The following is a 59,080-nucleotide window of genomic DNA, read 5'->3' on the forward strand; positions in this document are numbered from 1 at the left end:
GTGATTGTTATGACTCGCACCCAACCTGGCTCGCTATTAAAGAAAATTCATAACCCAACCCAACCCACCAACCACTAAAAACTAACACAACACGGCAGGTTAGGTTAGGTCGAGTTGATTTTAGTAAGTTGGCTGCATACCCCTACCTTGAACCCAAAATGTCACAAGGGACCCATTTTTTTACATCCAAAGTACCACAACAACCTCAGGCCTAATCCCCATTTCAAACAACATTTCAAACAAGAGAATACCTTCGACTCGGAGCTGGCAGAAAATGGCTTGTTTACGCCACCAATCAGGAGCTGCCATGTCAGATATTTAATGAGGAAGCAGTACACTCTATAACATAGGATTATAACCCAAACCCATCTAAAATTATCAAACACGTATTCAGACGCAAACCTGGACAATACCTTACCAACGCCTAACCAAGCCATCTTCTCCTCTCCTCTGACCGCCGGAGCTCTACCCCACTGCTGGAGCTGCCGCGGCGTCATTTTGAGCTAGCGCCGACGCACCCAACCTCAAGGTTTGAGCTGATTTCTGTTTATTGTTTGATTAGTTATTTCCCCAAAATTTATTAGGTTTTGAAATTTTGATGGGTTTGGGTTATTTTTTGGATATCAATCTGTTCATATTGGTGTGGGTTTTGTTGATTTATATGGATTTTGCTTTTTTCTTTTTGGTATTTTCAAGGGTTTTTTTCCCCCAAAGTTTTCTACAGAAATCTTGGATGTGTCCTTAGATTTGTTGTGTGAGTCTGGGTTTGGAGTTACTTTAACAAGAGAGACATTAGTAATGATGCTATCAATTAATTGAATAGTGGAAAGGTCCCTGGGCCCTGGCTAAGATGGTAAAGGTGAGTAGTGGGGTCAGGGAAGATCTAAAAAAGCCACATTGCAAGTGAAATTTGTACTGGTGTCATCTCTCTTCAATTCCAAACCTGTGTTTTACATGGTTTTGAGAAGAATGTTTTAGATGGGTTTAGGTTATAATTCTGGGCCAAAATTGAAAATTAACACCGTTTTTCAAACAATATAATTAGTAGGCACTGTTTTCAAACTATATTTTTTAAAACTATACTGTTTTTAAACTATATTTTTTACAAATAGCTTGGTTGGATTTTGGGCCTATAAATCGAGTTTTTGAAACTCGATTTCCATGGTCTGATCACGTTTTCATGTAGTTACCACCTGAAAATCGAGTCTCTAATACTCGATTTATAAGCCGCCCAATTTAATTCCCAATTTTGACCGAAAATGAAGATAAAAAAGACCCTGTGGACATGACCCCTCCATCCAAGCCAACTAGCCATAATAGACCGAGCCTAGAATTATTGAGTCCTAGTCCTACCTACTCCAATAAATATGCCTGACTAAATCAAACCTCAAACGCAGAAAAAGAGAGAAGTTTTGAGCATCTTAACCCCGTGACTCTGCAAATTCAGAAAAAATAAATGATGTACTTTGAAATTTTTTTCTTACCTACTCCTTTAAGAGCATACCTATCAACAATTCTAAAAAATTTAGCATTTGTCATTTCAAAACCTAATTTTATAATATATAACACACCATTTTACAATATAACCTATATCAAAACTTGTTTTTTTTTACTATTTTATTTAAATATTATTTATTTTTTATTCATTTTTCATTCGGTCTCTCTCACTCTCTGTCTCTCTCTCCCTCTGTAGAAGACGAGAACCTTCCCCCTCTCTCTGATCTGCTCTCAAACCCGTGCTCCATGGCTGACCACCAAACTCCGCCAGCCTAAAACACTTCTCACCCTCTCCATCGGTCTAAAACACTTCTCACCCCTTCTGGGTATTTTGGAAACTGATTTTCTGGTATTTTGGAAGCTGTTTTTCTGGGTATTTTGGAAACTGATTTTCTGGGTATTTTGGAAGCTGATTTTCTAGGTTTTGGAAGCTGGTTTCTGTGTTCGTTTTTTTTTTTTTTTTCCTCGGGTATTTTGGAAGCTAATTTTCTGGGTATTTTGGAAACTGATTTTCTGGGTTTTGGAAGCTATTTTTCTGTGTTTGTTTGTTTGTTTTTTTCTGGGTATTTGTTGTGAAGTTTTGGGTATTTTTTTGTGCCGATTTTCTGTTTTGAGGTTGAGTTTCTGTTCAGTGTTAGAGATTTTTTTCCCTGTGCACTCTTTCTTTCACTGCAATGTACAAAAGGAAGAGACACAAGTGTCAGAGGAGTTTACATCAAACTTGACCTCACCTCCCACTAACTCCGTGGCCCAAGAAAACTCCTTACACACGACAATCAGAAAGTACCAATAAAGTGTTTTGTTCTGTTTGCTAGCACATACAAATAGGGTCGGTTTATAAATCGAGGGTTAGAGACTCGATTTTTAGGCGAACGCCACGTAAAAAAAACAAATCAAACGTGATTTATTTGAGACCCGATTTATTGGCCTAAATAGTCTTTCAAACGTGAGATCCTAGTAATATATATAATTTGAAAACAGTGCTTAGCAAACAGTGTTAATTTTCAATTTCAGCCCATAATTATGTGTTATAGAGTCTACTGCTTCCTCATTAAATGTCTGACGTAACAGCTCCTGAACGGTGGCGTAAAAAAGCCATTTTCTGCCAGCTTCGGACAGAAGTATTCTCTTTCAGAAAACCCAAAAACCTCAGCGATCAGCCACTCTCACTCTCACACTGAAAAGTGAGAAATGTTGCGGTCAATTCTGAGAACCGCAACTGCTACAAGCTCAAAACCAAAACCCCATTCATGGACTCTCCAATCCTCACCAATCCCAACCCCACCTCCTCCTCAGTACTCCTTTTCCTCAGCTCGAAATTATTCGGTGAAGAATGCCAAGTCCACCACTGCTACCAAGGGCAAGAAGGGCAAGTTCAATAAATCCGAAGACACCGCACCGGCCGAGGTCGACGCGGCGGTGTCAGAAGCACAAGCTCGGGCGCGGCGCCTCGCCATGGACGAAAAAGACCCCACCCTCAATGTGGGTCCCAATGGCCTTCCTCTCTTCACTTCCACACCTTCCCTCTCCCTTCTCTCCCGCAAGGACACTTGCTCCTATTTCAAATTCAGGTACCCAAATCAAAATTTCAACAAAAACCCACTTGTATTTATAGCTTAATAATTGATAATTTGGTCATTTTTGTGTGGGTTTGGTTTTGTATGGAGTCTTCGAAATCGGTGTTGCCGGAGGGATTACCAACTAGGATGGTGAAGGAATTTGAGGACTCGCTTCGATCAGCTCTTCTTGTTCGCCAGAGCTTTTTGGATCTTCGTGATAATTTTCGCCGAATTGTTGATCCCCCATTGACACTCTCTCATAGTAAAGGTGAGCGTTTTGACAAAAATTTCAAACATTGGGTTCTAAATGATGTAGATTATTACAAATGATTTATTGTAAGATGACATGTTAGAATTTGAAAAGATATATGTAGCTTAAATTCTTTTTAGGTGTCACAGTTACAGACTCGGAAGACAGTGCTTATGGTGGTAATTAATGTTTGTTAGGTCCCAAACTTAGGAAGCAGGTAGTGTTGGATGGTCCTGTGAGCTGTGGGAAGAGTATTGCACTTGCGATGCTTGTTCATTGGGCTCGTGACGAAGGTTGGCTGGTTTTTTATGTTCCCAGGGGCCGAGATTGGACTCATGGAGGATTTTTCTATAAGAACCCAAATACAGGTCTTTGGGACACCTCTTCAGGCCGAAAATGTTCTCAAGGCAAGATCATTAACCCCTTTTTTTTTTTTTTTGGCTAGTTGTTCAGTCACACATTGGGAGCTGTCAATCTTTGAAACCTATTCTTTTTAAAGCAGAATTAAGATAAACAAAAAAGATTTCCATTTCGTCTTTTTAAATTCTCAATGTCAGGGATTGGTTCTAGATTTTGGTGGTAGAATTCATTGAAGATGCACAACGTGATGCAGCATGTGAAATTGGTCATTAGCTCATTGAATTTCATGCTCACTTATTGTAACTATTGTTAGCATGACATTGATTTTTGGATTAGACACTCTTTGATACGTATCATTTAGATTACATTTGAAAAAGAAAAAAAAAAGGTCCATGTTCTTGCTTCTTCTGCAATGTTTACTTGGGATGTATTAGCATTTATTATGACTTGTTTGGTAGTTTGTTTTCAACCGTATCATGCAGTGGGTCTATATGTTCCTTATGAGTTGTTTGTCTCCAGGATTTTCTGAAATGGAATGAATCCCACTTAAAACAACTACCATGCCAAATCAGTGATCCGATTCCATTGGGAGAGGGTGCTGGTGTTGGGCAGTTGAAAGATGTTGATAACATGGCAATGCCTGAAGGTTCAACACTTTATGACCTGGTTAACACAGGAATCAAGCACACACATGCGGCTGTTGGAGTGGTAGTTCGTTTGAGGAAAGAGTTATCACTTGTGAAAAATATCCCCGTGCTTATAGCAATTGATCAAGTGAGACCCAATTTCTTCCATCAACTTCACACATTCGCCTGTTCTTTGGGTTAATAATTTGTTCCGAGCGCTATGATATGATCTTTTATAACAGCTAGCCTATGTTTTAATTATTTTTGCTCATACTTCTCTCCAGTATAACAGCTGGTTTACATTCAGTGAGTACGAGGAAGCAGTAAAGGTTCATTCTCGACGACCAGTACATGCTAGAGAGCTCACAATGGTTAGCACCAACCATTCAGTTCAAATATATGTTGTCTTAACTGCAATTATTAATATGTATAAAACTTCAGCAATTCCCTCCCCCTCCCCCCCCCCTCCCCTCTCCCATTTTGGCTTTGTATGTAGGGTAAAACTTAGGTGTAGTACGTTGGGTTTCCCAACCATGTGTTGGAATTCAATTGGGGAACCAAATGTACCGTACCTAAGTTTTACCCTTATGGTTTTTCTAACAATTCTAGTGAACCCACTCTTTTACTCCTTACATTTTGGTCATAGCCCTTAATGCAAATGAAAGTTACGTAGACAAAGGTGTTAATCTTATTCTTGGAAATGAAAAAGTTGGTATTTGATCTTCAAAGAGTTAATCCCTCTAGCTTGACTGTGTGTCTATATATATATCACTATCAGAGATATGTGCATTATATGAAATTCTTTTGTGTGATTTGCAGGTGAATGCTTTTAGGTCTATGATGCATGATGGTGGGTGCTTTCTCTCATTCAACCACTGTAGGAAAGCTACGCAAAGACTTGCCAGATGTTCCTGAAGATGCTCGTGTTAATTGTCCTCGCTACACCTTAGATGAAGCAGCATCTGTTTGCCATTATTACCTTAGGTATGCTAATGAAATTTATGTGCTTGCTAGTATTTGTAATGTTGAACAATGTTGAGGTACCGATCTTCCAACATTAGAAAGTGGTGTCATCTGGGTGGACGATTTGTTACTATAATTCAACTTGTTTAGTATTATCTGCCAATATAAAGTTTAACTTGCCTATTTTCATAAAATTTGAATGATTTTCTGATTATAAAATATAATTAATGGATGAATGCATAACTCTTGGTTTGATCTTAATTGAAGTAGTAGAATAACAAGAACAAAACCTCAGTCCCAAAACTTGTATTACAATCTAATTCAGAATTTCATTCTGTCAGACGTTTTGTCCTTGACCTTCTATCGGTTGATAGCAGGTCAATGGCTGTGATAGGTGATTGTCTCTTGTATTCAAACAGGAACTTGATAGTAAGAGAGCACTTGGCACATCTCTATAAATATATTGCATTTTCTCTCGACATCCAGACATATCATTATCTTAAGACTATTTGGATTCATTATGTGAGAATATGATACTCTGTAAAAATTTTGAGAATGAATGTTTTTTTTCTGGCCTTGCTATACTCCCTCAATAGTAAAATGCTTCTAAAGCACTTTCCCCTGTAAATCATGTTTCAGATTCTAAGCTTTGTTTGTTGTTATCTCTGGCAGGCAAAGATTAGTACAACATGAAGTATTCTCGGAGGAAAACTGGAAGAAAGTATATTACTTGGCCAACGGAAATGGATCAGAGATGAGGGGGTTAGTTCCTTTCATGCGACAATCGGCATAATATACTCTCCTTTTGACCTTTGTTATAGTTGTGCATCCACAGAGGCGCATGTTTTGCTCTCATTGCCTCTGGTTTTGATCTCCTTAATGAAAATTAATGAAATTCTGCCCTCATTGGATTCTTACCCTAATGCTACCACTGAAGTAGCTAGTTCCATTGCACCAGTTACTTTTTGGCTTAGATCATCTTTCCTAATGGAATTAGCGTCCAAAGACAATGTACCCTATATAGATCATTTAGCATTTTGTAGTTTTGACCTTCGAAATTCCTTTATCTTTTTTTGTAAGAAATGTCTTTTTTGCTAAGCCAGGTTTCTGTGTTTGCCTATTTATTTATTTTTGGTAAGTTTTGGCCTAGGGTTTAGTTACTTGAGTGTTGCCTTCAGTTTTTTCGTTTAGCTTTTAACTTATAATCTTTATGTACAATTTCTTAAACATTTCTTTTTTAGAGTACAATTATACTTTAGCACACTTTTTGTCAAAAACAATCAGCAAAAAGCTACTTAAGTTTATGCAAAACACATTTGTAATTCAGTTGATTCATGTATATTTAACTTCATTGTATTAAGGAGTTACCTTTCTTTTCTTTTTCTTTCTTCTTTTTTTTTTTCTAAGATAACTTTTATCTTTTTGTCTAACATTTAACAAATATAGCTACCGAAAACTACAATTTGTCACCAATCACCGGTATCAAACATATGGTGTAAGTCTTGGTGGGACTGCGATTTGCCCTAACTATCTCTATCTTTTGACAATTTATATTTTAACACTTGTAGTTTAGGGGTGGTCAATTTTGGAATTTCAAATTTTAGGGTTCTCAACAAAAATTCAATTCTTTGCTCTCCGCGGCACCTAATTTTGTTTTAGGCTTTTAGCACATGTGAATGAAATGGTACCTTTTTTAAGTTTGGCAGAGCTCTTTTTTTTATTTTCAGCTTTTTAAAAATGGGATTACTTGAAAAAACTGTATCTAAAAATATTAAAATTTTTAAAAGTTGTATTTTGAAAATATATTACCAAAGGGACATTAGAGTAGATAAGCTAATTGTGAAGTTTTTTAAACCCTGTTTTGGTTTGATAGGCATCAGCATCATGTGTACCCTAAGAAAAAGGGGCGGAAAGGGGCTTATTTACTTTTTTTTTGTTTTTAGAGGTTGACAGAGTTTGGAGGTTTAGAATTACAATATTTAAAATTGGATAGTCCAATTTAAAAACACACCTAATCTATTAAGGTTTAGATGTAATTTTCCCCCGCCCCATCCTTTTTTGGTAGCTTTGCATCCGTGTTTATGTAGGAATTTGTTTAAGTAATCTTTTTAAAGAAGAGTTTTAAGTACTTTTTAATTGCTAATGTATTCAATTATTTTCCATTTAAGTAAATTATATAATATAATATCATATATTATATTATATAATAAAAATTAAGCTTAAAAGCTGTTCTTACATTAAGTGGCTTCACCAATTTGCAGTAAAAACTTAGAAGTTGTAGTTGCGCCAAGTATCTTCATCAAATTGCAGTAACTTTTTAGATAGAAATAATAATTTATTTATTCTTATTATCTTCTCCAAGTGTTTTAACAAAACATAGAACTTTTTTTTCATATCAAACTATTTTTTCTCAACTTTTTTATAATTTTTTTTTCAATTTATTAAAAAAAAAAAAAAAGCATTTATACTATGTGCATAAATCCCAATTACAATATTTAAAACTAATTAAGATTAAAGAAGAAAAAAAAATTTATTTTTTGCAACCATGCAAGCAGAAGAGTAAAAAAGAAAAAGGTTACTTTAAAGTGTTAGAATCTTAAAATAAAAGATGTGATGTAAGGTGTATTGTAAAATAATGTGTTAAAATAAATAAATTAGGTTTTGATGTGTTAAAATGATATTTGGCATAGTTCAGCTAATGCCAATGCTCTCACTACATGACATCTCAAGATTTTCCATATGTACTCATAATAGCAATACACGACTTATTTGCGACATACTACTTGTTTAAATCATTTAAAATAAGTGAATAGTCTTTTGAATCAGAACATAATAGATTAGTTCTAAATCAGCACATAATAGATTAGAGGAGGTTCCTCCATTTAGAGCCTTGATAACCGTGGATTATCAATCTGCAAAACATAATAGATAAGAACAGAACTAACCAAACATATGATGTATCAAATTAGTGGTGGCCATCCAGCAAACATACAAGAAGGGAAACCAGATGGTCTAACCAGATTTGCTTAAGCACACATGAAATTTTAGTCTGTTGGAAAAATTTCTACATTAACCTCCTCCCTCTTTTCCCCATTTTTAGAATCCGCTGTTTTCCCTTTTTCTCTATTGGAGAATGGGGAAGAAGGGCTTATCCAGACTAATCAGTATAATGATGTTTGGGCACATAAAGGGTATCAGCAAGCCAATGGTCAGTCCTGATTGCAAGCTATTCTGGAGGGTGTTATGAGAATTAGCAACGTCAATATTCAAATAAACTTTTAGCTGCAGAAAATAATTATAAAACAAACAAGATTGCATATCACTATGTTTCATCCCTTTCAACATTACTGAGATTCTAGAAGGGAAACAAAATTGGGACTTCATAAACTTGATCTATTTACATATATAATGTACCCAAAATTCTGGGTATATTTCTCTGCATATGTGCATGAGCTAAGAACCAACATTCAAAACCTAAATAGAAGTATGTAGTTACTTGGAGACAACATCCGACTTCATTAGAACTCATTGAGGGTTGAGAACATTTTCAAAAAGATTTTACAATTTTGATTTGGCCAGTGTAATGCATCTCATCTATGATCTCAAAGGAAGCTTTAGCTACCAGCACTGAACAAAACAAAAGGCATGATCATTATTCTTGGATCACAAGAAAATTGGACTTAGAGAGACAGAGAGAGAGAGAGAGAGAGAGGAGCTTACAATTTTTTCCTCTACACTATGCTGTCCCTTTCATCCACTAATCGAGTCTGGGGTTTGTAAAGAGCAAAGGACTAAAAAACACTGCCCCGGAATAGGAGTATTGGCTTATGCATTTGAGTTATTTTGCAGAAGAAATTAACAGCTATGTTCTCTGGATGTATGCTTCTACTCTTCAGTTATACCATCAACCACTTCTTTTGGCTAAATGATATAAGGTGCAATCAGACAAGCAAAATTCATGGAGACTCTGACTCCAGGTTGATCACTAGGTTAGAATGGAGACTGGCATAGGGGGCAAGATGATTTGTGAGAAGTTGAGAACCACTTATAGAGACAGGCTGAATGGAACTTGTGCTTGCAAGTCTTGCAAGCAAGGCGAGGAAGGCTGTGGTTGGCAGTGTGGATGACACTGTAACAGATAGGACACTCCTCGACACCTTCAAATTCTTTATCAAAGTTGTTCTTCCAAATTCTGATAGCTTCTGCTAAAGCTCCATTCTGCATCATAGAAACAAAGTACATTATCTTCATTGTCAATGTACTAATCCTAATCATAACACGATTAGCCTCACAGTCATCCAATTGAATGGAACTCTAGTTTATCTATCTGTGGGCTTCCCGCCCACCACCCAAACACACCCCCCCCCCCTCCCCGCAAACTCTCTTTTTTCCCCTCCATGGAAAACTGTTATATTGTACTTTATTGACAGGCAACACTGCTTGCATCTGATCAAGCTACTCAACTTCAAATTCTGCTGCTACGTCCAGGTGTAGTCCCATGAGCAAATCATGTTCACCAATAGCATAAAGAATGATTTCACATCTTGGACCATATCAGTTGAGGAAGAGAAAAGAAACAAGCAAAAATAATGAAAGGTGAACTAATATGCATAACAAATACCTGACTACGGACAAATGACATCATAGACATTAACCACTTTCTCTGCTTCACTTCACTAATTCCTAGGCTCCTAGTACAATCAACATCCACAGGGCGTAATGGGTAAGATGCAGGAAGACGAATGACTAGATCCATTCCTGTTTCATCCTTTGTATAGGTTGCAACAACCTCATTTGCTGATTTACTTACACTGACTGAAAAATTCTCATCAGCAAATTCGGCTTTCTTAATCTGCATTGGAAAAGCAACAATGTCAGTATTACAGTGGTTCTCAAATAATTAATGATCAATGGAAAGAATTATGTAGGGTCATGCTAACGAATGCCCCTAGGGCATTGGTTAACAATCTAATTTAGGAAAGTTTTGACATCATTTTTATGGAAAATGAAAAAAACTGTCAAAATATTAATTGTTTTATTTTCTTTTCCCATAAAAACTTTCTTTAAATGGTTTATTAACCAATGCTCTAAGGGCATTCATTAGCATTTTCCTTATTTTAATACCAGAGAGTATCTATTATAAATAACCAAATCAAGGTGGTGCCTAATCATAAAATAATAAACAGGGGACAAGTCTAAAAACAATGACAATCACATTTATTAAGAGACATCAAATGATCACTTGCCACCATGTCCAGGCATAAAAATCCAACCAAAGTGAAAAGATCTACTTAAAAATTAGTGCTTTGTCATTTCCAGAAAGAATTAATTTCCACACCAACTGATAATATAGATTCTAGAGAGCATTCAAGAGCTAATAAATTTATATCTTCAGGCATGGAAAAAAATTCAATTTCGGATTTTAAAGTGAGCTTATCACACACACATTTTATTTCCCTATAAACAATAAATGCACCTCAAACCATGCACACCTGGGATAATTCGTTTGCAATGAGAGCAGGACTGCACCATGCTCTTGTAAAAGATTCAATTACAGTTGATGTAGAACGGTCGCGTAAATCAGTAAACCACCCTCGAACAAAAGCAGGAAGAACACAAAGCATCAAACCAAATATTGCTCCAGCAAGCGAAGCTATTTTCACTTCTTCAAGAGGCCAAAGAGATTCCACTGAGAACAACAATGAACCAGTTTTAATGGCACGTGTGGCTGCACTCGCAACTTCTGCTATCTCAGGAGGAAGCTCTGTGTCTTTCTTCTTCAGACTATGTGCCATGAACAGTTCTACAGGGATATGCTGGAAAAGGCAAACTAGAATCACTGAATTTGCAGAATCTTGTATATACTGGACCAATCTCTCCCTTGCAGATGATGAAGATGGTAATGACCATAAATGTGATAGTAACAAGGACCAAGCAAGGAAGATATTTACCTGAAAAGTTGATTAACATATCAGGATATTACTGAAATCATCAAATTTTTACATCAATCATATGAATAATGAAATTGATACAAGTGCGAAAAAGAAGAAAAGAAAAGAGAGCAGAGCAGAGTGGATTAAATTTAATGTATAAAGCAAATTTACCCGTTGTGGTGCCACCAAATCCATTTCAAGAACCTCATAAGGTAACTTCACAATCATGCAAGATATTTCCTCCCTCAAATGGATTCTTTGTTCTGATGACAAATCCAAACGGCTTGGATCCTGGTCACTTGTAGTATCACCAACCAGGTAAGATGCAGTATCTTCTCCAATGATGGCTAAATGTGACACAGGTTCAGTTGAAAGCATAAAATAAGCGGCCAACTGCAACGAATGAACTTGTCTGGATGAAAAAAGGATGGCATACAAAGAGCTAAAGGGCCCTTTGCTTAGCCCCCAAAATTCAACTGACTTTACTGCTCTTTCTCTAACATGTGTCGAAGAATTAACAACACTCGAAGCTATTAACTCCCAGAAGTAGGGATGTTCAAGTCGAAAAGATGCTACAATAGATGCAGCCTCATGACAACAGGAACTTGCAATAGCCTCAGCAATTCCAGTGCAAAAAAATATGCGAAGAATACCTTCTAGAATCCGATCTTTGATGGGATCCCATCTTTCTGTTCTCAAGAGATTTACATTATTTGCATCTTCTGCTTGTTGGAGTATAAGAGGCCCAGAAAACAGCGAAAATGATAGGAGGGCATTTGTAGCAATATCTATAGGAAACGAATCTGAAACCATAACAATTTGCTTGAGGTTTTCAGAAATAATTTCCAAATTATCAGAAGTAGACATGCTAGTGATAGCATCATTCACACTTTCAGCTACTTCCTCCATCATTACAACTGCTGATTGAATCCAACGCCTCATATTTGACAACAAAAACTCCCAATCTTCTTCATTAAATTCCTTCCAGCAATAACCAAGTGAAATAACTAATAGCTTTGATAGCAACATCTGCACCACTGGCAGCTGATTAGCTGCAGCAGTTACACCAGCAACGTGTCTCTGCTTTCGAAATAATTCAAGCAAGAGTGTTCTCTCAATAGCGCTTATGTTTCTCTCTGGCTTCAATGCTTGTATACCTCCCATTGTACTTAAAGGGTAACAAGATATAACCAACCAAAACCATTCTTCCATATCTACAAGAGACATAACATGGTAGCATTAACAACAAAATACTATGCATCATTAAAATAAACTGTTTGTGAAACCACCAATGGGTCTTCATTGCATGCAGAACATGACTGAAGTGGGCCCTGTCACTTGATGGTCCCAAGTAGGATATTGACATAACTTGAAACATCAAACGGACTAGCCAATGAGCTCTAGCTCAAATGGCACATTCTCCATGTAAAAGCAAGTGGAAAGTGAGGTCATAGATTTAAGACCCATAGGGTGCATGTGTAATTACCAATAACAAGAAGCTAAATGGTCTAAATATTATATCTTCTACCAACTCTCTATATTATCGATCTTTACACCCCCCCCCCCCCCCACCCCCTTCTCCCTCTTCCAAAAAAAGAAAAAGAAAAAGAAAAATTAAAGAGAGAATCTGTGATGTTTGTATTGAGTAATGTTTAGGTTCTTGAGTGGGTCCTGTACTCCATGCATGTGATCAATAGTGTCAATAAATATTGTGAAACACATAATAATAGCTTATTGTTATTGCATTTACCTTCTCCTGTTTGCCATAAAATCAAAGGTGGGAACAATAGAAGTCTTTGGAGCCAGCCTTCAATAGCTTCCTGCATATGATTTTCCTCTAAAGAATCAAGATTAGCATCTCTACCAGTTTCACCAGATGCAATGCTTCTTCTACATAATGATTGTACAAGAATATTCACAAGAGGAGGAAGAATTCTCAAACAGTTTCTGTTTATTGCTTCACCAATAAAAAGCTTATTTACAAGCAATTCAAACACTATCATAGCTTTCTCTGTTTCCCATATATCATCTTTGACCAAAGTAAAAAGAAAAGATACAAGAGCTCTCAAGAAGGGTTCTTCAATAACCTTGACTTCATCATCTGAAGCAGGCCACACAACAGACAAACTATGTGCACTTCTTCCTCCATAAACAAGAGCACCATCAAGTAATAAATTGAAAATGGAATCCAAGAAGATTTCCTGGAAACAATAAGTTCTACTTTTGGCATATGAACTCAGCAAAGGCAAGAAACAAGCTACAGCACTGCCTCCTGGCCATTTCCATGTGCACAATATTTCAGCAGCAAGCCAGGCTCGAGCAGTATCCTCTTCATTGGCTGCTTCCTCAGGTGGAGAAGGATCATGTTTAACAAAACCAACAACCGTGTCTATACCAATTTTCAAGATTAGTTTGTTGATGAAAGAAACAAACTTGTCACTCCCAGAGGCCTGCATTTGGCATATATTTGCAATTTGTAAGTCATACAGTTCTTATATCTGATTGAAAAACTGCGCACACAATTTATACAAGTAAAAACATGAATTTTAATAAAATCAATTATACTCTTTTTTTCGTGGGTACAGTCTGGTATAAGGACTATTGTGTTAAGTATAACTTAAAATGATATCGGATTGACCATTACTTGGTCATGTGTCACAGCAGACAAAGGCCTGCAGGAAAGGCCTATTTTTTGACGAGATCATAGTTCACAAGATTTGAATATGTACTAGATGGGATGGTGCTAAGTTCTTGCTTTTAGCAATAGCAGATGCAGCATCAGTGCAAGTGGTCATAACTAATAACTCAAGGAATAACAACGGTCATAAAATTATATCCATGCTAGAGGCATCAATGGAAGTTCCAATGCCTGTCTATCCTGAGATGGAATTTACATAGGCCATAGAGTTCATACATTGGGATTCACTTAAAACTTCTATAGAACTAGGATCTACACTTTTTAGTTTAGAATAAAAATAGAGAGAATATCAAAGAAACAGCAGATGCAGTAACCAGTAGCAGACACAACAAATAAGTATCATGCTAACAATGCGAACTGCACACCTTAGTTGGGGGTGGGGGGGAGAGATTAATGCAATAGTACTAAGCATGCTACCATGCTCCAAATCGACAAGACAAAGAATCAAAGAAAAAGATTATTATAGAGGAATTCTCAAGAATAAATTGGCAATGCCAAAAAAATATATATAAAAAAAATAATATGAAGCAATCAACAACAAATATCAAGAGAGCAGAAAAAGTAATCCAAAAGGCCCACTCACATGAATATCAATGGTTGCATTCTCGACATCCAACACAGCTATTCCCTTTGAGGTGTTAAAACCTGGACTAGTCCACAATGGCCAAGTATCATTCTTGCTCAGAAGCTGATCCATGAGATTTTGTTCCTCATCTCGATATTGACAAAGACGTTGAAGAACTTCAATCATCCACAGGCAGCACAAAGATGTGATTTTATCGGCATTTAGTCTATCTTCATTGAAAACAGCGGAACGAATAGACTGAGTCAAGATAATTCCTATTCTCATCCTATGGTTTATGCTGAGGCTTTTCCAGAAGTGATTACTTATCTTACAATGAAACGCATGCACTGATTCACAAAAATCCAACCTAGCCTTAATTCTTTTCCTGGATTCGTCATCAATTGCATCCCCTATTGCTGTTCCTATGCTAAACTCCCAGTCAGTAATAAATGTTGCAGCTAAAATACCTGTAACTAGTCCATTTTCCTCGCCAAGCGTCTTCAAGCAAAAGAAGCTACCATCAAGTACTTCAAGAGCAAACAGAGCCATCTCACACACGTTCAAAGAGCTTTCCAATTCCATCCCAAAATTCTTTACCCCAGCAGCTAACAGAGAACCTGCATCCCTAACCCAAATCAAAGAGGACTCCAGAACAAAACTAAGTAACTTTCTGAAAACCTCCTCAAATATCAAGATCAATGTATTTCTGGACACAAAAGTAGTTTCATCGCCTTCTTTCGAACCACCAAGAACAGCACTGCAGATAAGGCAGATAAAGGTCACAATATGCAGTAATCAGCAGCAAACGTAATCAATTTTAACTTTTTCTAGTTTTAAACTACCGATTATCCCAAAAGTTTAAGCAATTAGAAAATGGTGAATCTAATCAATTTTAACTTTTTCTAGCGTTAAATTACCGATTATTCTAACTCTCCCCCTCACATGTGGGCCAACATTGGTGCAATACATCCAAGTAAAAGAGATACCCCAATAATATGGAAACCTCAAAATGAATGAACTACCCCCAAGTTAGAGACAATACATCATGTTATGGAAATGATGCTTTACGAACAGTATATACATGATTGTTAATTCATTTTGTATCATGTTTATGATGAAAGTCTAGTATCAATTTGATCATCTACACTCTTGGGCCATGATGTCAGTTCCTGACTCAAAGTAATACATAATGGAAACACATCATGCTGAAAGTGTCGCATACCACACAAACCGAGCATCAGAAGTTCTGAAGGGAGGAAGTGAATTTGCAACATAAACAGCAGCCAGCTCCAAATGCTCATGATGCCAGTGATCTGGATTGGCACCTTTCTGAGTACCAGAATCTTCCCCCACTTTCCTCCTCGCGATTTCATCTCTTGCTTTCTCTAAAAGCACTGCCAAAATTGCTATATGGTTGGAGTCTCGGTACCCATTCATAGTTTCAAAATGCTCCAGGTTAGTTGCGTATGTTATAACACTACCCCACTGCTCAGAGAAATATTCATCATCAAGCAAGGCAAGCAACAGATCAAGTCGAGCACTGGTAGAGCAATTATCTCCATACAAACACCAAGGAACAAAAATGTCCCTGAACATCTGCATAAATTGCTCTTCCTTTAATTGCCCATCACTGCCATCTGACAGACAACTAGAGGAGGGACCTTTACCGTGAATAAAAAGTTCTTTGAGTATCTTTCGTGGTCCAAATACAGAAACAGCAACTGATAGAAGTCTCACACTCACTGGTGAGTCCTGACATAGAGAAGAAGAAAAATACTAGTGAATATCTAAGTAAGAGCATATAAAAAAACATATCAAGGATACAAACAAGAATACTCAATCAATCACTAATTGAACTCCTTCAAAAGAGAGACAACTTTCTAGTAATTAATGGATATTTACAAAAGAACATTCTTAACGCCTTCTTGACATAAATGGAATTCCTCCTTTATACTTCTTAAAACCTTTATAAAGTAGAAATAATACAGACTAAAATGCAACGCCACTATGCTCATAAACACAAGTTTCTATTAGTTCATGACTCAAGTTTTTATTCTCTTTTTATTTTTATTTTTTTCCTCTATTCATGGCCTGGTGGGCCAACTGAGTATTACATGGACCATTCTGAGGCAGACACCAGGAAAACTGCCCCTTCCTGGCTCCCACTAGTTAAAGATGGCCAAAGGATTAAAGTCTCTAAAGCATGACTGGTACCGTGTCCGATAACAGGTTCTTATTTGGCACAATGACACATAGCATAGAAGCATGCAAGCCAATGAATGTACATTTTCAGGTTCATGAGTGTCAAAAGTGTACAAAAACCATATATACAACCTTACACCATCTGAAGAGTTTGCACAGTAGTAACTTACTTGTGATCGTATTAATAGGAAAGACTTTGCCAACATTGGTCCGACTAAATCAACCAAAGGCCAATTTTCACCTCTATGAATTCCATGTTGCTCCAGTAATAAGATAAAATGAATGATGCGTTCTACACTTTCAGTAGCTCTTTCTAAGTTCTCTGTTTGCTGTAGCATACCTAGGCAATTTTCCTGAAATTCTGTACTGAAAGAAGCGAGCAGATCATGTTCTAGTAAACTTATGCCTGAAAGAATTTCAATAATAAATTTTCCCAAGTCTTTCAGATAGCTCATTGGATAATTAACATTCAATGTTTCCACTGTCTTCTTATTAGAAGCTAAACCACTGTTTTCAGATGAATCTGCAGATATTCCAGAGAAGACTCTATCTTGGTTTTTCACACTGACAAAAAACATGTAGTCTTGCCACGAAAGCTTTACGAGGATGTTGTCAATCAGAGTGACTCGAAAATGATGGATGGAATCCAATCCCTCACAGAATCTGCCACCAAACAGAGGATGAAAATCACAAAATCAGGGATAACTTAAAAAAAGAATAAACATTACAGCAAAACAAAACCATAACAACAATAAAAATAAACTTAAGCTCCATGATAAACAAGCAACTAAATCAGAAAAATATAAGATGTCATTTAAAATTTTCCAAATTAAAAAGTAAAAAGGACTCCAACCTTGATGCATTATGTAATCCCCAAATAAGACATTCTTTAAATGCCTGGAAGAATGCTAGTCTATCAGCATTTGAGGAATGGGAAGGATTCCTTCCTGCCCAGAGGTTCTGGAAAAAGTCAAGAAAAAAATTCTCTCCCGCAATTGCTTTAGGTGGCAAAGTGTCTAAGAATAGAACCAAAGCTGGGTAAGAAATCTGCTGAGATCCAAAGCACCCATTTCTAAGAAAATGCCAAAACCGATTGAGTATATTTTTCTGAATATTCAAGGAAGTCCAACTGCTGGGGAATCTTTTAGAGAATAGTAACACTGCATCCCACATTGATGAATGACAAGAAGGATCCTTCTCCTGGAAAGCCCCAAGTATCGTGCTAGCAAGAGTTTTTAAATTTCCTTCATTTATAACCTGAGGAACGTTTTTTATGAAACTCCTTAATACTGAAAAAGTAGCCGACCGAATAGCAGGGCTTTGAGACTTTAAAAGGTCCACAAAATATTTGTGAGCAGTGAACAACTTTTCAGCAAACGAAATAGCGGTTGCCCTAGCCTTTGAAGCATGTTTTGATTCAGCAGGTAAGCTATCAAAATCAGGTCTTTCTAATTGCATAGAGACCAACACATCAAGTAGTGTTGCCAGTGCCAATAATGATGAAGATATCACCTGCAGTTCAAGAAAATAGAAGAAAACAGGATTTAAGAAAAGCTTTTTGAACCAAGGAGAAGTCTCCCATAAATGGAGTATGATTATCGGGTAATTCCCAGGCTAGGACTTCTGATCACTGGCTATACCATTAACGTGGATAATAATTTTTTTTTTTTTTTAAAACAAAATTTATTACTTTATAGATTGACCAAATTACACCTGCCTACATCTGCTCTAGAATTTTCATATATTCTCTAGCATGAATTTTCCCTCAACCTCCTTGCCTCCAAATAGAAATTTCCTAAACAATATACTACCAAATAGGCTACACTCCAACCAAGAATTAGCAAAGCTTCATATAAAACTCTGTTATCAATCACACTAATCAATGAAGCATCGGTCATCCAAATCAACCCAACCAAGCACTTGATTGAAGAAAAATCATATAATCTACACATTCTACAGCCCCAACTGGAAGTGACAACTAGATGAATTCTTTTGGTTAAATATCCACATTTCCAAACAAGGTGACCAAATCAGAAATCCACAATTGGGTCTTGATGCTCAAAGTGGTTACCCAATCAGAAATCCCTAAAAGAAATGGAACTTCTAGAGTTCAAAGCAAAGAATGCAGTATAATCCAGAAAATATGTTTGAATATGGTTAAAGAATTGAGATTGTAATTGTTGGTGATAGACAATTTGTTGTTGGCTGATGAAGTACGAATGTTTTTTTTTTTTTTGAGTGAAGTAAAAATGGTTTTGATTCAGCCTCATGGTCCATAATTTTTCACTTCCAGACCACAAGCTTTAACACATTTGGAACTTTCTGCAATATGCTTTTTGACCAATCAAATATGTGCTTACATACATAAATTTTATCTTCTGATCAGCAGCATGCCTTTTGTGCTGTGAAGAGTCCATGTTTTCTTTTTTTTTCTTTTTTTTTTCACTAAGTAATAAAGGAGCCGTGGTTCAAATGGATAGAATCACCTCATAATTTGGGCCCCAATTAAAAGCTTAAAGATCTCCAGATATCGACATTCAGAGACATGCTTGATTAAGCAAGTATGAGAGAGTCAATTAAGACACCATGGAGAGGAGTGGATAAGTGCATATCCTCCCACTCCACCAGTAATGGTAGACCAATAGACTAGCACTCTTGCTGGCAAAAATCCATGTCACCAATGGTTATAGCTTTCTCAATCTGATCGTCCCAAAAAATTTTAAGAAAGTAAAAACAATATCAATGTATTTAGGTCATTAGAGTATTTCTTAAGGCTTGGATTGTGCCATCAAATTTCTATAAGTATAATGACAAAAGAAACTTAAGTTTATGCAATGTATAAATCCCAAGGGAGGCAGGAGTCAATTTTTTTTATTTTTTAAATGAAGCCCATGTAACTATGATAAAACACAGGGAAGTTGGAGTACTTCGTTTTTTTTTGTTTTTTTTCCTTTTGTTTGATCTGGGGGTGGTGTGTGTGTGAGGGGGGGGGGGGGGGGGGCCGTGAGGAGGTGTGTGTTTGTTACCAAAAAAAGAGTTGGAAGAGAAACATTTAGGACCTGTTGGAAGCTGAGAGAGAGGGAACATATTATTCTTCCTCTTTTTTCTATATTAGGCATCATATTATCTCCCACTCTCCTAGTTTTCACTCTTGCAATGAAGTAATAGTAGATCTAGCTTTTGCTCAATCAAATGCTTACCTGCTGATGCATCTCTTTCAACTCATCCAAAGCTACTGCTTTATCAGACATATTTTCTGGTGTGAGCTTAAGATTTTCCTCCAGATACAAAAATATCTCATTTGTGCATAAAATCAAAGCATCTAATCTCTTCTCCTGTGCTGGAAAGGCCACCTGATGTCACAATATAAATTGCCCATCAAATTGAACAATGGACCAGAATACAAATGAATAGACAAGCTGCTTAAGAGGGTTATTTGATAGGAATGAACCTTCAAAAGAAAAAAATACATACTTTAAAATTCATGGAAGTAAAGTTTATGAAAATTTTGGCAATTGTGTGCGCGCACACATGTGTGTGTGTGTGTGGGGGGGGGGGGGGGGGAATAGTTGGACATATTTAAATGTACCATTGTCTGTAAAAATAAGCTAATATATAGAAATTTCTCATTAACATAACAATTTTTATAAGATTAAGCTCTGACCACAACGACTCTTCTAAGCATACTCTGAATTTATACTTAGCCATATGTTGGAAAAAATAATTCGTAAAAATTTCAAGACAAATAACTCAAGGTTGAGTTACTAATGAGCACTAGCTCAAATGGCACTTCCTTTCAAAAGAATGGGCAGAGGATGAAGTTTTGGATCCAAAATCCACTGGTTGCATGTACCAATAAAAAAATACTCAAAGTTGAGTTGAAATTGGAAGGCACTCCGGCCCTACATAGTAACTATTCGTTTAAACTGCAGCTAGAGCCAATTATTTTTGATATCCCTGCCTAATATACCCACCAAATAATTCCAACCAACAAAATTGAGAAATCAAACACCCAATTTTCTTTGTTTGTTCTTTTTCTTTTCTTTCTTTTTTTTTTTTTTTTTGGTTGGGAGGGGGGGGACGGGGGGGGAGGTAAGTAAATAACTAATTAAAGAAGCACAAAGGGGTGCAACCCGTGTACATGGGAAGTATGCTAGAGATAATTTTGAAAAGTAGAACCACTTATTTTGAGGAAATTCCTAACATGCAAGGAAATTTATTGCCACAATCCCTCATTGCTGAAGGACACTGACAATTTGCTTTAGCAATTTCGCCCAAGCCAAGAATGAATATATAACTGCATAATCTGGAAGGAAAGACAGAATGGACAATGAATATGCACTTACTAATGGAGAAAGTTTCCCCTTTGGTTGTTGTCTAGCATATCCTTAAGAGTGTCTTTCGATGAACTTATTTTAATAGGTTTATTTTGTTTAAAAAAAAAGTTCTGTAAAAATATAATTGTACCTAGAAAAAGTGAGGCTTTAGAAAGCAGTATAGTATATCAATGGGTGGTGAACAAAAGCTGGCATTTTAAGCTAAAACAAACAGATCCTAAAGCTAGCAGAAGTCTTTCCTAATTGCTATATTAAATAATTGAAAGAGAGAGAATCTAATACAACATCATCAGCAAACCTGTAATGACCGTTTTGCGGCTTGAGAAACTTCAAAAACAGGATCAAATTGAGAAAACCACCATGGTCCCATCAAAGACTTCAGATGTGGAGCTAAATCTCTCCTGAGAAACAAAAACAACAGTTATACAAGAAAGATTTCAGTACCCTTTAGCAAAACTAGGGTTACAACATGCTAATAAAAAATATGGAAAAGTATGCAGAAATTAAATCTATTAAATGCAAAGCTTGAACATGCTATCACTGTATGTAAATATTTACAGAATTCCAAAACATAAAAATTCAGAAATTTGAGACAAGATACCCTTGCTTAAAACAATATAATGTCTTATTAACTTGCCAGAATAATTATATCAAAGTTCCATCAGCATTCAAAAAAAGTGATAAGGAGATATCCATTCATGTTACAAATTGCATTTAAAACAAACTACTTACAATATGACCTAAAGCATCACAAAGAAGTGGATGTGATTAGCACCAATAAAAAAAAAATTTGGTCTTTTGCCTCCACTATGAATTAAGAAATGGTAATGTATTCTTTTCAAAACACAATCTTCACCTCAGAAGCTTAAACATGGTCAAAAGCAACCAATATGGTATCTCAAGAAATAGTGATTTAAAAAAAAAAAAAAATTGGATCAATGATATCAACAATGATTTCTCCTCATTAACTTCTCAGATTTCTAAACAGTGCATCACAAAAAGCGGAAACCAAAAGTCATGAGTCTGTATCAAGATAGGAGATAGGTTCAAACTCGACGGCAATGACAAGATTAGTCATGGTGTCATGAGTGGCTCGCCGAACCTCCCTATTATAGTCCTGCAACAGCCTCTTGTATTCAAATGCCTACAAAAGAAAATGCAAGCTACTTGAGTTTAAACCAAATTGAAAGTTGACAAAAGTACCAAACTAGATAAATATTAACCGGGCATAATGCATAACAAAGTACAATAACCTAGAGCCTTGTGGCTTAGTGGCATCGCTTCTTTAATATGATCCCTACTTAGCCTATGTTTACTAAAAGACCATATTTTCAGTGACCACAATTAATACTCCAATAATTTCACCCGTATAATTGCCACTTAAATGGGTCAATAGGCATACCAATGAATCAATGCTAAAATATCGCTCTCCAAATAGTATGAGCATTGATTAATGAGAAAACCATATTAACAAGTAACCATAATTTATTTTAAGAGATCGTAAAAAAAAAGACCATATATTCATTACTAAGTGTGGAAAAGGGGTGCAAGTAGAGTGTGCACTATAACTTACACACCCTGCATACATTAACCGACATCTATATGTAGGAGAGAGACAAAAAAATGTACCCATTGTGGAATAATTGGTACTATATCCTTCCCGGACTTCTGCTTGAGCAGCACAGATAGAGATGCCAAAGCTTTAAGCTGCAGAAGACGCAGAAGCCAATGAGTTCTCATTTCTTAACACACCACCCAAAAAAAAAAAAATCACATATAAATTTAAACAACTGCAAACAACAAAAGGTTACGGCACTCGACAGTGGTACTAATAGAAGCATTATATATTTCAACAGAACTTGCAAGAAGTAGTAATTGACCTTTTAAAAAAGCAATTAATCAAAGAGATAAACTTCTTAAAAGTATATTAACAACACCATATACTTGAATCTTGATAGTGTCCAAAAATTCTTCGAATAGGTAAAGTGATAATTTTACCTTGGTAGTGGAATCCTTCCTCCCAAGCCTCTTCAAGTGTTGTGCCACTTCACCATCTACATCCTAAAAAACACCATAATTCACAATCAATGATTTTAGCATTAAGAAGATGGTGCCTTCAAGGCCAATTCTTTTAGGTCATTCAATTGTTATGACAAAAATTGAATCTTGATAAAAGGAAAGAAATACATACAAGAAAGGGCACAGAGTCTTCGGTGGCGAGAGAAGAAGAATCGAGACGAGAGCTACCAACATAGCCACCGAATCCCACTGTGGCCGTAGAACCCGTCGGCAAAAGCGAAGCGGCCAAACTGAACCATAAACAAATAAACGAAGTTTCATATGTTGGCATTAGAAATCAAAATTATGATAATGATTCGTTTGTATAAAAGAAGGAAAGGGAAAATTGTACCTGCTGCTTGAAGGTCTTGCCTTGCCTTTACCTCCTTCTCCTTTCTGCCTCCCCATTCTGTATCTCTCTAGTTACAGAGAGAGAAAGAGAGGTTTTTTTTTTTTTTTTTTTCAGACAAATGCTCAGGTTGAAGTTCAAAGTTGGGAACCCCTTAAAAATATGTATGCGCTCGTTTTTTGTTTTTGTTTTTTTTTTTCCTTGAGCAAGGGGATTTCTCCAGTTACTTTTAATCAGCCAATGACAATAACAACATGGACACTGGTTTCGTAACATTATTCTAACAAGGTTATTTGTATTTTTTAAAAATATGTATAAGTAAGAAATTCTGAAAAAATATTTATAATGTTGTTTAAAAATTGAAAACATGTATTTAAATTCTTATACTAAACGGTCCAACTCTCTTGTAAAAGTATTATGTAATTTTTAATTTTTTTTTTTTTAATGCTGGACACTTAGTATTTACTATAAAAGTATTATGTAAATGTCATGAACATGGTATTTATCTTTGTGTTTTAGGCCTCACACTCCCACCATCTATTTGCTCCAATTTCTTTGTTCATTCTTAGCGTCCGTTTAGTTGGAAGAGTGGAAAAGTGGGAGGATAAAAAGATTTAATTTTCCCTCATATGTGTTTGGTTAGAGGGGTGGAAAGGTGGATTACTTTTTTGTTTGGTTGGATGGAAAAATGAGAGGATGGAAAATGTAGTTTATGTAAATTAATTATTATATCTTTGTTATATAATAGTGGGAAAGTGAGAGAGGTAGATGAGTGTAATAAAGTGGAAGTATTTGTGTAAAATGCATTTCTCATTACTTTTCCCTTCTTATTTTCCTCCCAATTTGGGAGAATAAAAAAAGTGGATCCAGAAAGGAAAACTTTCTCCCCTATTTTCAGTCTCTCCTATTTTATTTCCTCAACCAAACAGTGGAAAATAGTATTTTTCACCCTATTTTCCTCTCTTTATTTTTCATCCTCCCTGTTTTCACCCCAACCAAACACACCCTTAGTCTAGTTTTCATTCTTCACTTTGGAGTAATCATTTAGTGCTCTAGAAATACAATTAATGTGTAATCTCTCACGTAATAGTAGACTTTATTAATCAAATTTATGATGAGATCCATTATAGTGGCACAATTTTTTTTTATTTTTTTATATTAACGTTAATATTATTAATCAAGAAGAAAAAACATGGCAGTCTACCTTACAAGCATTCAAGAGGACAGCTGGTAGCTTTTGATTATTGAACAAAACGATTGAATAGAGTTAATGGAGAGTTTTGCAACAGCATGAGCAACTACATTACAATCTCTCTTGACCCAAATAAAAAGACTAGAAGTAAACTATTCCTTGAGAACAAGGATATTGCTAATAATACTACTAATGACCCAATCACGATGGCAAAGTGGGGAGGAGAGGGAGTTGGAACAAGTCTTGGAATCTCCTTCGATAATTATCTAGTCCCACCTTTCATCTTTAGCAATCTATGCAGCCCATAAGATGGCAGATGCTTCGGCTTGAAGCACGGGGCAAAGCTGGTGGCTCTTGGCCCAAACCTTTATACGAGGGGAAGCACACATTTATTATACTCCTGAAATATTAAATAATTACCCCTTCACTTTCAGACAGAAACAAAAAATTGTTCCCTAATCAAGCTACATAACCAATTTTATTCACCAAAATATAAAAGATCCAGCCAAGTTTGAACTCAATCATAGGCAAAAACAAATTCTTAATGGTCATTTATGTGATGAAGTATTGTATATATAAGTATATACAAAGTATGTAGTAATATATAATGTTTGAAAGTTAAAGAATTTTGAATTAAGATTCTACACGATTCCTTAAGAAAGTCATTGAGCATAAGGTCAATTGAATTTTGTTTAAGGAGTCTCAACTCCTAATCAATTCCAGGTTGACAAGGCGAAACACTAATGAATTATTTTAGGCGAAAATGCACTTTTAGTCCTTATATTTTGACCCGATTTCTATTTTGGTCCCTACATTTTATTTTTATCACTTTTAGTCCCTAAACCAATTAACGCGTGACGTTTAAGTCCTTACCGTTACCCAACTAATAGAAAATACTGACGTGGCTAAAGGTAAAGTAAAATAATAATTAAAAAATTTATTTTAGCATTAAAAAATTGCCACATCAGCATCTAAATTAAAAAATAATTAATTAATTAATTTTAATTAAATGAGAAAAATTAAAAACAAAATTAAAAACAAAAAATCACATGAATTGAGATCTAAGAGTGCCTTAAACAAGAACAACAGGAACACAATCCCAGACCTAAGAACACAAACCCAGAAATTTAAATAAAAAAAAAACATCAACAACAACAAAAAAACAACCATTCAAGACCGAATTCTCCAGCAAATCACTAATCCACATGATCAAGAATGTAATGACATTCACATTCTCATTTTCATTATCTGATTCTGAGATCCCAATCAAATACGAGTAAAAAAAAATGTCAGCTTCCCAAACCCTAGGCGGTCCATCCAGGAGCAGGCGTGTGATAGGGCCGTCTTTAGACAAGATCATCAAAAACGCGGCGTGGCGCAAGCACTCTCAACTCGTCTCCATCTGCAAATCTGTCTTGGGTTTTTTTTCCGATCTGGGTAGTCTCGAATCGAGCAATTACTTCAGCAAAACCAGCAACAACCCAATTCACTTACCCAATAACTCAAAGATTCAAGATTGTTATTGATTACCCAACAGCCACCTCTTGCATTTGCCTCTGGATTCGCTCCGCATCGACTCGAAGAAGCTCCAGCTCCTATAAGTTTTTGTATCAAAATTTTCTCACACAACAAAACAAAAGCAGAGAGAGAGAGAGAAAACCAAAACCTTTTGGAGACGATCGAGTTTGAAGGAGAGGAGCTCAGAGAAGTAAGGTTGTTGAGCGGAGGAGAAGGAGGCGGAAGCGAAGGCGAGAGAGATGAGGCTTAACAGCGACGACGGTGCCGTTTCCTTTGCTGCATTTTCCGAGTCCATTTCCAAAGAAGAACTGCTCTGATCGATGAGCTCTGAGAATTGGATCTGCCTTTTATTCTTGAGAATTGGATCTGCTCCGATCGGCGTTGTGGACCTCTTTGGATTTGTGTTTGTGTTTTTTGGGTTGTTGTTGGTTTTGTTGAAGATGGATTGATGGGTTTGTGTTTCTATTCTGCTGGGTTTGTCAGCATTTGTGTTTGTGTTTGTGTTGGTGTTCTTACTGGATTTGTGTTTGTGTTCTTGCCCAATCTTCTGTTTGTTTTCTAAGAAAAAAAAAAAAAAGAGAAAATGTCAAATAAAGGAAAATGTTCTTATTGGTTATTGTTCAAGGCATTTTGTTCGTGTTCTTAATGGATTTGTGTTTGTGTTCTTATTGTTTTTGTTGAAGGCATTTTTAGACCTCAATTCATCTGATTTTTTGTTTTTAATTTTTTTATTTAGTTAAAAATTAATTAATTAATTAATTTTTTTTAATTTAGATGCTGACGTGGCAATTTTTTAATACCAAAATAGATTTTTTTTAATTATTATTTTACTGTACCGTTAGCCACGTCAGCATTTTCTATTAGTTAGGTGACGGTATGGACTTAAACGTTACGCGTTAATTGGTTTAGGGACTAAAAGTGGTAAAAATAAAATGTAGGGACCAAAATAGAAATCGGGTCAAAATGTAAGGACTAAAAGTGCATCTACGCCATTTTTTTATGCTCTAATTGATTCCTAATTGATTCCAAGTAGATATGTCGAAGTCTTAAAAAACTGTTTTCTGTATAATTTTCAGATAATGGTTTTAAGTGTCTCAAATAGTTTTTTTTTTTGTTTTTTTTGTTTTTTTGGTTGAAGTGTCTCAAATGGTTAGTACGCTTTGTGAATGTTAAAATCAATTAAAGTGAACTCTTCACCATTATAGATAAATCCACAAGAATTCTCTCCACATGAAAATTCTTGGCTTAGCTGGGGACAAATTTGCATTAACCCTTTAACATTATTTTAATGGGACAAATATTGCCTAAAGACAACGGAGATTCATGCCTCTAAGCTTTTGTTTGTTAATCATTTATTTATATTTTTCCATTCATTAACCTTAAAATTTTGCCAACATTAACCAACTTGGAATAGTTAAAGTGTCATTTTAAATAATTTTTTTTATTGCATTATATAAACGTTTTTGAAGCCAACCATTCTAATTTAGTTAAACAAATTAGTTTTGGTGATAAAAAAAAAAAAATGAATGGATAGAGAAAGAAGTTAAAATAATATAATAAAAGTAGTGATGTGTCACTTTTATAATGTGTTAATTCAATTAATCATATTTTCTTACGCAATATGGGCAGTACTATAATCTTTTCCATCCTCTCACTTTTCCAGCCTTCTTACCATTTTTGTAACTTCATCCTATCATAGAAATGGACTCTTTGTAAATTGCAAACATCATCTACTCGCATGCAGGTAGCTTTGTCTCTACCTAGAAAAGATTTTCAATTTTCATATAATTATGAGTCTCTCACACAGATTAAAGTAAAAGAAGCGTGATATGCATTAAGGCAGACAGAAAATAGTCAAATACACAGCCGAACAGCATAATTTATGAACTTCTTTATAATTAATCTCTATGCATGGACATATTTGTGTGGAGTGACAACGTGTATATATGTACATGTTAAATCCTCCTTTTCTATAATTATCAAAAATAAAATAAAATCTTCCTCTTCTTTATTATTCTATTATATTCTTCAATCGAGAAATATTAAAACCAATGCCGCAACCAAAACATGATCTTCAGATCGAGGAAATATAGTTGGTCAAAATTTATTCCTTTTTTGAAGCTGCCGCAGCTTGTACATTAGGCTAGTCTGCATCAAAACATATGAGGGAGACCTTATACTAAAAACAACAGTGAATAATTCTGTAATTATCAAATTGAGAAAATAATACAACCAATCTACAACATATACATTGCAACAGCTAGTGGCTGTTGACAAATCTATGAGACATAATTTTAAGGAATGACAAGATGAGGAAGCATGAGATAATCAATGTTAAATATGAAAAAAAAAAAGCAGGCATGAGAAATTAGAGGAATCTATTAAGAGATGAACAAGACCAACAATCAGTGCATTCTGTAACGTATACATATAACTTCCCTTTTAAAAGTAATGTAGTTCAACTGTTCAAGTTGAGAGCTCAGCAAGATACATAAGGCCACAAGAAAAGCATGGTTTAAAAGCTCTAACCATTAAGCCAAACAACAAAGAAGAAGTCATGTAGGCTAACTAAACAGTTTGTTGAGCAAAGAGGAAGAGCAATGCTATTAAATTTATATCAAGTGCATATTGCTTTTGTCCCATCATCATATGTATGCTGTTGTTACAAATCTTTCAATAATTTCCAGTCTGTACACAAACAATACACACCTAACATATCCTTTTTTGATAGGTACATGCCTAACATATCCTTAAACCTCATTGGCAGGGCATGACCTCTAGCAATAACACATTATGGGGCCGCAAGGTGATGATCAAAGCTTAAAACAATTTAAACTTTGTTGCATATTTAGACAAATTCCACAGAACACACAGCAAAATCTGATTCATTAAGGCTTCAGTTTTCATTGCTAGCAACACTTATAAATTATTTGTACCTGAGCCACAATATTATTGCCGCGGTAGATAGTGCAGGACTTCTGGAAAGAACAACCTTTCACCTTTAATGTAAAGGCTGAGTCTTCCCCATTCTCACCAACAAGAAATACCTCTAACTCTGTTCTGGTGAACTTGTTCACCGTCCTTTACACTCTGAATAAACACTACTTTTGATTGTCTTCACTGGCCTTGAAGCCTTGCCACGACCCACTCTACAACAATACCCATTATACCAGTCAAAACCCTTGTCCAAAATTAGAACTTCAATCACATACACAGCGCCTTAATTATACAAGTTATTTGAGAATTGTCTTATTCAAACATTTGCAAAGTGCATTCTAAACTACAAAATTTTTCAATCAATAACCAAATTCAAGACTAAAATGCAAGTTGCAACATATAGGAGTTTCATCTTCAAATTTAATAATTTTGAGTATACTTTATAAATGCCTTCATAGTTTTAGAATGGTTACCTGTGTAACTTACCAACCCAAAAAAAAATGTTGATTTAGACATTGTTTTGAACAATTGGTGGGCATTGCAAATTAAATGCAGAACAGAAGGACAGATAGAGATAGAGAGACTCACATGGTAACAGTAGATGGAAATTAGGGGAATTCCGTTGGAATCAAGGAATGGCCTCTTATTATTATGTGAGGATTGATGGTTTACTTTAAATATAACATCACCAGAGGTGTCCGCGAACCTGAGATCACCACCTGTAAGGTCAGGATGTTTTTTCAACACAAAGAGAACCACCAGGATAGGCAAATGAGCGAAACTGGTCATGGATGAATTGTATGGAAAACTGGAGCCCGATATTACTTTGTTAGTTAGAAGCTACTGTCTTAGCTAGGCAATCAAAACAAAGTTCATGACTCATGAATATGAAGTATGAGAGAATAAATAAAAGATAGGAGAATAGAATCAGACACGTCAGCCGACTTTTTGTTTTGAAAAATGAAAACCCCACCGGGTAGGAACCTTTCAATGAGGTATATTAGTAAAAGTAAAATTCATGAACTGAAATGCTCGGCAACTTCCATGGGCTTGTCCTCTGTTTGGGAGCTGAGAAAATTGTTCTAGTTTTTGTAGTACCAGTAATAAGGAAACAATTCTTTTCTTTTTTTTTTCTTGTAGTACCGGTAACAGGCAGCTTCTCCTATAAATAAGTAGAGGGGCCTTTTGGGAGGGAATTTTAATTATGTTATTGAAGACGATTTCTATAGTTTATACACATGAGAAAGATTCATTCAATTATATTGTTCACATGAACTATCATTCATGGCAAAGATCCTCCCATACCTTTACCAATGATCTCCACAAGAGCATGATCCATTATTGAAATGATGAAATCGGCTAGAATCTCTCGCAACAATCTCCCTTCCTTCAATCTTCGAAACCAATGCAGTAAATAAATGGCAGTCTGCACATACTCTAAGATTCTTAACTATCATGATACGTGTTCCCGGGGGCGTGATAATCAGGCCAAGAGTAATGGCCAATTTCTCACTATGACTAAGAACCATCTCTTCCTTTGTGTTATCATCCACATTTTGCATAACCATGCTTGTGTTAGGCACATATCCACTATTCTTCACCTTCTTTACAAGATTTTTCAAGTAATTGTATATCTCTTTGTTAAGGGGATGAGACCCATCTCCTGATTCAAAGCTATGGACTTTGCTATCTACCTCAATCCATGTACATGCCTTTGTTTTTCTTATTCCCCTTTTTGACATCAATTTCCTCACATTTGCTACACCTTCCAAGTCCCCAATAATTCCATAGAAGTTGGACAACAACATATAGGCTCCTGCTTCTTCAGGTTCCAATTCAATTAATCTCTGTCCAACAGTCTTTGCTAGCTCTACATTCTTGTGAGAACAACATGAACTAAAAAGTGCTGTTAGAAGCTTTGCCTCTGGCTTTATTGGCATCCTCTCCACAAAATTATAAGCCTCCATAAGATGCCCAGCTCGTGCAAGTAAATCCACCATGCATGTGTAATGCTCCATCATGGGTGTGATGGAATATGTATGTACCATGGTGTTGAAATTCACCCACCCTTTTTGAACTAATCCTGCATGACTACATGCATATAAGGTTCCCAAGAATGTGATCTTGTTTGGCACAATGCCTTCCCTTTCCATATTGTCAAATGCCTCAAGAGCTTCCAATCCCAAGCCATGTTTTCCATAACCCACGATCAAAGACGTCCATGAAACTACATTCTTGATTGGCATGTTCATGAAAAATTGGCAGGCATCTTCCATGCATCCACATTTAGCATACATGTCAATGATGGCATTTCCAACAGGTAGATATAGCTCAAACCCATATTTAATCACTAGCCCATAAACTTGTTTACCGTTAACCAAAGCAGCAAGATCAGCACAAACTGAAAGAACACCGGACATGGTCATAGCATCAACCTCAGCTCCCTCCACTCTCATTTTCTTGAACAAAAACAACGCGTTCCTTCCTTCTGAGTTTTGAGCAAGCCCTGAAATCAGTGAATTCCAAGATCCCACGTCGCGTTCAGGCATATTATCAAACAAAGTCATTGCATCCAATGTCAAGTGACACCGGCATAACCCAAAAATCATGCTATTGTTTACAACAACATCTCTTTGGGGCATTTCATCATAAACACGGCGTGCCTCTTTGATATCAATGCATTTACAGTACATATCGAGAAGGGAAGTCATCAAAATCATATCTCTATCAAACCCATGTTTGAACACTATGCAATGAACTTGCTTGCCCTCTTCTATGGTACCAAGTCTCCCGCAGCCCCTTACAATTGCTGACAGAAGAAACTCCGTGATTCTAAACCCAGCTCTTTGAAATTGATGGAATGTAAATAGGGCCTGACGAATCTGCCCTTGTGTTATAAAAGAAGTGATCCTTTTAGAATATGAAAAAATTTTCCAGAGCATGTCTCCCTCTACTTGGCGTTTCTCTCAGTGTTCGCAGAAGCAGCGTTGGTGGTTCTGAAATTTGTATTAAGCTGAGCAAAGGATGCATTATTTTATGGTTCAAGCCATGGGTGCAGAATATCATGGGTTTATATTTATTGTCTTCCAACTTCCAAGGAGCCTTTAAGTTCTGTAAAAATATATATCGGAAAAAGTGAGGCTTTAGAAATCATTATAGTGCATCATCAGGTGGTGAAATAACGTTGACAAAAGTAACAAATGAATGTGAGTTTGTTGACCAGCTTATTTTACTATTTTGTTTATTTTTTTAATATTATTTAAAAGTTTTATTATTTTTTTAGGTATTATTTATAAATTTTACTGTATTATTTCAACTAATTTTTACTTTTAGATAAATATTAATTTTACCTTGGTGGTGGAATCCTTCCTCCCAACTCCTAAGAATATCCACATCAGTAGATGCAAAATTTTTGAAAATTTGTATATCTAAAACTTACTTTTTTATTTTTTATTTTACACTCCCATTTTTACAAAACACCCACGTCAGTTTGTCTACTATACACATTTATTCAAATAAAATATTCAATCCACACCTACCATCAACCCACCCAGCCACCATCATCAACTTACAAATCTTCAACTAATTCTTTCCTATCAAACACATAAACAGTTAACAAAATAAAATAAAAAAACATAATCGGCTTGCGAAGCTACCCAGATAGGAAAAAAAGCAAAAGAAAGAAAGCAAAAGAAACCCAGGTAGAGAAGGTGTAGATGGGTTTCATGGAGCTACCCCAGGTGGCTTGCTTGGACTTTGACTTGGCAGATGGGTCTCATGGGTTATCGAACTCTTCTTCTTCCTCAACAGCTCTTAAGTTTGGGCGAAGGATATTGCATCAACTGATGTTGCTAAGAAACGAGAGTTTTTGAGCGATTTGGAAGAGGATCTGAGTTTTTGAGCAATTTGGATGTAGGTGAAGGATGTTGGAACAATTACATCATTTTGGCTCGCCAGAATATCAGATTGAAGAACGGCGGCATCATTCAGTCAGTCATGGACTCAAGTCACTGTTGCTGAGGAAGAAGAAGAGTGATCGGCGACAGTGGAGAGTGAGGTGAGAGTGAGAGCAACAGAGACAAAGAGAAAAAAAAAATTATTAAATTATTAAATATAAGTGTTATAGTAACCATGCATATATGCACGGTTACTATAGCAAATGTGCAAATATGCACACTTTCAAAAGCACTGATGTGGAGCATTTTTAAGGTAAAATATGTAAAATTTGTGTCTTTTTCTATTATGCAATCCAAGCCTCTCTTCAAGTGTTGTGCCACTCCACCATCTATATCCTAAAAATACCATAACTGATAATGGCATATAGACTCCAATCAATGATTTAGCAATAAAAAAAGATAATGCTTTTAAGGCTATTTCTTTCTAACTAGTTTTAGCTGATTCAATTTGTGGGGTGTTCGAGGGTTAAGAAGAATAAAAGGCAGGGTGTCATGCATCAAGTCATTTATAAAAACACATCTAGCCCGAGGAATTGGCCTACCCGAGAAAAGGATGGGGAGGAGACTTAGCATCTTATGAGTGCTCGATTGGGAGGAATGAGGCTGTAGAAGAGGATCCGTATGGTGGGAGGAAACTTCTTGAAAGGGTATACCTTCCACCTTCGCATTGAATGCTCTATAACAACCTTATCAACTGTATTAATAAGGAAATGACCCTTGAATAGTGTTTTCACAGCTAGCAACCCCTTCTACCACCTTCAACAGAACCCTGATAGGACAAGTATCCAGGAAAGAGCTATGGGGGCATACAAGTGAAGGGTTAGAATGTTAAGAATGATGATATATAAGAGGAATGAAGTTCTACGAAGGGGAGGAGGTTTTTGAAAAAGGAGAGAGTAAGAAATAGAAAAGTGAACAGTATATAACTTGATAAAATCCAGAGTAAGACATATACGAGAACTCATCCTTGGAAGTAACTGAGGAGAACTTTTTTTCTCAACAACCACTTGTTTTGTTCTTCCTTATTTGAGAATCACTTCATTACTAGGCTTAACTTGCAACTATATCATAATTGCCTTCCCACCTCTACACAAAACAATTATATTTTTTGGGCTTGGGTTGAAGAACAAGGCACTACTTTTCTAAGTGGGCTTGAGCTTCCAAATCTAGTTCTTACGCAATTGATTGACAAAAAAAACTTGCAAAAATTGAAGCTTGATAAAGGAAACAATGCATACAAGAAAGGGCACAGACAAGAGCTCAAATTTGAACTTCAAAGTTGGGAACCCCTTAAATATATCTGCCCTCATTTTTTGTTTTTGTTTTATTTTATTTTATTCTTTTGCTGAATATAAAGGCTTTCTCCTGTTCCAATACAGAAGGGGATAGAAAAAAAAAAGAAGAAGAAACTTTTACCATTTATATCTTGCCATGTTTTGGAATTAGGGTTATTATGGAAAATTCAAATGTAACTTGAGAGTTTAATTTAAGCAAAAAATAGTAATATACAATTTATGGCCGCTAAATTTGCCCAAAAATCATTGCTGTCCAAAGAGAGAGTCCTTAACCTTAAAGAATTAAAATGATTTTTTTGAGCAAAGTTACTAATTACTATACTAAAATAACCATTTTCAAATTTAAAGTATTAAAATGTGTTAATTTGAGTCCTTAACCTTAAAAAATAAAAATGATTTTTAGGCAAAGTTACCGTACTAAAATAACAATTTTCAAATTTTAATGATTATAATTTGTTAATTTAACTAATGACATTTTTTTTTTCATACAAATTGATCAGCAAAGGAAGATAAAAATAAAATAAAAAATGTAATGTGTTCACTTAGTAATATGTAATTTTTACTAATTTAATAAAAAATATTATTATTTTCATATATAATAATGAAATAAATAACTTATAATATACTTTTGAAAAATTAAATCCTATGCAATACAAGCAACACAATAAAATCGAGCAAATTACGTTTTCTATTCTTCTATTTTTATACTCACCCAAACAAAAAATTTAATTAAATCATGTTTAATTTTTCCACTTTTCCATTTTCTATACTAAATACACATAATAAAAAACTATAATGTTTTCCATTTTCCCATTTTTTCATCCTCCCATCCTCCCAGCCATTTTTGTAACTTTATCCTTTCATACAAATGGACTCTTGGTTATTAGAGCTAGTAACACACTTTTGACAATAACTGATTAAAAACAACTAGATAATACACTTTACCAAAATATTTCTTAGACTAAATTATAATTTACACTAAAGAAATTTTGATTATTCTCCTAGAGTTCTGTAGCGGGTCAAGTAGGATGGATAATTTTTATCAGTTCTACTCTGTTTGTATGCTACGTTTGTTTCGATAAAAATCTTGTGTAAAAATAATATTTTTTTCCAGTATTTGGTTGCATAAAAAAATATAAGTAAAAGAAAAATTATCTTTAGTTAGTATGAAAAATATGGTTTTTTTTTAGAAATTGTTTTCTACTAAATTTTTTTGAACAACAACTCTATCTCATAGCAAGTTAAATAAGGAAAGTTATAAGATTTTTTTTTTTTAAAACTCATTTAAAGTTGTGGGGGTAAAATGGTCAAAACATGTATTTGGGCCTTGGGCTTGAGTTGGTGGTGTGAGCCTGTCCGAACAGAGCCTTCGAGGCCCATAAGTCAGCTCTTGCTAGAAAGGTTGATGAGGTTTTCTGAAGAAAGGCATCTCCTCGGACTAAGTCAAGTAAAGATTGTATGACACGTCATGATGTTTAGGGAGAGAATTTTGGAAGGTTTGGTGAGTAAAGATGTGTTCCACACTGTTATAGAGAGGAAGAATGTATGAAAAATATCAAGGGAAAAGGCTGTTACCACCATATTAAAGACCCTGCACCTACCCCTCTGGCTGCATTTATATAGTAATGTTCAGCCTTCCAACTATTGTTTGAAGACTTCAAGAAGGTGGCGGATGAGACAAGTATCTAATTAGGTGATCTGTGCTACACGTGGAAGATGAAAGGGAGAAGAAGATTGATATAAGAGAAAGAAAGAGGCATTAGAGAAGGGGATCAGAAAAAAGAGAAAGGGGGAGAGATAGTGAAAGCACTGTATACATTATCTTCAATTTTAATCTTTTGTTTAAATAAAGAAAGGCAATACAAGTAACATTCGGCTTACGTCCGAGGAGAATTTCCGTTATTTTCATTCATTGATTGTGAAAATAGTGGCAATCTAGCCTACCTAACAGAGCCGTATTCTATGTCATTCCTTTCAACTTTTTTTTCATGCTAATTTTGACTCACTTAGCCAACTGTGGAAGAGCATTTAGATAAAAAGTAATCTTCCAGGCAGAAATCTCACATCATCAAAAAAGAAAAAACATTGTCCTACAGTTGTGTCAAGAAGTGGGTTTTTTTTTTTTTTTTGATAAGGAGGTGGTAGTAAATTGCAAACAATACTCTCTCGCATGCAGGTAGCTAGCTCTGTCTCTACCTAGAAAAGATATAAATTAAGGCAGATGGATAAATATTTTTTTTTTGATAATAGATGGATAAATATTAAATACACAGCTGGATGGCATAATTTATGATTTTTTTTTTTATTAATCTCTATGCATGGACGTATTTGAGTGGAGTGATAACGTGTAAATGTACATGTTAAATCCTCCTTTTCTTTTCTGTCCAAAAAAAAAAAAAAAAAAAAAGAAAAAAAGAAGAAGAAAATTATCTTTTTCTTTAATTATAATTTTAAAAAAAAAAAAAAATTCTTTTTTCTTTATTCTAGTATCTTCAATCTAGAAATATTACAACCAATGCCGCAACCAAAGCATGATCATCAGATCCAGGAAATATGGTTAGTCGAAATTTATTCCTTTTAGCATAAAGCTGTCGCAGCTTGTACATGAGGCTAGTCTGCATCAAAACATGAGAGTGAGACCTTATGTTAAAATCTAAGGTGAAAAAAATTGTAATTATAAAATTAAGAGGAAAAAAAAAATAACCAATCTACAGCATTTACAGTGCAGCAGCTAGTAGCTCAAGACAAATCTATGAGACATAATTTTAAGGAATGACAAGATGAAGAAGGATGAGATAATCCATGATAAATATGAAAAGATAAAATTAATGCATGAGAAATTAGATAAATCTATTGAGAGTTGAATAAGACCCAATAATCATGTCATTCTGTAACCTATACATATAACTTCCCCAGCAAGAGTAATGTAGTTCAACTGTTCAAGTTGAGAGCTCAACAAGATACACAAGGCCAAAAAAGAAAAGCATGGTTTTAAAGCTCAGAACATAAAGCAAAAATCATGTGTCCTATCGAAGAGTAGCTAATTAAGCAGTTTGTTGAGCAATGCTATTAAATGTGCACCAAGCACATATTGCTTTGTCCAGTTATCCAATGTATGCTGTTGTTACAAATCTTCAATAATTTCTAGTCCATACACAAATCACACACACCAAACATGTAAAACTTCCGGTAAATAACAAATTATGGTATGGGGCTGCAAAGTTACTGATCAGGCTTAAAACAATATATCTTTGTTGCAATTTTCAGTAAATTCCATAGAATGCAAAGCAAAATCTGATTCATTGAGGCTTCAGTTTTCAATGCTAGCAACATTTATCAATTATTTGTACCTGAGCCACAATGTCATTGCCTCGGTAGATAGTGCAGGACTTCTGGAAAGGGTAACCTCTCACTTTTAACTTAGAGGCCGAGTCTTCCCCATTCTCACCAACAAGAAATACCTCTAACTCTGTTTTGGTGAGCTTGTTCACCGTCCTCTGCACTCTGAATATACACTGCTTTTGATCGTCTTCACCCGTGAAGCCTTGCCACGACCCATTCTACAACAACATCCACTAAACCAATCAAAACCCATATCCAAAATCAGAAATTCAATCACATATAAGCCTCCTTAATTATAGAGTTATTTGAGAATTTTCTAATTCAAACATTTGCAATGTGCATTCTAAACTATAACCAAATTCATATGGGCAAGCGTTTAACCTTCAAATTTCAATAATTTGGAGAACACATTATCAATGCTTTCATAGTTTTAGCTTATCAACAAAAATGGAAAATAAAAACATGTTGGTTTAGACATTGTTTCAAACAATTGGTGGGCATTGCAAATTAAACGCAGAACAGAAAAAAAAAAAGAAAAAAAAAGAAAAAAGAAACAGAGAGAGAGAGAGAGAGAGACTCACGCGGCAACGGTAGATGGAGATTAGGGGATTTCCCGTGGAATCGAGGAATAACCTCTTATTTTTAGGCGAGGATTGACGGTTGACTCTGAAAATAACATTACCAGAGGCGTCGGCGAACCCGAGATCGCCACCTGTAAGGCCAGGATGTTTTTTCGACACAAAGAGATCCACCGGGATCGGCGAACTGGTCATGGATGAATTGTACGGAAAATTTGGAACCCAAAATTGTTTCGTTTGTTAGAAGCTAAGCGATCAAAACTATGGTCATGACTCATGAATACATAGTAAGATAGAATAAATAAAAGATGGGAGAATCGAATCAGACGCGTCAGCCGACTTTTTTTACTATTGAAAAATGAAAACCCCACTGGGTAGGAAGTTAGGAACCTTTTGGTGAGGCATATATGTAAAGCCGTAAAGGTGAAATTCATGAACTCAAATGCTCGGCTACTTACATGGACTTGTTCAAGTTTTTTAGTAGCAGTAATAAGCAAAATAATTTTTTCTCTTTTTACTTTTACTATTTATTTTATTTTCAAAAGCGGGACAGGCAGATTTTCCTATAAATAGAGGGGCTTTTTCGGGTGGGGGCATAATTTTAATGATGTTATTGAAGACAATTTCTTTAGTTTACACATGAGAGAGATTCGTTTAATTCTATTGTTCACATGAAGCTGTCATTCATGGCAGAGATCCACCCATACCTCTCACCAATGATCTCCAAAAGAGCATGATCCATTATTGAATATTTAAAATGATGAAATCGGCTAGAATCTCTCGCGACAATCTCCCTCCCTTTGATCTTTGAAATCAATGCGGTAAATAAATGGCAGTCTGCACATACTCTAAGATTCTTAACTATCATGATACATGTTCCCGGGGGTGTGATAATTAGGCGCCAATTTCTCACTATGACTAAGAACCATCTCTTCCTTTGTGTGATCATCCACCATTTTGCATAACCATGCTTGTGTCAGGCACATATCCACTATTCTTCATCTTCTTAACAAGAATTTTCAAGTAATTGTATATCTCTTTGTTAAGGGGATGAGACCCATCTCCTGATTCAAAGCTATGGACTTTTCTATCGATCTCTATCCATGTACATGCCTTTGTTTTTCTTATTCCCCCTTTTGACATCAATTTTCTCACATCTGCTACATCTTCCAAGGCCCCAATAATTCTATAGAAGTTGGACAACAACATATAGGCTCCTGCTTCTTCAGGTTCCAATTCAATTAATCTCTGTCCAACAGTCTTTGCTAGCTCTACATTCATGTGAGAACAACATGAACTAAAAATTGCTGCTATAAGCTTTGCCTCCAGCTTAATTAGCATCCTCTCCACAAAATTATAAGCCTCCGCAAGATGCCCAGCTCGTGCAAGTAAATCCACCATGCATGTGTAATGCTCCATCATGGGTGTGATGGAATATTTATGTACCATGGTGTTGAAATTCACCCACCCTTTTTGAACTACTGCATGACTACAAGCATATAAGGTTCCCAAGAATGTAATCTTGTTTGGGACAATGCCCTTCCTTTCCATTTTGTCAAATGCTTCAAGCGCTTCCCATCCCAAGCCATGTTTTCTATAACCCACAATCAAAGAAGTCCATGAAACTACATTCTTGATTGGTATGTTCATGAAAAATTGGCACGCAATATCCATGCGTCCACATTTAGCATACATGTCAATGATAGCATTTCCAACAGGTAAATATAGTTCAAACCCGTATTTAATCACTAGCCCATAAACTTGTTTACCATTAACCAAAGCAGTAAGATCAGCACAAACTGAAAGAACATTGGACATGGTCATAACATCAACTTCAGCTCCCTCCACTCTCCTTTTCTTGAACAAAAACAACTCGTTCCTTCCTTCTGAGTTTTGAGAAAGCCCTGAAATCAGTGAATTCCAAGATCCCACGTCGCGTTGAGACATATTATAAAACAAAGTCATTGCATCCAATGTCAAGTGACACCAAGCATAACCCAAAAACCATGCTATTGTTTACAACATCTCTTTGAGGCATTTCATCATAAACACGGCCTCCTCTTTGATATCAATGCATTTACAGTACATGTCGAGAAGGAATGTCATCAAAATCATATCTTTGTCAAACCCATGTTTGAATACTATGCAATGAACTTGCTTGCCATCTTCTATGATACCATGTCTCCCACAGCCCCTAACAATTGCTGACAGAAGAAAATCCGTGATTTTAAACCCAGCTCTTTGAAATTGATGGAATGTAAATAAGGCCTGACGAATTTGCCTTGTGTTATAAAAGAATTGATCCTTTTAGAATATGATAAATTTTTTCCAGAGCATATCTCCCACTAATCCGCGTTTCTCAGTTTCTGCATAAGTAACGGTGGCTCTGAAATTTGCATAACGCTGAGAAGAGAGGGGAGAATGAGAATTTGAACAAAGTTTCTCTCAAATTCCTTTTATATTGTTATATTGGTTTTTATATTGGGTCTTTGTTTGAGAATAATTTATTTAGTTCTTTGTTAAAATTTTTTTGTTAAAATTGTGCTGAAATATCATTGTATCTTGAAAAATTTTGAAAAAGTAAAAGAAAAAAAAAAAGAAAAAAGTGAGGTTTTAAAAAGTTGTATATAAAAACTAAAAGCTGATGTCAAACACACCTTGAGTATGAATTTTGAAAATTTAACCATTGAAATGTATGTTTTTATTATATTTTTCATGCTTGCAAAATTTTAAGAAGATCAAAGATCAATTACTTTATTATCAAATAAATATTAAAATTTCAAGTTTTTATGATCTAAAATTGTATATAAAAAATAAGTTCATTGATTGAATGGTAAATAGTATCCGATTTGAATGAAATTTGATGTGCATATTAAGAATATTGAATTGAATAGTTAAATTTTTAAAATTTACACAAAAAAAGAGATATATGAGAAAATTGAAGAGTTTCTAGAGAGAAACTTTGTTCGGAATCTTTTCGCTAAATATTGTCTTAGTGCAAGTTTATTTGTGATATATGTATTGTTCAAAGTTATTTAGTTGAGTAGGGAGAGAGTTGAATTTCGGTAATAGCATTACCAAAATTGTGAGAAAGAGCAAGTGAGGAAAGAAAAATGATGTGACCGAAGAGAAGAGAGAGAAAAGTAATTTTGACAATATTATTGCCAAAAAAATTTGCTGCCCTGAATTTTGTGCCTGTGCTCAATTGCCCAGTTGACCGACACTAATTAAATATAAGGAGAGAGGAGTGAGAAAAAAAAAAGGGTTGAATTATGGCAATTTCATTGCAGAAATAGGAGGAGAGAAGAGAGAGAAAAAATTGAATTGTGGCAATTAAAGTGCCAATAGGAGGAGAGGAGAGAGGTAAAAGTTGAATTGTGATAATCTCATTGCTGAAATAGGAAGAGAGAGGAGAGAAAAAAATTGAATTGTGGCAATCTCATTGCCAAAATAGTAAAAGAGAGAAAAACAAATTGATTTGAAGTAATCTCATTGTCGATATAGGAGGAGAGTTTGGCTTGTGCTTGAATCGCTTAATGATACAATTATACAAAGATTTTTTAGCTACAGGCATAGTTGTCAAAATGTAAATCGTATAATGAATTGATTTTTTATTTATTTTTTTTTTTTTTTCGTATATCGTAAGACACACAAACATTTAATAAAATTTTATAAAAAATATAAATATACATATATAAATGGTATATTCATTATGAATTTTGAATATATTCAGCTAATGACTAATTTATTCATCATTTATGTAATAATATTTAACAAACTAATTAAATAAATCAAACTAGCACATGTTTATAACATACACATTCAAATTGCTTAAATTCAAAAGTGATAATATATTACAAATGACCCAAAAATTAATTTATTTTCATCATATTTTCTAATCAACCCCATCTAAGTCAATGCTATCATCACGTTTATCATTTTGCAAATTTATTTCTTCATTAAATTTTTCTTCATCATCATTAGCATTTATTATCTCTTCTTCTTCTTTTTATTTTAATAATTTTTTTAAAAAATTCTTCTTGACATTCTAGTTTCTTGGACTTATAACATTAACGAAAAAAATAAAAAGTAATTACATTTGCAATTAATATTTTATTCATAGTATAAAATATAAAATTGTAAATATTAAAGTGAAGGGTAAGTGTATATAATGTAGTCCAAATTTTGTAGAATAAAGAAAGGGGAAAAAAACTTATGAATATGATATTTTATTATGTTAAATTAAATAACCTAATAATTTTTTTGTTTAAAACAAGTCTAACAACTTGTTAGATTCAAATAATAGTACAATTTTAACAAAAAAACTCATTCTAAAGCATTTGTCGATGTTTCTTACGATACATACGATTTTATGATACGATACGATTCATATGATACACACACTGTATTGCATGATTTATAAGCACTTACGATACGCCGATATGATACAGAACTTTCTACTCATGATACAGAACTTTCTACTCATGATAAGGTACATATCGTACGATACTAACAATACCATCAACATCTTCATTAACTCACTCCCAAATCCCAATCCCTTTTTTATAAAACATAAATAAATAAATAAAAGCCCAATCCCTTTTTTAAATTCTTTTTCTCTATATTTTTTCCCTCCACGGAGAGTCATAGATTAGCGAGAAAAATCTTGGAGTTCATAAAAGAACTGTAAATGCGTCATCCAAATACGACAATTAGATTAGCAGTTTCTAAAGCTAAAAAAGATCCAAGTCATTTTGTGGAATGTGTGAAGAAGCTGTTGTGAAGTTTATTAGTTATCTACATAATTTGTGGATCCTTTCCTTTTGTTTGAATTAAACATCTTAGTCAGATGACCAAATTTTATTTGAACAGAAACTGAAAAATCACATTTGAGTTATCATTTGATTTTTTTTGTTTTTTTTTGTTTTGTTTCTAGAACATGACAATGACATCATATTATTAAAAAATTAATGATTTTGGAAATGTTCATAGCTTAGTGAATTATTCTGATAAAAAAAAGTTGTTGTTATTGGGTCTATTTCTGTTAATTAGTATTCAGTGGATCCATTAAATTGTTAATATACGTTCAACACTCTTGTTAATGGAATTAAATTGTATCGTCTTTCTTTCCTTCCTGGTACAATTTCAATGTCTTGAATTGGAACTGTGAAAGGTAGTTAAATTAATTAGTGTTTTTTTTTTAATATTAATTTTTGGGTCTTGATTGAAGCCTATTGAATTGTAACACCAACCATTGCCTGCAGGTGTTGCGCCAAGATATTGTTGAAGGTCAAGTCACAAGTGATTTATTTATTAAACCTGCATGATGCACTTTTTGACTATGTATATACCTAAATTGTCACTGGATTTTCTTCAAGTAAAGCAAACTTGACATTTTAAATTCACGTGTCTTACAGGAAGATATTTGTTATTGTTTGATTTAACATTTATTAGTTCATTTTCTTGAATTTTTTTTTTTTTTTTGTGTGTCCAGACTTTCCTTATTGTAATTTAAGGAAGTTATTTCTTACTTCTATAAAAAAATTTGTAATAAATCAGTTGCATAATTAATAAGCCTTATCAAAAGTTATTTCTGATTGTTCATTTTTTTTTTAAATTGTAGAAACCGCCATACTGGTAAATGGTAATACCCCTTTCATTAAATAGACAATTAGATAAGAATAACATACATAAATACCAAAGAGGGCAAGGGCCAAATGAAAGCCAGTATCTTATACTTTACAACTTTATATATAATTGCATGACTTCATAATTTTTTCCAACACTCCAAGCATTTTTCGTAATGTATTTGTCATCTCATCCGACGGTCATAAACTAAAATAAAATGTCATATTTAATATAAAGCTCCTTTTGTTTTTGTTTTTAATCTCTTAAACATGTGATATTTCATGTACTGTTTCAAGGATTGTTTCCTTATTCTTGGCCCCTTAAAGAAAGGAAACAAAAACTTGGAGAAAAGCAAAGAGTTAATGAGAAAATAACAAGAAAATGAAATGCTTTGGTTATCTACAAATTATTAGTAACTAGTAGATTACCCGTGCGATGTACGGATAATTTTATAATTTTTTTATGTAAAGCGGTTTTAGATAATGTTGTACATATATTATAAAAAAAGTAAACTAAATTAGAGTAAAAAAAACATATACAATTTAAGATATTAAAAATTAGTTTAGTAGCTTCATTGCATATTTGTAACCTTCTCAAGATAAGATTATTTTTTTTTAAATCATTAAACCAAAGATAAATGCAAAAAGTAACAAGACCATGGAAATCAAATAATTTTTGTTGTGTTCACATATTTTATACCGTGAAATGAAAGTATGCCTAATTCTCTCACCGTTTTCTACTCATTGATACTGCGACATTAAGACATGATGTGGGCAAGTGTGTATTCATGTGTTTTTATAGATGATTTAAAATTAAATCATGGTAGAATATAACTTTACATTGTGCACTTATATACCTAAAACAAAAACTATCTAACCAAATTCCTCAAACCTAAATCATATTTAAGTCCTTAATTTAAAAAAAAAAAAAAATTACCCGTAGGGGTTTCGACGTCTTGATGGTGGTGGGAGACCAATATAACAGAGGTGATGACCCCTCAGATTCCTCTTTCTCTCTTTTTCAAATATTTTGTCAGTCTTAGGTTTTTTCTTTTGATAATATATAGTAAAACAGTGCATTTTACCTAACAATCCACAACATTTTTGTGTCTCTCTATCTCTCTTTTGGGCCTTATATAGATAGTTATTACTATTAGTCCTTATTAATTATTATTGTGGGGTCAATGGGTTCAGGAATATGTGTTAGGCTAGAGGCCCAATCCAAGGACACTGAATGGTTCGAGGATGTGGGAATATCAGCCCAAGAGGCAGTGCTGATGGATAAAGAGGCGAGGTTTGATCAAGGTTGTCCAAGAAGGTGGTCCAAGGAAAAGTATGTCCTCGGCTAGTTCAAGCCGAGGTAGGAAAGGGCTGTCTGATGTCCAAAGGCGATATTCTAGGAGATCCTATAAGTAAGAGTAGGCATGGTGGATGTACAAGATAAGAAGAAGGGCTATGAAATATCTAAGATAAAGCTGTTACCACCGCATTGAATGCTCTGTAGCTACCTCTCTAACCACATTAATGGGGAAGTCATGCCTGAGTATTAGGGTTCAGTCTTATAGCTACCTCTAAAGACTTCAGGGATGGGCTAATGGGATAAGTATCTAAATTAGTAATTTGATTTATATGTGGAGGATGGGGGGAAGAAGGAGGGTGATATAAGAGGGGGAGAGGACATTCATGAGAAGGGGATTGAAGTGAGGAAAGAGAAAACACTATAGACATTAAGATCAAATGCTGTAATCTGTTTCCAGTCCAAGTTCAAAGGGAAATATAAGATCCAGTCTCCTCGGCTTGAGCCCGAGGACAATTTTTGGTACCATCCCAAGTGTATGATGTTGCAATCTAGCCCATCATTTTTGTTATTAAAAATCACCAGAACCTATATTCCAAGCCCACTCTCTACAAATTCATTGCACTGGGCTTTTTGGGCCTATCCCAATCTTATTTTTGGGTTTGAGTGCAAATTGTGACCTTACAATTGACGCCGTCTATGAGAAATCTTATGTTTTAGGAAGTTTAACATTATGGTAGGCTTAGGTCCACACCATGCAGAGTCTATGGGGTCCCAGCGTGAGGATCATTTCCTGCATCTTGAGCGGGAAAGGGATCAGGAAGGTAGTGTGCATACAGATCACACTGGTAGGAGTCACTCACGAGGTGGAAGCAGAATTCCTCACGAGGAAAATGCTAAGGCCATGCAGCTGGAGATTGACCGTCTGAAGAAGAATTTGCACCACGAAAGGCGAAGGTTCATTTTTTGACCCTTTATCTAAGGACTCCAAGGATAGCAGTTACAAGCCTAGGTCAAGAACTCCCCCTGATGAGTCTTTCTCTTATGATGAGGACAACCTTCATGGTCGTGGGGGTAAGAATTCATCCAGCAGAGGCTTAGGAAATGATACTATGAGTAAGGCGTTGCACCAAATTTCCAAGTCACCTTTCACACGTAGGGTGGAAAGAGGGAAGTTTCCTCGGCGATTCACCCAGCCAACATTCACCATTTATAATGGCTAAACAGACCCCGTGGAGCATGTGGGTCATTTCAATCAGAGGATTGCAGTACATTCCAAGAATGAAACTTTAATGTGCAAGGTCTTCCTATCCAGTCTAGGACCTGTGGCGATGAGGTGGTTTAATGGCTTGAGGGCAAGTTCCATTTATTCTTTTATGGAACTCACCCGGACGTTTGGGTCTCGCTTCATTATATGTAGCAGAGTTCCTCAGCCTCTAGATTCGTTACTGTCCATGGCCATGCGGGAAGGGGAAATCCTGAAAACGTATTCTGATAGATACTAGGAGATGTTCAACGAGATTGATGGCGATTTCGATGATGTAGTAATAAGGACTTTCAAGGTTGGCCTACCTGCCGAGCATGACTTAAGGAAATCTTTGACCAAGAAGCCTGTAAGGAGTGTACGCTGGCTCATGGACCGCATTGTCGAATATAAACGGGTTGAGAAGGATCAGCAACAAGGTAAAGGAAAAGCAAAGGTTATCCTTTAGGATAGGAGGGATTTCAGGTCGGACAGATACAACAACAACAGGCACCGAAGAGATTTTGCTGGGCAATCCGGTCCTACCACTCCTCAGGTGGTTAATGCTGTATTCCGAGAACCGGTACATCAGCTATTGAAGAAAATCCAGAATGAGCCATATTTCAAATGGCCCAACAAGATGGTAGAGGACCCCATGGGGCGTAATCAAAATCTTCATTGCCAGTATTATCGAGAAAGGGGCCATACCACTAAGGATTGCAGGACCCTGTGGAATCATTTGGAGCAATTAGTTAAGGAGGGGAGGTTAAAGCAGTTTTTGTATAGGCCTAGTGGCCAGGAAGACCATTCAGGCTTGATAAATCAGGGCAACACTTCTTCAAGGCCTTCTTTGGGTATGATCAATGTCATCTTTGCTGCTCTTGGAAGGACTGGTTCTCATCCTTTCAGGGTGATGTCCGTGGCATGAATCCTTGCCGAGGATTCTAGTTCTGAGTCGAAGAGGGCCAAGGGGAATATCCAACCAACATTGGGTTTCTCAGAAGAAGACAAGATTGGACTATCCAGCCACATGATGATGCTTTGGTGGTTACGCTGAGGATAGGGGGCTACGACATCAAGAGGGTGATGGTCGACCAGGGTAGCGGTGCAGATATTATGTACCATGACTTGTACAAAGGGCTAAACTTAAAGTTTGAGGATTTGACGGCTTATGATTCACCATTGATAAGTTTTCAAGGGAAGGCTGTCATACTAAAGGGGCAAATTAGATTATCTGTGCAATCAGGCTCAGAGGTTGTAGAAGTGGACTTTATTGTGGTAGATGTCTATTCTCCTTACACAGTCATTGTGGCAAGACCTTGGCTTCATGCCCTAGGTGCTGTTTCCTCAACTCTACATGTGAAGGTGAAGTTTCCATCTGGGGACCAGATCGAGGAACTGGTTGGGAATCAATCCGTGGCCAGACAGTGCATGGCGGCTGCAATTCTGCATTAGACTGGGGTTGAATCCTCGGCCTCTGCTGAGGGGGGTTCATAGCAATCAATGACTCTAGCCAAGCCCAAGGTGGCAGCGGTAGAAGAACCTGCGTGTGAAGATTTAAAGGAAGTTATTATAGATGACGACCCTAAAAGATTCTTTCAGGTGGGAGTTTAGTTGCCTCCTCAGGAGAAGGAGGAGCTGATTATGTTCTTGAAGAAGAATGTTGATGTATTTGCATGGAATGCTTATGAGGCCCCTAGGGTGGATTTGAGTTTCATTTGTTATCATCTAAACGTCAATCTGGCTGTGGTGACAAGGAAACAACCACCTTGGAGTTCATCCAAGGAGCATTCCGAGGCTGTCAAAGAAGAGGTAATCAAGCTTAAAAAGGCTGGCACTATCAAGGAAGTTTTTTATCTTGAATGGTTGGCTCATACAGTGGTAGTGAAGAAGAAGAATGGGAAGTGGAGAGTATGTGTGGATTTCTCAGATTTGAACAGGGCTTGTCCTAAAGATTCTTTCCCAATGTCTCGTATAGATCACCTGGTGGATGCCACTGTTGGGCAACCTCGGATGAGTTTTTTAGATGCTTTTCAAGGTTATCACCAGATACCTTTGGCTTTGGATGATCAGGAGAAGACAACCTTTGTCACTCCTATAGGAAATTATCACTATAAGGTAATGCCTTTTGATTTGAAGAACGTAGGAGCTACCTATCAAAGGATGATGACCCGGATGTTTGAGCCACAGTTGGGAAAGACTATTGAAGTGTATGTGGATGACATGGTGGTGAAAAGTAAAACGGTTTCCATGCATGTGGAAGACCTAAATGACACCTTTCAGACGCTGAGAAAGTATAAGTTGCACCTTAATGCTTCTAAATGTTCCTTTGGTGTGAGATCAGGTAAATTTCTAGGTTACATGGTAACTCATCGGGGAATTGAAGTTAATCCTGCGCAGGTCAGGGCAATTAACAGCTTAAAGCCACCTCGAAATCCTAAAGAAGTTCACAAGTTGACGGGGATGACTGCTGCCCTTAACTGGTTTATTTCTCGGTCCGCGGACAGGTGTAGGCCTTTCTTCCAGTTGTTGAATAAGTGGAAGAGATTTGAATGGACCGAGGATTGTGCTTTAGCCTTTCAGCAACTTAAAGAATATCTTTCACGACCATCTATTATGTCTCGGCTAGAAGTGGATGAAGTCCTGTTCTTATACATTGCTGTGGCTAACCATGTTGTTAGTCTGGTTTTGATACTGGTTGATAATGGTGTACTAAGACCAGTTTATTATGTGACCAAATCCCTACATGAGGCCGAGGTGCATTATTTACCATTGAAAAAAGCAATCCTAGTAGTGGTGCATGCTACGCGCAAGCTTCCCCATTATTTCTAATCTCATACGGTTGTTATTTTAACTCAGCTTCCTCTTAGGTCTATACTTCGAAGTGCTGACTATACGAGGAGGATTGCCAAATAGGGTACCATTTTGAGAGCTTTTGATACCAAGTATATGCCTCGCACCTCTATGAAGGGCCAAGTCCTTGCTGATTTGGTGGCCGAGTTTGCTGAGTCCTTAGTAGAAGAGAATGCTAAAAGGCTGGACATGGATGAAAAATTAGTTGGCATGATTTCGTGCAAGGAACCTCTGATATGAAAAGTGTACGTTGACGGAGCAGTAAACTAAAGAGGATCTGGAGTAGGGATAGTTTTGATATCTCCTGAGGGGATTACTTTTGAGAAGTCCTTAAGATTGAGATTCTTGGCTACCAACAATGAGACCGAGTATGAAGCTTTACTGGTAGGAATGACTATGGTTCAGAAGATAGAATGAAAAACAGTGCAGATGTTCTCAGACTCTCAATTGGTGGTAGGCCAAGTGGAAGGAGAGTTGGAGGCCAGATATCCGAGAATGCAAGGGTACCTGACCTACGTTAGATATTTACAATCAAAGTTTGAGTCCTTTACTTTGGTACAGATTCCTAGGAGCACGAATACCCATGCAGACTCACTAGCTACCCTCGCAACGTCCTCGACTCAAGGCCTTCCTTAGGTTATCCTCATTGAAGATCTATGTAAACTTACTGGGACGAATGGTGACACCATCCGAATTCATCAAATCAAGGTCGGACCTAGCTGGATGGATCCTATAGTGTTATTCCTTAAGGATGATATTTTGCCCGATGAGAAGTCTGAAGCAGATAAAGTACGCAAAAAAGAACCTCGGTTCTAACTATCCGAGGATCAAAAGTTGTACAAATGCTCTTTTTCTAAACCTTATCTTCTATGTGTACATCCTGAAGCAATAAAATTACTTCTGGAAGAGTTGCATGACAGAATTTGTGGAAGTCATACGAGAGAAAGGTATTTATCTCATAGGGCTCTTACACAAGGGTATTGGTGGCCAAATATGCAAAGACAGACACAATATTACGTAAAGAAGTGTGACTACTGTTAGAGGTTTGTCCCCAACATCCATCAACCAGAGGGTGTCCTAAATCCTTTGTCCAGTCTTTGGCCTTTTACACAGTGGGACTTGGATATTATAGGACCTTTCCCGAAGGCAACGGGAAATAAAAGATGATTGCTCGTTGGCACAGACTATTTTACTAAGTAGGTTAAAGTTGAGCCATTGTCAAATATCAAAGATTTGGATGTGAAAAGATTCATCTAGAAAACGATTATCACCAAGTTTGGAATTCCTCATACTTTTATTTCAGATAACGGTTTGTAATTTAATGCGCATCTGACTCCCTCAGGGGGAAACCATTGTCTAATCCCTCTCTTTACAGATGCTTAGTTGGCAGCCTAGTTTATCTCATTGTTACTCATCCAGACATTTCCTATACTGTTCACCAGGTGAGCCAGTATCTGTCTACTCCACGATCGACTCACTATGCTACTGTTTTGCGTATTCTTCGATACCTAAAGGACACTCTCTTCCAAGGTCTTTTCTACTCTGCTCAGTCTTCTCTTATTCTTCGTGCATTTTCTAATGCTGATTGGGCAGGAGATCACACTGATCGCAGGTCCACCACTGGTTATTGCTTTCTTCTTGATTTTTCTCTGATTTCTTAGTGAAGCAAGAAATAAACTCATGTGGCCCGCTCCAGTATTGAAGCAGAATATCGTGCCCTTGCTGATACCACATCCAAGCTCCTTTGGTTACGATGGCTTCTCAAAGACTTAGGTGTGTCTACATCCTCTGCTACTCCTCTTTATTGTGACAACCAGAATGCCATTCATATTGCTCACAATGATGTCTTCTATGAATGGACTAAGCACATCGAGATCGATTGTCATTTTATCCGTTATCATCTTGTCCATGGTACTCTCAAGTTGATTTCAGTCTCCTCTATAGATCAACTTGCAAATATCTTCACCAAGTCACATCCTAAGGGACGCCTTCGTACTTTAGTTGACAATCTCAAGTTGGTCTTAAATCCACCTTGAGTTTGAGGGGGGCTGTTAACGTGTATAGTATTATAGACTTTAGGCTCAACTAGATTACTTGTATAACACACATTCTTGTACTACACTCTTACTTGTACTACACTCCTATGCCTCCTATATAAAGGCACTCATGTATATTTTTTTACTGAGAAATACAATACTATTGAATTCAGTATTTCTAACAGAGCTGATAATTGGCAGTTGCCACTCAGAATGGCACTCCATCTTCATTGCAATTGATATGAAGTTTTCCATCATTGTGCTTTTCTAGCTTGCCAGCCAGAGGATAATAAAAAACCAAAGCCTTGGAGAGGGCTTGTTTGATGACATAAGCTATGTCTGCTTGCCCATCAAAACTTGAGGTGCAATTATTATTATCATAATAAGAGGAATCAACATTTGATCGATACACATGAACAATTTGGCAAAAAACTCAATGTAGGGATTGTTGTCAATGCTAGAAAGAGAAAGGAGTCCTGAAGATGTGGGTTTAAGGGTTTTACTAGCACAACATTTTCCCTATCAAGTAAAAAGGGCGTATTATGTATATGGTTGTTTGCCATGGAAGATTAATGTAGGTGTAGGACTCTCAGATTAGACTAAAATGTGGGAATGCTTCTTATTTATATATAGAGAGTATAGCCATCATTCTCCGTTGGAAAGTATATTTCGCTTTCGATGTTAATGAAGACCAAAAATCAAGAGACTGATTTGTAAAAGAAAATTATGAGATGATTGTTAGAGAAAATCATGGAATTTAGACAATTAATATGCAATTCAAATTATAAATATATGGCTCTTGTAATGTGTTTTCAAGTTAAGTAATTCAAGATGTGTAGTCTTTTGGCCTTTGTTGGCGTGGTGGTAGGCCATTAGGCCAAATCATGTTTGTTCTTTCCTTTCTTTTCTCCTTACTTTCGCTTCCACATCTTCTACCATTTTCCATTATTCTCTTTAATTTTCACGTTCTCCTTGTCCATTCATTATGAAAATGTGATTAAGGTTCCTAACCTTCAAATATGAAGATGTGATCATTAAAGTATTTGCACCAGACAATGTAAAGTAACACAAGGGCTTAATTTACACATCCAAGCTCCAAAATCATTCACATCAATCAAGTTAAAGTTGTGTAAAATAGCATTGTTGCTACAATAATCATGTACATATTGTTGATGCTCATTTTGAAAAGCTCAGTAGGAAAAGGAAGCCCAACAACGTGGGCCGAAGAGAGTTAGCAATTAGATAGAAAAGCTATTAAGCCCAAGCGGTAGGAATAATGGATCATAGGTCCATAAAGCAAATAAATGGACCTTGAGGAAGCAAATAGGCCTAAAAGGGCTCGGAAAGAGAAAAGTAGCAAACCCATGGGTAGTATGTGATGTAGAAAAGTGAGAATGGACCACAGCAGGCCCGAAGTAATGCAAGTAAAGAAAGTAAGGGGTTAATGGAGAGTCCATAAACCCCAAGGATGAAGGATAGAATAATTGGGCCAAGGAAGCCCAAGGAGTTAGTGAAAGCCCATGGGGAAACGCAGAATTGTAAAGGGCTAAGGATAAGGAAAGTAAATGGGCCAAGGATGCCCAAAAGAAAATAAATGGAACATAGGAGCCTGCAAGCAATGAAATAGAAAGCCCAATGATCATACTGGGTCATCAAAAAAGAAATAAGTAGCAAGCCCAAAAATGCCCAGCAAGTTTGGGGTAAATAACATCACAGCAGGAATAACGAAATGATGTGGTAGGAAGTAATAACAAGATCATAGGAAGAAGGCAGAAATAGTGGCCTGAAGGAGGGAAAGCCTACAATCAAGCAAAGCCCAGCCCCTAAGGGAGTAAGCTATAAAGAATGAGAAATTAGGAAACAGCTCACGCCATAAGAAGTTAAGGACGAATGGCAGGATGTGTAGACAGGCCTCCAGACCGCGGCGAACGCATGAGCAGCAGGCAGATTCTGGATGAACATAAAAGTGAGGCACGCGCAAGGTCCAAACACCACCAGCCTGTACCCAGCCAATACAAGAAATGGTGGGTCGTAAGAGGGCATGGTCTGGTGGTGGGGAGAGGGGAAAACTTATTTCATGGTTGCTTAGACTCTTTTGGGGGAAGTGTCCTGCTGGGATGACATACCCCCCAAAAGAAGCAAAGATGAGTTGAAACCACTAGTGCATGCCATGAGGGATGGAGAGAGAGAGCATCCATGCCATGATAGGTAAGAATGCCACGGCAAGCAAACAAACAAAATAGTCTTCTTCGTTTGGTGATGTGGAGTAGCGCAGTCAGCACAAGTAAGTGGTGCAGGCTGAGCAACTGACTAATCAATAATGGTCGGCAAGGACACCCACACCAGACAAAGGTGGTTAAAGGCTAAAATAGTAAAAGCCATCCATGACAGGCATTATATAAGGACCCTTGCTGTGCACAGTAGAGGGGAGAGACATGAACACAGTAAAAATAATCTTTAAGAAGAGAACCATAACAAACTAAGCTAGCACTGAGAAAGAAAACGAAAAGAAAAGAAAGAAAGAATAAGAAAACAAAAATGGAGTAAATAGAGTGGCAGACATGAACCAGATAGGTTGATTCCCTCTCTCCCTCTAAAACCCATGCTCTCTGCTAAAGACAAAAGATCCTTCTGGGCACATGTCATTTAGGCCCGTTCCCTCAAAGCAGTTAATTTTTTCATGAGGAGATTATTCGCATTGAGGAAATGGTTTCCTCCTTGACTTAAACCCAAAGACATAACTTGGCGCGGCAAACTAACTTTTCTCTCTTTGATTCAATAAGCTTATTACTATCTCTTCCGTATTTGTTTTTGCTATTTCATAAAACGTGCATTCCTTGTAATGGCCCATTATTTACTTTTATCTAAATAGCGAATGTATCTCTTTTATTATCTTTATTATATCTGCCTGCTATAATTACCATAGCAGCTCTACCTGCCATGGGTATGTGATAAAAAATCTTGGCAAACAGGGCATAGTTTGTGCACAAGTTGGATCAAGGTGGGTTGCAATTGGACCAGTCCTAACTTTCTGATCTAGAACACTTTGGGCCTAGTACGGCAGGAAGCACCCTAGCCCAATATTACAAAAAAGGCCCACCACACATATATAGTTACTATTGCTTTGTATTTTAATAGTTTCTTCTCTCTCTCTCTCAAAGCCTCCATGACTAGACCTTGTAAGTCACTACTTGCCTTTTCCACATTCAGTATTGGTTTTCCTTCATTTCTATTTGTAAGCCCTCTCCGATCTCACCCTCACTCTCATTCAATCTTGCTTTCTTTATTCTTTTTGCACCAAGCTCAGAGATAGTCAAGCCCAAGTGACCACAACCATTGGCGATAGCGGGGGTTCACGACCATCATTCAATCTCGCTATTTTTACACTCTCTGTATTTTCATTCTTCTCTTTTCTCTTTTTTTGGTTTGTGGGTTTGAGGATTTAGATTTGGCCTGATTATTAAGATATGATGTTGCTTGCATGTGCTTGGTTTTGATTTTGATTTCAAATGTATTTGGGAAGTTCTATGGATCTCAAGGGAAATTTGAATGGGGTTTTTGGTATGGTGGCTGGATTTAGTTTGAGATTTCCTTGGATTTGGGTTTTTCGGATTGGTTGTTTGTGTTGTTGTGAGTATGAGTTCTGGTTTGGGGTTGCTTCAACATGGGTCTGATATGATGTTTTATCTATTGTGGTGGTTGTGGCAGTGACCATGTGGTGGTAGCAATGTGAGAGAGAGAGGGGAGAGGGGGGGGGGGGAGAGAAGGTTGAAGAAGTAATAAAAAATAATGAAAAATGAATATTATATTAATTTTTTAGAATATATAATTTGATGTGAGTGTTTTTAAAAAGTGGTTGCGTAAAAAAAGAGGGAAATTATACTTTGACACCCTAAATTATACTCCTGATTATACTGTACAACCTAAACATTTCAAATGAACGTTTTTCACCCCTAAACTATGACCCTTGTTACGATCTGCACCCCGAAGTTAAGTTTGGTGTTAACTTGGATGTAAATTTAATCCTAAACTTTTTGAATACAAATTTTTTACCCCTAAACTATGATGCTTGTTACACTTTGCACCCCGAAGTTAAGTTTAGTGTTAACTTGGATGGAAATTCAAAGTTTAAGATGTAAAATGTAATCAAGAGTATACATTAGGGTGGTAAAATGTAATTTGTCATTTGTTTTTATAAAATTGATGAGAAGAAGGACAATTAGGTCTTTTCACGTGGTGTTATATTTTTCCATCTAAATTAACATCAAACTTAATGTCAAGATGCAAAGTGTAATAAGAATCATAGTTTAAGAGTGTAAAATATGCATTTGAAAAGTTTAGAGTGTAAAATGGAATCAATGGTATAGTTTAGAATGATAAAATGTAATTTTTCCTAAAAAAAATTTCTTATACTTATAATAGACAAATAAATTTACATGAATTAATGCAAATACTCTCAAGGTCCCTACCCGCTATACAGCAGTACCTAAACTTCAACAAAGATTAGAGGGGAAAAAGAAAATAGAAAAGAAAATAAGAAGCAACCACTTGACATGATTTAAATTGGAGTTAGCTGGGTTGAAGTGCTAAGAGAATCTTGTGGGTAGGTGGAACTTGGAAGATTGATTATTCTAACCCACGGGACCCTTATTAGTGGTTTAGAATCAGTAAGCCAAGAGTAATATTAGTAGTTACTTTTGGAGTATGGACTATAGTGAATAGTGATGTGGTGTCACTTCTTTCATATTCAGAATGGATCCTATGACATTTTCAAGTGGCGTTAGATGAAGATAGACAGAAGCAGACACTTTCAAGTGGCGCTAGATAAAGATAAGATAGGTTGCATATCGGACTCGCAACTCACAATATTGTGTGACAATTAATGATGAAAAGTTCCTGCTGCAAATGAAATGGTAGTGGTAACTCATCATCTTCCACTAAGACTAACTTTTTGATTCCATTTAAATTCATCTGCAATACCTTGCTTGTCCACTCTTTTTTATCTTCTGAACAAGATGGATGTGACCTATCTCCTGATTCAAAGATGTGACTCAACTATTGTTTGGATAAGTTTGGGTTATGATAGAATTTTGTTGAGTTGCTGATTGAAGAAATCAAGTGCGGATAGTTTCGATGAAATTTAAAGTCACTCGACTGAATTAAACATCAAAGCAGACAGAAACTTTGCGAGTCACTTGCTCAAGCAAAATTATGTAGAATCAGAATCTAAGTTTTTCTAGAAGTGGGATATTTGAGTTTTGGTTGGTAATTAGTCATGTGAATAGGTATCTACGTGATTCAAGCCAAAACCATGGAATAGATATCCTAAAACTGATCAATAACAACAACAACAAAACCTTAATCCCAAAATTTTGGGGTCAATTATGAATCCTCAACATATTAGTTAGAGTTGGTTACATATATATTTTTTTGTTTCATTCTATTTTATCTAAAGTCATACACTATGTTACTTTCTTAATTGACATGTTCTTTTATATTACTACTAATATGGTTTTTAGTCTTCATCTACTTTCTTTTGGTTCTCTCAACTTTAGATTAACTCACTATTTTTTTCTCAAAAAAAAAAAAAAAATCACTATTTTTACTGGTGCATTGGTCACACTCTTTTAAACATGACCAAACCGTCTTATAAGTAACTCTCTCTTGTCTTCTCATAAATAGAGCTAACCTTTTTTTTTTTTTAAATTTCTCATTTCAAATTTTATATTTTCGTGTATTTCTAATTATCCATTTTTAACGTTCTTATTTTAGCTACACTCATTATATGAATATTTTGTTTTTAAACAACCCAACAATTGGTACCATAGAGCATAGCATTAACTTAATAAATATTCTACGATTACACAATACTCCTAATCTACTTCTCCACTTCATCTACTTTGCTCTTATCTTATGATTTACATCTTCTTCAATCTCTCCATTTTTATGAATTATTGATCCAAAACGTCGAAACTTGTCGCCTTTTGGTATCTCTTGACCATTAAGTCTTACCACCCCTATATTTCCATTTCTATTTTTATTGAAACATTCCATGTACTCTATTTTAGTCTTAATCAATCGAAAGTCTTCAGATTTTAGAGTGTCTTGCCAAATTTCTAACTTGGCGTTAACTTCACTTTTAGTTTTATATCCACTAAAATTATATCATCTGCAAAAAGCATATACCAAGGGACAAAGGCATAAACAAACTCACATTCTTTTAGTACAAGTAAGTGAAGTATTTGTATTAGAGTCAGATGTGTTTGAATGTTTTGAGTCTACAAAATCATGACTAAATATATTCTCAACAAATTCAACATCTTTTGATTCCATTATAACATTAAAAATCAAGTCTAATAATCTATAAACCTTTAAAAGTTTAGCATAACCTACAAACACACTATTTATTGCTCTTGGTCCTAACTTAGTCTTCTATGGACCCATGACTCTATAAAAGACTACACACCTCCATACTTAAATAAGATAATCAAGGTTTGATTTTCCTTTTATAACTCATATGGAGTCACTTGAATCTTCTTAGAAAAGACTACTGTGCCCATGACATGTTATGAACAATGCTTCTCCCACAAATTATAGGGTAACTTTCCTCTTAAGATCATAACATTAATGAACTATGTCTACAAGAGTTCAATTTTTTCAGTTCCACCAGAATATTTTTTTTTTGGAGTTGTATAAGGCACTAACCTTTGATACATATATGATTCTATTATTCAAACAAAGCTTGAAAATTCACATAGAAAATATTCTTGATCTATATCACTTCGAAAAGTTTTACAGTTCTTATCCTTTTTGATTTTTTACTTCAATTTTATAATGTTTGAACTTGTTAAAAGATTCTCTTTTTTTTCCCATTAAGCACACATGTATGTAAACTTAGAGAAATCATCAATGAATGTGATAAATATCTTTCGTCTCCTCTAGTTAAAACACCATTGGAATGCACAAATTCTAAAAGTGGGAGGTGTTGTGTCAACCAAAGATGGGAGGGGGTTTGGGTTTCAAAGATTTATGTAAATTCAATGAAGCTATGTTGGCAAAACAGGTGTGGAGGTTGATTCATGATACAAGCTCTTTGTTCTATAGAGTTTTTAAAGCCAAATACTTCCATAATTGTTCTATTTTTGAAGCAAGTTCTTCTTCGGGATCTTTTGTTTGGAAAAGTATTCTAAGGTCTAGAAAATTGATTGCTCAAGGTTCTAGATGGAGGATTGGGGATGGGAAGAATACTCGGATTTTTGAGGATGCGTGGCTGCTGAATTCCGAGGGAGGCAGAGTTGTTTCTCCACCGACGCTCCTGTCGCTAGAAGCTACAGTGGATACTATCACTGATCCCCATTCAGGTTGGTGGAATACTCACTTAATAGATTTGTGTTTCTATCCACCCGAAGCCAAATTCATTAAGGCACTGACGTTATGCTGAACTATTCAACTTGACACTCTTATATGGCCGAACAAAAAATCTGGGAATTACTCTGTGAAAACAGGTTACAAGAATCTCTGTGACACACCTACTGAAGACCTGCATAATACTGATGTAGCCGAGGCTCAAAGACAGTTCTGGAAGAGCATTTGGAAGCTAAAAGTTCCTGGAAAATTTAAGCACTTCCTATGGAAATACTGTACCAACTCTTTACCCACAAAAGAGAACCTAGTAAAGCGCACCATCCTTGCTAAGTAAGTTTGTCACCTGTGTTCCAGCGGCTCTGAAAGTGTTGTTCACGCTTTGTGGGACTGTGAAAAAGGTGTACCAGGTATGGGCAATCAATTTTGGCTGGATTGACAAAAACA

At 35.9% G+C, this 59,080-nt stretch overlaps 3 protein-coding genes and 3 pseudogenes across 3 annotated transcripts; 1 reads left to right on the forward strand and 5 right to left on the reverse strand.

The window, feature by feature from the left end:
• Nucleotides 1-1,949: 1,949 nt before the first annotated feature.
• LOC142608381 (uncharacterized) lies at nucleotides 1,950-6,518 on the forward strand (annotated as a pseudogene).
• A 2,000-nt stretch (nucleotides 6,519-8,518) lies between these two features.
• On the reverse strand, nucleotides 8,519-23,558 carry LOC142607273 (E3 ubiquitin-protein ligase listerin). The gene is made up of 17 exons (XM_075778714.1): nucleotides 23,401-23,558; nucleotides 23,182-23,299; nucleotides 22,989-23,051; nucleotides 22,620-22,697; nucleotides 22,043-22,134; nucleotides 21,289-21,391; nucleotides 19,854-20,006; nucleotides 17,507-18,165; nucleotides 16,824-17,316; nucleotides 15,674-16,203; nucleotides 14,470-15,208; nucleotides 12,939-13,638; nucleotides 11,360-12,402; nucleotides 10,748-11,206; nucleotides 9,877-10,107; nucleotides 8,976-9,473; nucleotides 8,519-8,882 (listed from the first exon to the last, which is right to left on the reverse strand). Exons 1-16 carry the CDS (start codon nucleotides 23,454-23,456, stop codon nucleotides 9,246-9,248), a joined length of 5,745 nt encoding a protein of 1,914 aa, XP_075634829.1. The 5' UTR covers nucleotides 23,457-23,558; the 3' UTR covers nucleotides 8,519-8,882; nucleotides 8,976-9,245.
• A 4,577-nt stretch (nucleotides 23,559-28,135) lies between these two features.
• On the reverse strand, nucleotides 28,136-30,115 carry LOC142607198 (protein LURP-one-related 7-like; annotated as a pseudogene).
• Nucleotides 29,723-32,090, reverse strand: LOC142607197 (pentatricopeptide repeat-containing protein At1g25360-like). Its single transcript, XM_075778621.1, has 2 exons — nucleotides 30,350-32,090; nucleotides 29,723-29,852 (listed from the first exon to the last, which is right to left on the reverse strand). The coding sequence occupies exon 1, from the start codon at nucleotides 31,984-31,986 to the stop codon at nucleotides 30,352-30,354; it is 1,635 nt and encodes a 544-aa protein (XP_075634736.1). The 5' UTR covers nucleotides 31,987-32,090; the 3' UTR covers nucleotides 29,723-29,852; nucleotides 30,350-30,351.
• Nucleotides 32,091-36,713: 4,623 nt separating this feature from the next.
• LOC142607925 (protein LURP-one-related 7-like) lies at nucleotides 36,714-38,715 on the reverse strand. The gene is made up of 3 exons (XM_075779591.1): nucleotides 38,219-38,715; nucleotides 37,646-37,855; nucleotides 36,714-36,910 (listed from the first exon to the last, which is right to left on the reverse strand). The coding sequence occupies exons 1-3, from the start codon at nucleotides 38,408-38,410 to the stop codon at nucleotides 36,788-36,790; spliced, it is 525 nt and encodes a 174-aa protein (XP_075635706.1). The 5' UTR covers nucleotides 38,411-38,715; the 3' UTR covers nucleotides 36,714-36,787.
• A 71-nt stretch (nucleotides 38,716-38,786) lies between these two features.
• Nucleotides 38,787-43,848, reverse strand: LOC142606204 (pentatricopeptide repeat-containing protein At1g25360-like; annotated as a pseudogene).
• Between the last annotated feature and the right edge of the window lie 15,232 nt (nucleotides 43,849-59,080).

Source organism: Castanea sativa, chromosome 8, assembly GCF_040712315.1.
Source record: "Castanea sativa cultivar Marrone di Chiusa Pesio chromosome 8, ASM4071231v1".
Taxonomy (NCBI): domain Eukaryota; kingdom Viridiplantae; phylum Streptophyta; class Magnoliopsida; order Fagales; family Fagaceae; genus Castanea; species Castanea sativa.

Bases quoted from the DNA above. Each gene is read 5' to 3' on its own strand.
- LOC142607273 (XM_075778714.1), bottom strand. From the start codon at position 23,456: ATGGGGAGGCAGAAAGGAGAAGGAGGTAAAGGCAAGGCAAGACCTTCA. The intron at 22,698-22,988 runs GTAAAATTATCA...CGTCTTCTGCAG, and splicing joins GGAAGGATTCCACTACCAAG to CTTAAAGCTTTGGCATCTCT. The intron at 18,166-19,853 runs GTAAGCATTTGA...CTTGAACTGCAG, and splicing joins TGAAAGAGATGCATCAGCAG to GTGATATCTTCATCATTATT.
- LOC142607925 (XM_075779591.1), bottom strand. From the start codon at position 38,410: ATGACCAGTTCGCCGATCCCGGTGGATCTCTTTGTGTCGAAAAAACAT. The intron at 37,856-38,218 runs GTGAGTCTCTCT...ATGTTGTTGTAG, and splicing joins TCTCCATCTACCGTTGCCGC to AATGGGTCGTGGCAAGGCTT. The intron at 36,911-37,645 runs GTACAAATAATT...GTTTTGATGCAG, and splicing joins GCAATGACATTGTGGCTCAG to ACTAGCCTCATGTACAAGCT.
- LOC142607197 (XM_075778621.1), bottom strand. From the start codon at position 31,986: ATGCTCTGGAAAATTTTTTCATATTCTAAAAGGATCACTTCTTTTATA.